The 72,089-nt window shown below is 33.7% G+C and overlaps 5 protein-coding genes and 1 long non-coding RNA gene across 6 annotated transcripts; 4 read left to right on the top strand and 2 right to left on the bottom strand.

The window, feature by feature from the left end:
* Positions 1-614: 614 nt before the first annotated feature.
* On the bottom strand, positions 615-5,743 carry LOC123662172 (zinc transporter 7). Its single transcript, XM_045597054.1, has 3 exons — positions 5,402-5,743; positions 5,108-5,325; positions 615-1,594 (listed from the first exon to the last, which is right to left on the bottom strand). Exons 1-3 carry the CDS (start codon positions 5,589-5,591, stop codon positions 962-964), a joined length of 1,041 nt encoding a protein of 346 aa, XP_045453010.1. The 5' UTR covers positions 5,592-5,743; the 3' UTR covers positions 615-961.
* Positions 5,744-5,759: 16 nt separating this feature from the next.
* LOC123662175 lies at positions 5,760-6,240 on the bottom strand. Its single transcript, XR_006744445.1, has 2 exons — positions 6,029-6,240; positions 5,760-5,951 (listed from the first exon to the last, which is right to left on the bottom strand). It is a non-coding gene; the product is annotated as an uncharacterized LOC123662175 (long non-coding RNA).
* Positions 6,241-6,768: 528 nt separating this feature from the next.
* Positions 6,769-20,198, top strand: LOC123662174 (nucleolysin TIAR). Its single transcript, XM_045597058.1, has 4 exons — positions 6,769-7,824; positions 7,903-7,998; positions 17,783-17,870; positions 19,679-20,198. Exons 1-4 carry the CDS (start codon positions 6,961-6,963, stop codon positions 19,789-19,791), a joined length of 1,161 nt encoding a protein of 386 aa, XP_045453014.1. The 5' UTR covers positions 6,769-6,960; the 3' UTR covers positions 19,792-20,198.
* A 7,239-nt stretch (positions 20,199-27,437) lies between these two features.
* On the top strand, positions 27,438-45,831 carry LOC123662371 (uncharacterized protein CG45076-like). Its single transcript, XM_045597216.1, has 11 exons — positions 27,438-27,816; positions 31,200-31,283; positions 38,121-38,315; positions 40,152-40,264; positions 41,136-41,272; positions 41,534-41,695; positions 43,244-43,445; positions 43,598-43,643; positions 43,724-44,191; positions 44,276-44,388; positions 45,251-45,831. The coding sequence occupies exons 1-11, from the start codon at positions 27,751-27,753 to the stop codon at positions 45,390-45,392; spliced, it is 1,728 nt and encodes a 575-aa protein (XP_045453172.1). The 5' UTR covers positions 27,438-27,750; the 3' UTR covers positions 45,393-45,831.
* Positions 27,823-28,697, top strand: LOC123662370 (uncharacterized protein CG45078). The gene has a single exon (XM_045597215.1). It carries the CDS (start codon positions 28,242-28,244, stop codon positions 28,599-28,601), a length of 360 nt encoding a protein of 119 aa, XP_045453171.1. The 5' UTR covers positions 27,823-28,241; the 3' UTR covers positions 28,602-28,697.
* Positions 45,832-56,551: 10,720 nt separating the features above from the next.
* On the top strand, positions 56,552-63,255 carry LOC123662132 (probable maleylacetoacetate isomerase 2). The gene is made up of 6 exons (XM_045597017.1): positions 56,552-56,571; positions 58,911-58,953; positions 59,809-59,986; positions 60,488-60,606; positions 61,402-61,613; positions 62,944-63,255. Exons 1-6 carry the CDS (start codon positions 56,552-56,554, stop codon positions 63,068-63,070), a joined length of 699 nt encoding a protein of 232 aa, XP_045452973.1. The 3' UTR covers positions 63,071-63,255.
* Positions 63,256-72,089: the final 8,834 nt, after the last annotated feature.

Genomic DNA, 72,089 nt, shown 5'->3' with positions numbered 1-72,089 from the left:
AAGTTATTTAATGTCTAAAAAAGTATATTTATTGACTACTGTTTAAAATTATTAATTATAACATATATTAAATCACAACTTTGGATTATATGTCTTATTTGAATAAGCTACTTCCAGAAGTCATACATTTATTAAATATGATATATAGGTAGCATTTTTGTTGAATACTGTGCTTAAAATAGGAATGTTAAATATAAATGATTTTTATAAAGTTTATAAAATTATACGAAAAATTAAATAAAAATTATATAATATTTATTTTATACATACGAATTTTTTGCTACAAATTACGAAATTTATTAACATAAAAAAGATAAAAAAAACATCACAATACACAACTGAATTAGAAGTTGTAATTGATATAATTTATTAAAGTTGTTTTAACACCCTGCATAATATATATATAAATTTATAGTTAATACAATTTTGAGACTGTTCGTCGTAAAATAATATGATTATGGCTCATTCTCATTTTAGAATATTGCAAATAATAATAGAACATTTAAAGCTTCGCAAGCTTTCTTGAACTTAAGATACTTTTAGATTGAACATCGCAGAAATTGTCTCATGTATGTTTATTGTATATTATTAAATAATTTTAGTTGATACTTAAATATACTGACAGCAACTTTATTGATTTTGTATTGCTTTTTAGCAAAGTTTGCGTATAAATTACATTCCTTTCTTTATATACAATAAACGCCCACTTTGTGGTATTATGTACATTCGTGATACATTGGTGTCGATTCTGATGCACCATTGACTAAATTCAACTATATTATCTAAGTTAGATTTAAGTATCATAAGACATTGAAAATTATAGAGAAAGACTATTTATCCCGATTCAAACTCATTATACTACTTATTTTAATTTGGTTGTTTTTTTTTAACATAAAAATAGGAGTGAAAATAAATTTCAATTCAGTTTGTGACATCAGAAGAAGCACCATTATGCTATCAATCAAAGTGGGGAGTAGTCTAGTTGAACTGTAAGGTGTTTGACTCCAGCCTCTCTGAAGATCCTTGCGGCTTGATCAGTTATATATCGAGGATCTACTTCCCTAGCTACTTCTAGTTTTAACGCCCCAACGTATACATCACTGCAGAGAGTCCAGAAATGTGGTTCTTGGACCGCATGAACACCGGCTAAGCCCACAACCCTAGTATACAAGTTTGGAAGCGCTCTTTCGAGTGTCGCTGGAGTCCGTTGCAATAAAACACCACCAGAATCCATCACTAACGGGAACACGCTCGCAGCTATGAGCAACGCTATGGCCATCGAGCAAATTGGATCTGCTCTCATCCAGCCGAATAGCTGCATTAAAATGGCGGATATTATGACACCAACGGAACCAAGGGTGTCCGCAAGCACGTGTAAGAACACTCCACGCATGATGGCGGATCCCGCGCCGGTAGGGGCTTCGATATCATCGTGCGAGTGGCCATGGTTATGGTTGTGCGAGTGGCCGTGTCCGCCATGCGAGTGGCCATGGCCGCCGTGGCCATGACCATGGCCGTGGTGGAAAGCGTATATGCCAATCAGGTTGACTAGGAACCCGAGGATTGAGACGACGAGTAGCCTTTCGTGTTTTACCTGTAAAAAAAATGTAATTTTTATTAGCCATTATAGTTTTACTATTGAACTATTTATACTCTGTAAATTTATTTAGGAAATACGAAAAAACTCTACTTTCTGCACAGTGACCTTGTTTTTTTCACAAATTATATATTACACATTATATATCACATTTATAGCAAATAAGTACTTTTTTGTTAATAATTGTTGCCGATAGGTCTTGCCTGCGACATGGTACGAATCTGTTTTATAAACCATAAGAATATATATTTTTTAATTTCGTAATTTTCAACCGATTATCTTCAATTGTTGTCGATTATCAAGTGCAAAGTTTAAAAAACACATTAAAGATTAAATTTAGTTATAATCTAGACGTGTCTAGATTACTGTTACATATTAACAAGATAATTAATAATTAAAACCTGATTTTCTATTATTTAGTTTTTACTAGCGCATCACTAGCCCACAAACTTACGGGTTTGAGGCCGTGTCAGATTTGTAAAATCACCTCATTTGACTGCATTATTTAGATTTTATTTTATGTATCTGAATTGTGAGCCTACTGTTTTAAACTTTCAAATGTCGTAAAGTACATACCCTGAAGTATTATAAATAATATTCGATGTTTTTCATGTATTCAAGAATTGGACATCGAAAAAATAGAACGTAATATTGCAGGATTAGCGCCACGGGTATTAACATCAAAACGCGGAATATTACGCAAACAGCTGGGAAAGGGTTAATATAATTTTGCTGCTATGGCCCACTGCTGGACATAGGCCAACACAAGTTCGTGGCAAAAATGGCGTGAACTCACGTGTGTTGCCCTCAGTCACCACGCTGGGTAGGCGGGTTGGTGACCGCAGGGCTGGCTTTGTCATACCGAAGACCCTGCTGCCCGTCTTCGGCCAGGGTATTTCAAAGCTAACAGTTGAGTAATTATCCCGCCATCGGTCGACTTTTTAAGCTCCAAGGTGATAGTGGAACTGTTATAGTTAGTCGCCTTAGACGCCTTTTACGACACCCACGGGAAGAGAGGGGGTGGCTATATTCTTTACTGCCGTAACCACACAGCATATCGGTATTTCGACCATAATCGTAAATAATGTGAAAATTTTCAACACTAATGATAGATATTACAGATCCAAAGACAGTTATGCGTAGATTTATTTTGGTAAACTAAATAGGTATCATACCCAAATCAACATTACAACCTCGGATTTACGTATCTCAATGTTTGTACCTGTCTTCCCTCATGTGGCCAACATGATTATCATGTAAATTCTCTTTACTGTATTTGTAATAAAATTTTCTAACAATAACCTACGCGACAAAGCGACCGGAAAATACGTGCTCGATCGACGAAAACCGTAACAGTTGAGTAACATTACGTTTTGTCAGAGTAGAAAGTTTTCTCAACGTTGCGGCAGTTTTTAATTTATTTACTGATAAGTTTTTCATGATATTGTTTAATTACGTGACTTTATGCAAGAGTCGAACGAAATTTATTTTTAAATGTTTTAGCAAAATTTATGTGAATACCTAATTATTTTTTTGCCTTTTTTTTAAAAACATTTTGTCATGAGATTAAGGCTTCCTCATATTTAAAACCTGTGACCATTGGACACTGGTAAGGGCAACTGTCAATTACTGTGTCCATTGTACTAAGCTATCATCAAACTTCTACAGATACTATATAATAATATTAGAAAAAGTAAAGTTATAGTATTTTTGAAAATTTATCTTTGAAAAATAAGAGTAAGGCGTGAAAGTTATGGGGGTGTGTGTTTCTAGGCCCCCAAAAACTGCTTCAGTTTCAATAGAAGGCTGTTAAGTGTAAAGTATTTATTTTGTTTTTTGAAGAATTATTATTTGATACATATTTAAAAAAATCTAAACTCGATTATATTACATGTCATATATGCTCAAGTCATTATAAGTTTTATGAAGAAAAATGGATCATTAGAGAATCAGTAAAAGAAAGATAAAAGACTGAACTTAATCATGCGCATTTATCTTTATTACACAAATAGGGAAGTTTTTCTAATCAATCACCGTATGGAAAAAATCTCATAAAACCTCATAAAGCATGGATCAGTATAAGAATTTGGTCTGCATTTATCCTTTTATGAGGTTTAATGAGATTTTTTTTCTATAGGGCATGATAGAGATGATAATATTAAAATTTACTATACTGGACTTCCCTATCATTTAATCAAAATATTAAATCAAATAAATAAAAATGTTTTGGATTCACACGTATATTCCTAAAGTATGCAACTAATTGCCTGTGTTTAGATAACAGCTGACTGACACTTCTTTATTATATTTTATTTTAATAACTAATATATTTTTAGATACGTATTTTCTTGTAATAAATTTACATATCCACCAACCCTCAGTGGACCAGAGTGGTTGATTAAGTTCTGATCCTTCTTGGTAAAAGAGGCCTATGCCCAGCAGTGGGATGTTACAGGCTAAATCTTGAACAATTGTGAAATTTGCAAATAAAAATGTATATATATTTCACCTGAGGTGCAAATAAAAATATATATATATTCCAACTGAGGTAGGGCACAGCAGGAATTAACTGAGGTAGGGCACAGCAGGAATTTCCTGCTCAAAATATGGAGCAGCTCGACTGGGGTAGTACCTCGACCTTACAGATAATCACAGCAAAATAATACTGTTTTCAAGCAGTATTGTGTTCCTGTTGGTGAGTAAGGTGACCAGAGCTCCTGGGGGGATTGGGGATTGGGTCGGCAACGCGCTTGCGATGCTTCTGGTGTTGCAGGCGTCTATAAGCTACGGTAATTGCTTACCATCAGGTGAGCCGTACGCTTGTTTGCCGACCTAGTGACATAAAAAAAAAAAAAAAAAAAACCTAAACTATAGGTATGGACTGAAGCAAAAAGCTGGGTTAAGGTTGGGGCTGTTACCAATTCTGCCAATGTGGCAGTCAAATTAAAAATAATCATTCTTTTGAGAATGATTAAATTTGTTAACATTTTCGCTCCATTTATTGTATGTTGTATCAAATTATTTAAATAGCATATGGTATTACCAAATGCAGTCTTATTATTAACAGTATTATAGAATATAGCCACCCCCTCTCTTCCCCTGGGTGTTATAAGAGGCGTCCAAGGGATAACACAGTTCCACTACCACCATGAAACTTATAAAGTAAGGTATAGGAAATATAATATATATATAGAACTTATAAATGGTGAGATAACCATCCAACTGCTGGATTTGAAATACACAGGCCGAAGACGGGCAGCAGCGTCTTCGATGCGACAAAGCCAGCCCTGCGGTCACCAACCATCCTGCCCAAAGTGGTGACTATGGGAATTACACATGAGTTCACGCCATTTTTAATGCAAACTTGTGGAGGTCTGTGTCCAGCAGTGGACTGCAATAGGCTGAAGTGATTTAATGAATAGTAGTTAAATAAGATCAAGAAAAATTTAGATTTAGATTTTCATTAAACTATAGAATATTTTAGAAAAAAATAAATGTTAACAAGATTACCTCTGGTGGTTCAATAGCTCTTTCCACTGCCTCTTTCATAATAAAAAATGAAATGAATAGCAGAAAAAGTCCATTTACAAAACCAGCTAACACTTCGGCTCTTGCATAGCCATAGGAGTAACGTTCATTTGCTCTCCATTTTGACACTAATGAAGCTGCTAATCCAGCCACCAAGCCCGTACAATCAAAGAACATATGGAATGCATCAGAAATAAGACCTATAAAAAAGATAATAGTTTAATTGCACTACAAAACATTAAAATCTCTTAAATCAATCATTAAACAGTTACTCACCTAAGCTATTCGTCCAAACTCCATAGAATAACTCCACAAAAGCAAAAGACAAATTCAGTAAAAGAAAAAGAAATAAGTTTTTTGAATTTTTGTCCGAAAATATTAATCTCAACCAGTTTTGAAACTTTTCACGAATTCCAGAAACGGCACCCCGAGACTGCCGGGTGTCTTTTTGTATAAGAGGTAACATTATATTTGTAATATTTTACACTTGTTTCACGTCATTTCAATCCTAATATCTCACAAAATTCACGTTTTACTCGAGAATCACTGCATACGTGTACTCGATAGCGGTTTATAACCTTGTTTGAAGTAAAATATTAAGGATATATAGAAAATAAAAAAAAATAAAGAAGAATTTCACTTAAAATTCGATTTATTTATAAAAGGCAATCATTTTCAGTAATGTTGTTACAAAAACTAAATTTACTAATTCGTACTGAGACATAAATTATCATCATACTGTGCTGTCGAGTGTAGTGCTGTCCATAGATTATACACTTATATACTGGTGCTGTCGACCTGTCGTGGGGCTGTCGATGCTGTGTCGCTGTTGTCAATCAGAAATTTTCAAGTCAATGACATGGTTATTAGTTACTGTAATCATGTAATGGTTATTAGTATTACTTATTACAGGTTTACAGGTTCACAGAGCACAATACTTATACAGGTTCCGTTCAGCCTCCAACCTCCAAGCTTTAATTCTATGAAGTTATGATCATTATTCAAGAGTAAAAAATTAAAGTTAACCGTGATTAAAGTGAAAATTAAAGTGAAGCCTAGAAATTAGAAATAATGTTATTCGTAATAAATACTTCGTATGTTTTAATTATAGCTTTGTAAATATAAGAAGCTAATATAATCATGTATTTATATTTTTAATTTATTTTTGCTACACACAGTAAAGTATTATTTATTTTTTCAATTTAAATTTTAAACATTTAAATATCGAGTTTATCATTTGATTCATCAAAATAGCAATACAGACTAGTATTATTATTAGATAAAATAATTACTCAAGTAATTTAACCAATCACTACGATCATTTAATTTGTGGAATTTATAAACGAAACATTGTTTTTGATGATTCATAAGGTTTCAAACAGACACTCATTTCCGGAAAAGATAATTCTTTTGTCTATGAAATAATTATAAATGCAGTTTATGGTAGAAAAATCGTGTAACGTATGTATCAAATTTTTCAGTTATTTATCATTTGATTTGTAAGTTTTTTTACACAAAATATTATTACTATCATATAAATGTTTTTAACATGTGTTATCATTTATTTTTATTTTTTTTATTTTTTCCCTCCAAATTTTTAAAATGATTCTACCGGAAATTCGTCTATAGATGCGTTTGTTTCCGAAAAGTGAACGTTTCACGAGTCAACAGCAACGTCTTTCGAGAAGTTCTAGGCGCTGTTTGCGACATTTTTCTTTCTTTTATCCGTCATCCAATGTTTAATGTGATGAAATAACACGTTGATTAGTGTGTATTTTCGATATTAGTGTTCATAGTTGTAATAAATTAACCGCTAGATTACGATATAAGCTAATATGGGCGACGAAAGCCATCCTAAAACTCTCTACGTCGGGAATTTAGACGCGAGTGTGACAGAAGATTTCCTATGCGCGTTATTCGGACAAATAGGAGAAGTTAAAGGTTGCAAAATAATTCGAGAGCCCGGTAATGATCCATATGCTTTCCTCGAGTTTACAAACCACACGGCGGCGGCTACGGCCCTGGCCGCCATGAACAAACGAGTATTTCTCGACAAGGAAATGAAGGTTAATTGGGCTACAAGTCCTGGTAATCAGCCCAAGACGGATACTAGCAACCATCATCACATATTCGTGGGAGATCTATCACCTGAAATTGAAACTCACATACTTCGCGAAGCTTTTGCACCGTTTGGTGAGATTTCGAATTGTCGAATAGTGCGTGACCCACAAACGCTCAAATCTAAAGGGTACGCTTTCGTTTCGTTTGTTAAGAAAGCAGATGCCGAAGCTGCAATTCAGGCTATGAACGGTCAATGGTTAGGCTCACGGTCTATACGTACTAATTGGTCAACCCGTAAACCACCGACCAAAGGACCCAATGAAGGAGCGCCGAGTAGCAAGCGAGCTAAGCAGCCCACATTTGATGAAGTCTACAACCAGAGCTCGCCAACAAACACAACTGTTTACTGTGGAGGTTTCACTAGCAATGTAATCACTGAAGAGCTAATGCAAAGCACATTTTCACAGTTTGGTCAGATACAGGACATAAGAGTATTCAGGGATAAAGGATACGCTTTTATTAGGTTCACAACTAAGGAAGCAGCGGCTCACGCTATAGAGGCAACACACAATACAGAAATTAGTGGTCATACAGTTAAATGTTTCTGGGGTAAAGAGAATGGAGGAACAGAAAACCAGGTAAGTTGATATAATTAGCAAAATGAATGTAATATGTGTTTAATGTTTTGTTAACACGTCGTTTCTCAAAAATTACAGAGTACGAGCAACCCGCCGGCCGCTCCTGCACCAATGGGAGCACAATCGCAGTACCCTTATGCTTACCAACAAGGAATGGGATATTGGTACGCTCAGGTAAATATCACATCCGGCAATTTTAGTATACATAACCCAGTATATAAAGATTTGATACTTATTGCTATAGTTTCAGAAGTAAAGATAAAAAATGGTATTATTGTAATTTGCTTAATGCTTTGATAATATTTATTTATTTATTCAAGTTTTCATTTAATTTTAAAAGATAAAATATAATGATCATATTTGCCAATTTTTAGAGATTTTTAATTGTTAAGTATAATGTAAATATATAAAATAATAATGGCAGTGATCCAAACGTTTGCCTTGAATAAATCTTTAAGTTATTCTTTAATTAAAGCAATGATACTTGCTATGTTAGTAATCTTACAAAGATGTTATCTTGACTAACAATGTCAATTTCTTTATGACAAGTGCACTGCACTAAATGACTAAACAATTGAAGTAGTGTGTTCGATAGATTTAAGCACACATTATAAACAAAAATTATACTAAAAGTATAGATTCAAACAAGGAATATTTCAGCTGATATTTCATACAATGTCTTTTTAATCATCTAAACTAACCTAAAAAAAATTATGGCTTCAGTAATATATTATCTATTTTGAATACAAAAAGAATTAGTCTGCAAGTTTGCTCAGAATCACTTCCATACGCATCAGCCTATCGCAGTCCACCGCTGGACATAGGCTTCTACAAGCTTGCTCCAAAAATGGCGCCAACTCATGTGTTTTGCCCATAGTCACCACACTGGGCAAGCGGGTTGGTGACTGCAGAGCTGACTTTGGCACACTCACTTTCATATTTTGCATATACTGTAGTCTGATTTCGAATGTATTAAACTATCATGAGACTATTCAGGTGTAAACTACGAACTTAGTTAGTAGTATTACTATCTATTACTAAAATGAAAAACAATGAGTTTGGCAATTCGATCACTTAAAATTAGTTGCATTCAGTGTTGCATCTACTATATAATATATTTATAACATATTATACATGTACACTTTTTTCTATACACCCATGGTCGTCTGTTCCTATGGTAAGCAACTTAATGCTTGTGTTATAGGTAACAGCCAACTGTTATAGCTAAATATATACTTTTTAAGTATATTTACTTAAAACACAGAAATAATACATGTACAAGAAACCACAAATAATATTATAATTTATAATAATTACACCCAGACTTATATTTAAAGCTACCGCATTGATATTTTTGAAATGTAAACTAGGATATTTGCCCTGTTAATTTATAGTCGATTATGAATTCTTTTTAACCCTGTTGCCAGCAATATGGACATATTAAGTGTATTTATCCTTTTGAGCTCTCGTTGTCAGATAATTTTGCTAACGACATGGTTGGGGGTATGATGACCTTGAGAGTTATAAAAACCTATGATAACATTATATATATATGTTTGCATTGATCTTATCATAGATTGACAAGATCCGTAACAAATATTTATCATCAATGTAATAATGTTAGGTTAGTTGGAAATCAATAGTTCAGTGAAAAATAAATAGAAGTGTATTTATTACATAATAGGTTAGTTGAGATAGATATGAGGTGGATATACTTTTTATGTGAGAGACTAAGATTCATACTTGTGTTTTTAGTTAAATAAATACATTTTATTGTAGTATATTCCTGAAGGAAAAAGTTAAAATGTATGTTGCTTTTTATAGTTTTTTTTTAATACATGTGATTTATTATTAATGAATTAGTTACTAATGATTCAGACTGTTACACAAAGTAATGAGTTCACCATACACATATCCAAACACTTATTTTTAATAAATTTGTCAAATATTTTGCATAGTTTTTGCAGCATTGTGATCAATGTTTATACTACTTAAAAATTAATGTGCTTTTTCAACTTCAACTAAAATCAATAAGTTTTATAATATTATAATATTTGATGATACCTTGCTGGAGCGGTTATAGCACTGGCTGTTGGGTTAGTGGTCAACCCCCGCACATGATGAAACAATTTGCATTGGCCTTATCGATTTTTATCATGGTCTTGGTGTTTGTTTTTGTGTATTGTGTGTTTTTTAGACAACCCGAAGCTTGAAAATAGTTACATAGCATGCAATGGGCGGTTTTATTACTTCATAGTGATCTTTTTCCAGACTACCCACACCCCACAGTATTAATACTGATTATTCTAAATATAATATTTCTAAAATAAATTATATATATGATTTGATGACGACGCATTGGCCCAGCGGTCACATTGCTGATTGTTGCGCTAGCGGTTGCGGGTTCGATCCCATGAAAACACAAATTATTGTCACGTGTGGGGTGTTTGTATTGGCCATATAGATGTTTGTCATGTTCTGGGCGTTTGTGCTTGTGTATTGTGAGTGTTTCTGGAACCCCGACAAGAAATAGTCCTGCTGGGGGCCATTGAGTGTGAAGCGTGTATTTGTTTCTTTTGATCAAAGAACTAATTATCTTAACAGATATTATGCATATGAGTTTTATACCAAATTTAGTATGTAGTGTTCTAACTTTAATCTCTTAAATCATGATAGGAACGGCCCAACTACAACTATAAAAGTAATTACAAACAAAATCAAAAATTACTATATGTAAGTTTACATAAGCACTATTGAATCTTCATTTTAAAAATTAGAAGACTGTGGGAGTTTTCCAAAGTATATTGGCGCTCCAATGTCAGAAGCAGCCAAGATAATTTATAGTTTTAGATTAAAATAGAAATTACGAGTAGAATTTATAGTTGAATTGTTTATTGTGATATAGGGCATTATGGGACTGACATTTTCAGCCTAGCTGTGAAAAGGCACAAAATCAAAAAAAAATTAAATTATGTTTGTTTTCAATAAATTAATATTTAAAAAGAAACAATGCAGTTAACATTTATAGATTACATTTTTTTGTCATTAATAAAATATCAAAAATTAGTTAAAGTTTTCACTTATTTATACATAATTAGAAGTCGTTAAATGTATCTATTGTTACTATGTACATATTTCTTTTATACACAGTGCAAAGTCAAATTTTTACATAATTGAATTATTCCTTATCAGTAAGAGTTTTTTATTGTGTCAGTAATTTGCGTTATCTCCAACATAAAATTAATATAAAAATTCTATACACGTTCTTGTAACTGTAGATTTATATTCATATATATATTAATATTTAGTTATTATATTTATTATTATTTATATTCCTTTCCTGTAACAAGAGTTCAGGTAGGTTTTCCCGCCACGGTTCCCTAAATGATACCATAAAGAGCTCTTGCCACCATCGACGTTCCTGCTCTTATCGAGCCAACTGGAATTAGTCGCGATGGTGGCAAGAGACCTGATGGATTGACGTTGGTTCCCTGGAAAGGGGTCGGGCGCTTTTGTAGGACGCAACCTGCACACTTGGAGTAGCAGTGCTAAATTTTTTTTTAAATGAGATAACTGCTCGCCTTATTGCCTCTACTGGAGGCAAGAGGGCTGGTGCATTTTTGCCCAGAGAATCGGCATAGCGATTCAACGGGGAAATGCTGCCAGCATTCTTGGCACATTTCCACGCGGACATGATTTCTAGCAAAACTATCTGTAAATATTATATATTAGGTTCATCTGTAACAAGCATGAGTCAAGGTATAAGTTTTTAATTTTTATGGTCACTTACAATATTTTATTTTTATAAAACTTTATCGAGTTTTCGATAATTCGTTGCTATGGTGTATATATAAATGAATGTTTGTCGATATGTCCTTTATAGAATCGTAAATTATGCATTTAAATCATGTCATGATCTCCAGCAAAGTGTTGTGCATGAGTTCACAAAGGTTTTGAGTTGGTACGACCAAAAAAGGAAAAACGTAGCAACGCGCCTAGGGTACAGCTAGTATCCTATAAAAAATATAAATAATAGTACAAGTGGTATTAGCAAAATTCTTAGAAAAATAAAAAAAAAGTTAATGTATAAATTACATTCTTCAAATTTTTTAATATTAAATAGTCATTCTGACTCTGCAACTTATCTCAATAATTAGGCCAGTCATACAAGGTCGTTTCTCAACACAATGTATTTCATTGTGCCATTTCGTTAAGAATCACGTTTTATATAAAAAAAAAAATTACGACTGGTTGACGCGTCACAAGCGTGCGAATCTTTATTTATTTTGTGCATTGAAGAGAACGAACGAATCTGCGAATATTTGCTTTCACATTTGACAGACATTAAACTTTACGCCGGAAGTAGCATTATGTTTTATGTTTGACTATTTATACTAACTAGAGGTCGCACAGTGTTCGAAATTCGACCAAATTTAATTTAAATTATCAGTTTGAATATTATTAAAGTTGTTGTCAAAGACTACTCTTATAATAATAAACAAAAGAGTATATATGCGTGTGTGTGTCAAATACACGGTAGTGTGTGTAGTTCTTTTTTCTTGCCGATTTAATGTATTTTTATGCATTATTTTAAAAAAGTATTAGCATTCTGCACTCCTTGCTACCTATTACTTATTATTTTTAAAACATGGCTATCGTTGAAAAGTTTATGAATAATTGATTAATAGTTTAGTAATTTAATTTGCAAGGCCTGATAAAACGTTGTCTTAACACATATGTGTTCTTGATTAATTTTATTGTTAGCATCATAATTATATTTTACGTACGCTTTTATCAATTTTTTGAAGCGTTTTTGTAGTTAAATAATTAAAACAAACTACTGTTATGAATTCGAAAGTTTTGATGTTGATTTGTGTTATGACTATAAAAAGATCTGTATGAATTTTGGCACGCGTATGTTTATTGTCTGGAAAGACACATGTTTGATTCCCGTGATTATATTTCCACACTAACAAAATCGCAAGCAACATCTAGTTAAGATATAACTTATAGCATCCACTGAATCTTTGTTAACATATTTTAACGAAAAAAATATTTTCTCTTTTAACAACTCTGACTTTCAAATAATTAACTTTCATAATTAGCAAATAGACTAAATTATTCACGTTTACACTTTTCGGTCGGCGATGTTTTTTTTTTTCTATTTTTTTCGCTCTTGTGCATGTAATTCCTTCAGCATGTATTTCAGTTCTACAGAGCCCACGACATCCACGCTTTTAACCATATTTATATATTTTATGTGAATATTGAACAGTAATTATGTTCATACTTACACAAATTTTGAACAGCAATTTCGACCATTCTTACTAGTAACTGCGCTTTGCGGTTTTACCCGCGTAATTTTCGTTCCAGTGGCAATGTCAAAATAAAAAGTAGCCTATGTGTTTTTCTGATCTCCAGCTAAATAGTTTAATTACAGTTAGTCCAGAAGTGTTTCCTTGAAAGATTAAAACACCCATTAATCCATCCTCATAAATTTTCTCGTTTATATTATTAGTTGGGTATATCGAATCAAAGACAAATTTATTTAATTGCCATATGTATCGCAATTCGCATTCATTGTAATACTTTTTGTTAATGTATACATATATGTACATATAAATTAGTGATAGTACAATACATTAGTCACATAAAAATATAACAATATATGTTATTTTAGAATGTTAAACAGTGCAGAAACACTAGGCCAGCTGTACTTCTAAATTAATATTATAAAGCTGAATAATTTGCTTTCAGAGCTTATTTGTGTAACTATTTGTTCGAATTGCAAAATTGTTTATAATGGTAGATAATCTGTTTATCAAGGAAGGCTATATAATATCTCGTTACGACAAATAAAGAGCTACAGTGATAAATGTTACAAAAACGGGGAAAATTTACATTCTCCGTAGCGTAAAATTTGGAATAATATAAACATTTCTATAAAAATGAAAACGCAATCAAATAGCCAGTCTTCCATAAAATAATCATGTTCAGACGTGTCGAATATGCCTAGCACTCACTATAGGAATATTTATGTTTACTGTCGTAAGCTTTTTTTGGTTTCAAATTGGAATGTAAGGAGAATAAATCTTTATTAGTAAACAAAGCATTCATTGTTTTCATACACAGCGCTGACGTAAGCTTAGGGTCGCGGGCATATAGTGCTAAATTAATAAGATTATAAAGTTAAATGTTACGTTATTAGTTAAATGATTAGTTCACACGACAATAAATAACTTTAAATCATTCTAATCGGAAATAGAGTACGAGTTATTTGTACTAGTATTAAAGGGAAGAGTGTTTAGTTATTCTAATTCCTAATATAAGCAAGTACATGATACATTATAAAATAGAAGCCATTAGGTAGGTGATCTGTTAGAGGTTATAGCCTAAAAATATAAGCATTAACCATAAAAGACGGTATGACCGTGTAGGTTGTCTAGCAAATAGACTATTATTATGACAGACTCTTTTAAATAATATTTTATAAATAGAAGCAAATATATGCCTCATATAGAATTCGCAAAACAGTGATAACAGTCAAGTCAGGTTCTCCAGTAAGTACAGTACAACACACTACAACTCTAAGTACATATATCTTGTATCGCCGTTTATGGAGCTTTTTGCGATAGTATTGCCGTATTTTTTCAAATTTATTTTTTAACATTGTTTTTTTTAATTAAGAGCCATTTCACAATTTTACGCTCTGCAAGTTTAGGTAAATTTGGTCGCATCGCGCGAGTCGTACGAGCCGCGCGATCTTTGTGCTAGTACGTATAGTGTGACAACCAAAAGACCATCGTGATCATTTTCTGATGTATAATAAAAATTATAACTATGGTATAAAATGTTTTTTACATAATTAATTTGTTAAAAATGTCAAGTATGTTATATAACAACAGTCAATAAATTTAAAATAAATTAAAAAAATCAATTTTATGAAACAATTTTTTTAAATTGATTTAGTTTTTTCAGTTTACGAATGAATCTAATATTTACGATATGAATAAAAAAGCATTTAATGACATCGACACCGACAAACATATTAATTAACAAATAACAAGACAAACAGATTGAAATGCCTATTTGTATTGATAGTGTGAGAAAAGAAAATTAAATTATACATTTGTTTACAGAAATTATCATTATATTATTTTACAGTCATTTTCGTAATATGTTTATTTTATTTATATTTTATTATGAAAGTATCAAATGCGTTTTATCCGCTATAACAACAGGCGCTTGGCGCGTGTGAGCGAGAGAGACGGCTGCGCAGAATTTGGCGTGGACCTTACCTCTAAGAGCGCTAGCGCTCGACTGATTTACCGGGCTTGATGCGTGGCAATATATACTATCTTTTTATTATTTAATATAAAATGTATTAAAAATAATTACATCTTTTAGTTATTTTTTTTGTATTCCTTAATGATGTAAGTTTACTTTAATGAAGATAGTTCGTTAAAATTTCTTAGTTTTCTAAGAGAAATATCGCTTTTAAAATTGTACTTATTTGGAAAATATTCGTAACTTTAAATTTTTTTTATCGTTTAATAGAGATACAAATGGAATAAAAATCTATGATAGTGGACAACAAAATTATATTCCACATATTATGATATTTTTTAAAAATGGTTTCAACGTAGAGGTTATTGAAAAGTAGGACTTCAAAGTATACATTGCGACCGTTTACCCAGGGAGGAGGCTGATGAAAAGGTTAATAATTTTATACACATAATATAAATCAAAATTCTGATCTGACTATGGACTACAACAAAGGTAGCTCTATTATATTTCAAGAATATAAATTACATTATTGCATCCAACACTGAGATTAACGACGTCAAAATATTACAATTTCACGGATTGTTACCGATTTTTGTGAAATGGCTCTTAATTTTTTGGCATTGTTTTTTATAAGTATATCAAAGGTGTTCTAATATTCGTATTCTAGTAAATAGTAACTCTTGGTAGTTCGATCAATGACATAAGATAAACGATTTCAATAAATTGCTAAATATCAATTTTAGTAACGTTATAAGGATTGGTTGGAATTTTTTTTTGTACCATGTATAAGTTAGTCTGATTAACGATAAGGTGAATCATTTCTTTAGGAAATAAATAAAGGAAAAATTGTATAGGTATATTTTAGACCCAGTTAATCAGATGGTAATGTGCTGTTTCCTTATTGGTGATTTAGAATGAGATTGCTCTTGCTTTCCTTTCTTTTAATTTGTGACTGATGGAGTTGGTAGCCGATCCGATTCAGTAGTTTGTAAAATAATATCTTGCAGATCATCAATAATGGCATTTAAATCAATACATGTTGTTTCTGCGTCATCGTCAGACATAATATTTTCCTCCTACAACAATTCAAAGTCAGGATCTATCCCATCACCATCATCATAATAATCGATTCTATCTTCACTATTATCACCAGTGAGTAGGAAATTAGAGATTTCTTCGTCATAAAGGTGCCCCGTGAAAACATTCTAAAAAATATATTTTCTATTAGTTGCCTAATAAATAATTTTTACCCTCGCTAATCAATGTTACAGAAATCTTTTTTGAATACAGAAACAAAAATTCAAGCAATAAATTATGTAATATATAAATTGAGGTACTTACCCAAAAGCTGTAACAAAAACCGTATTAGTTTAGAAAGCAAGACAATTTTTTTACAAATTTCCAATAATTCACACGCATCAACTTTTCGCATAATAAGAACATATAGAAGTCTCTCTTAGGCTTTACTGTAAATAGCGAGGACATATATCCAGGGCCTTTAGGTGGTGTTTTTAGGTAGGGTGGTAATTAAAACCATAACCCTGGAGTGGAAAGCAGGGTTAATGCCAAAGGCTCCAACGACCCAGTTATATGGACGAAAGTATTAAAATAAATATATTTCGCTATGTGTAATGTGTACGAGTATGTCTGATAAATCTCTGAAAAAACGGTAAATTTTTTGTTTAAATGTAATTACCGGAATCTTTCGCAATAACACTAATAAGTCAATATTAGAAGGAAAAATATTATTAACATTGCGTGCAAAAAACATGCGTGTTAATTTCTAAACAAACGCCGTCTTGTACTGCACTCGTATATTACAAATTATAAACAATAGAATTCCTCCAACAAGAGTTTCGACTAAGGAATGTTTATTTTAAACGCTGAAATAAATAACTTCACTCGGGTATCACTTGAGTCTAGACGTAAGTATTAATAATTGTGTTTGCTGGCAAACGAAAAAAACCGACTTCAATTACATGGACAAGTAATACAATGTAGGTAGACGAAAAAATAGTCAAGTAAATACGCATTATCAAAGATTACTCCAAAAGTTGTAATCCAATCTAAATTTAAATGTGATCACGATAAACATCGACTTTCGATTAAATTAAAAATCATCAAAATCGGTGCACCCAGTAAAAAGTTGTGCGGATTTTCAAGGGTTTCCTTCGATTTCTCTGGGATCCCATCATCAGATCACCTGGGATATCTCCTTTCCAACAAAGTTATTTGAAGTCAGTTAAAAATGCACTTGAGCAATATTTAAAAATATGTAGTTTTTTGTTGCTTTGATGAAAAATATAAGGAAAATGCTTCTCGTATGTGTTAACTTAATTTATGTAAGGACAATGATTTGTTTGTTATAAGTACATGAAGGGCCAATTTCACAAGTTACAAATAATGTTATTGATAACTACGCGAAAAACGTCCCGTCATGCAAACTACAAAACGCGTGAAGTTTTTTTTTTCAAGTTGAAGTATAAGTTTTCATTCCATAAGAACGTTCTACAAATTATGGAAAACGTTAAAAAAAAACAGCTCGGATTAATCCAGCCGTTCTCAATTTATGTATGATTATATGTGTGTAGTATATGATGGGTATGATACATTTTAATTTCTATAGAAGGTTAGTGTGAGCTTTGTTTGATATTTTGTTCGTTGTTTCCAGGGTTACCCCGCTCTACAAGGCTATATGGCGCCAGGATATTACCAACAATATGCTGCCACTTATAGCACCCCGCAAGCCGCTGCTGCCGGTAAATATGTATTTCTTTTATGTAGTGTATAATTGTGTATATTTGAATCTGTCCTTGATAGAAAAATTGTAAGATGACAACAAATATATATATATAATAATATAAATATGTTTTAGTAAATTACAGCTAAAATGATAGGTTACACATACATCTTTAGGAATACCATTTAAAAATTATATTTTTTGTTAAATAAAAATTGTTTTATAAGTGTTTTACTGTCAACAAAAATTAGAATCTAACCATCGCGAAAAAGTAATGTAATTTTGTTTTAAAGTAGAAAAATTTCACTTGGTTTTACTTCAAATGTTTGAAATATGAAAAATCCTAATGGCCCATAAAAACTTTATAGTTTTTGCTATTACTGATTGCGTCGTTATCTCATTTGCTTATCGTATAGCAAGCGAGGTAAGCGACGTTGTTTAGAACGGTAACGGAACATAATAAAAGTTTTTGGATAGAATATACCAACATTAGGTTTTCTGATTGGTTATTTGGCATTTTTACTTTGGTGTTTATAAATTTTATATGTAAAATGAATAGTCCCGTCCTTGAGCACCTCAAGTGCTCCAAAACTTGTATGTGGTCTATCTTTATAATGACGTCCTCGAAAACGGCTTTAACAGTTTCGAATCATTTTTCAGTTTAGTAAAACTTCTGAAAATGCGCTAAAAATGGAACTAGCTAGGGATTTTCATTTGGGGAAATGCATTATCTCTTTGCACTCAATAAAATAGGTATCCTATGGAAACAAGTTTTAACTTCAAATTAGTTAAATTTGAATGATTTTTTAAATTACTTTTAATGCCTTTAATATAATATTAAGAAATTATTACCAATATTGATCTTTTTGAAGTAAAATATTATTGGCAATTATTGTTAGACGAAAGAAAATAGCTTTGAAGGAAAACGGTATCATAAAATTAATATCTAACATTAAGTGCAATATCTCAAGAGACAAAGATAAAGAAAATGTCACATATGTTTTAGCTGGTAAAGAAGAATTTACTGGTTAAGAATCAAGGACCACTTTGTAAACGAGATAATTACAATTTGGCAGTTGGCACTATTTATTAGGGTATGGTGATGTAATGTAGTAGTCAGTAGTGTAGTCTATATTACTGAACATGAAAGTTTCAACTGTTTTTGGGTTCGTAACTATCTAAATAAATACAGTAAAAACAAAAAAGTAGTTCTAGAAAGTCGTGTCAGAATAATGTCTATCTCACAATTAAATCTGTAAACAATAATGTGCATTTAAATGAAGTTACATTAATATCGAAAATATCAAATATTATCTGATAAACCAAAATAATTATCGATTTCGTATTGATTTAAAATAAACTCCAGATCCAATCCACTCTCAGATAGCCAAAATTTAGATAATTTTCAGCAAGGGATCAATAAGCTTAAATGCAATAATTGATACCATTTTCATTTCATTACATTTTGGCCCAAGAATGTATGGAATCGTACCCATCTGCTTTGTAAGTATTATACAGTAAAAATAAGCGTGTTTATAGTTATAGGTAGGTGCGACTAAACTGCATAGTTCTATAAAATATAACTATTATTATACACATATGGAGCTATTTTTTACACAGGGTAAACATATTATGTATTATGTTTTTTTATTTAATAAAGCCGATGACATAATAGAAAGAAGATGTTTAAAGAGACTAATAAAGCGTAATTATAGATATTGTCATTAAGATTATTGGCGGATTATTTACGATTGGCGAAATAACTGTTTTCATTTCATTTATTTAACGTTAATGTGTTTTTATTATCGCAAATGTTGTTTATTCCAGCGGGCTACCGTATGAGCATGCCGGGCGGCGGCGCGGCCGGCGGCTCGTGGGGCGGCGCGCCGCAGCCGCTCATGTACGCGTCCGTGCCGTCCGCGCAGTACCCTTCCCAGTAGTGCGCCAACCGCGCCCATCGCGCCAACTGCGCCCACAGCGCTACAGCGCCAACCGCGCCCATCGCGCCAACAGCGCCACCCGCGCCTCGCCTCCGAGCTACCGGCACTAGTGATGCGACTCTCACACACAACTCAATTTGAGTCGAGTCAATTGAGCTAGTTGACTTGATATGAGATTGACTCACATATCACTCAATTTGTTCAATTTGTATTCGTGATTGTCGAATCATGTGAGTTTGTAGACTCAGTTTAAAGAGCTCGCCATTCGCACGTGACTTGATAAGTCAAATTTGTAACCGTGTTTAAGGACAGTCGAGTTAGTTTGTCGTTAAATTTATAGTTTTAGTTATTGTAATACAAAACATCAATATTTACTGTAATATACATATATTTATATGTATTGCTTTAAAAATAAACGAATTTTGATTTCGATGTCCAATTATAAAAACTAATATTGTAAAACTTTTGTAATAATTTAATTTGAGTTGTCATTAAACTCGAATACAAATTAGTTGATTTTTTCATTTGAGTAAACTTACTCAATTTATCTCAGATCATTTGACTCGAGTCGCATCACTAGGCTACTCACTGGACTGGATCTTAGATATGCCGCTACCGGTGCACATTATGTTATAATAGTTAAACCGTCGATGCATGATTTCTACTCAAGATTATGTCGTGTTAGAATGTTTTGGGTTGTAACGCCGTTATGAAATAGCTCTGATTGGTCTCTGCGTTGGTGCTGAGTTTAGCTTTTAATTTAAGTTGTTTTTTTGTAATCCTCAAATCATTTACGACGACGGGAACTTCGAAATGTAAAACTACTAAAGTATTCTTTGAGTTTTATTGCCATATTTCTGTTCTTTTTTCGAAAGTTTCGTTTGTGGATTTTTTTATGGCTTCGAATTTTTATTAATTATCTGTTCCTACATTTTTCTAAAGTAATAGAGAATGTACGGTACAAAGTGGTTTCTAGGTTCCATCGTCGTATCAGAGTTATTTCGAAACAGTTCGTCGATTTCGGTTATTTGTCGATTGTAGTTATATTTTTATTCGTAAGCTTAACACTATCCAGTCGACAAATAAATGCCGTACAGCGTTGCCGGTCAATAATAACGGCACAAACGGTGTTAACGTTCAATTTTCGGGACGGCTGTATAGTACTTCAGCGTACCCTGTCAGCCTTAAAACGACTGCCTTTAGACAATTACGGTACAAACTTGACTATACACAGCGAACGTTCTCCACCGATAATGTTATACCTAATGTTATACCGATCTTTATAGATAGGAGCGTATCGTTGCAACAATATATTTCGTCCGGTAAAGTAGCGACGGTAGAGCAATCTTATTCGTTCTTCGGGACGACGCATATCTGGTACAGTTGACTTGGCAGGAATGTCAAAAATGTTTGCATGTAGAACAGTACATGGATAAGAACTCATGCAGAGGGGGCGACCGGGGCGACATTCGAGCGTCGCGCACGAGTCTGCACGTGTTAGCATAAGTCTGCACGTGTTAGCATAAGTCTGCACGTGTTAGCATAAGTCTGCACGTGCTAGCACGAGTCTGCATATGTTCGCACGAGTCTACACGCCGGGTGCACTGGTCGCCCGCCGTCGATAGTCGATCTACATAGATAGGACATAACGAAATAAATTATAAATTTTTAAAAAAAGTTATAATATAGGGGGAGTAGTGTCGCGATTGGCCTCGTGTACATAAGTTGATATTTATTGGCGCGCCGCGCTACCGACTGAGCTGTATACCGATTGCATCTCGCACGACGCCAGACCTTACGTTAACGTATTTTTAATTATTAAGTTCGGCACATGTTGTTTTGTTTGACTTGAATTGTTATGATTTATTGTATGGAAACACTGGTGAGTCAATAAAGCAGTGGGTCTGGGACACTGGGTGTTTGATTTGCCGTCGATTTATATGATTATATATACGTATATACTTTATCGTGTTTATTTCTGGGTCCAAATTTAGAAACGTCGGCCATTGTCTTCTGTGATTGAAGTCTGCGTGTACACAGTCGGTTTAATGAGAAATTATTGTAAATTCTTAACATCATTTTGTAAAAGGAAGGAATAAATAGTTTAAGTTTAATAATACTTTTGATTATTGTTGTATTATTGATGTTACAATAACTGTGACAGTAACCCCTATATTTTTCATTCATTTGAATTTGACAATAATTAAACACGAACTGTAAATAAATTTAACATTTTGAGATTTTTTCCTCGATGATTGCATCAGTCAATTACATTTCTATGGAAACGAAAATTGAATTTGCTCAAATATTTTTGATGTCGTTAAAATTTATAGTTACTTGTACAAGTAAAAATAAGTTTTCTTACTTTCAGTAAAAACTTATTTGGATCATGCCTTTGTATTATTCATTTCATATATACATCCATAAAAATTGCAATAAATTATGTTACTTTAAAACTGAGTACACCTTATCTGAGAATATTAGACTAGAAATATACAAAATCAACTTAAAAGTTTTATAGTACTCTCATATAGCTTGGTTACACACACATCTGCAGTCTTCTTTTGATTTCTTCATTTCTACAGTGAGCAAACTTTCTATTGATACGAGGTTAAAAAAATAGATGGTAGAAGACAACAAAATTCATACTAATAAGAATCCACATTTGATGCTTTGAAGAGACGGTTTTTTATTTATTTAAATAAGTACAACTTATCATAGAACGCATTATTATTATACATTTCTTAGGAATTTCTTTTAAAGAACAATAATTGTGTTTGCAGGCAAACGAAGAAAAACCGACATCAATTATATCGACAAGTAATACAACGTAGGTAGACGAAAAAATAGTCAAGTGAATACGCATTATCAAAGATTACTCCAAAAGTTGTAAGCAGATCTCGTAAAATTTAAATGTGACCAAGTGATAGACATCGGCTTTCGATTAAATTAAAAATCATCAAAATCGCTACACTCAGTAAAAAGTTATGCGGATTTTCGAGTTTCCCCCGATTTCTCTGGGATTCCATCATCAGATCCTGATTTCCTTATCATGGTACCAAACTAGGAATATCTCCTTTCCAACAAAAAAAGAATTATCAAAATCGGTTCATAAACGACGGAGTTATCCCCGAACATACATAAAAAAAAGAAACACGGTCGAATTGATTAACCTCCTCCTTTTTTTAAGTCTGTTAAAAATGGTTTGAAATAAGATACTTTATCTCATTAAAAACGCTTATTGCTTACTTGTCTTTCGAAAGGCATAATGAGAGAAAATAATTATTTTGACTTGATAGTCATTAAATATTGAATTGCTAATCAACTTATTAGGAGTCATTCAAGTAAGCAGAATTTTAGTAATTTTTAACCCCCTCCTCCCCCTTGTCAGCGAAAGTCAGCAAGACCCTACCCTGTCCCCCCTACCTATCCCTACGTAAACATTGTCTTATATATTTTTAATCTATTCAGAAATAAATAAATTTTGCTGACGTAACCACGGTACCATCTAGACCCTCCGGCCTTCATGTCATCAAAAGTAAGCTATACATAGATCACCCACCCCCCCTTCGGTGTTTACGTAATACTTGAATGACCCCTTAATAAGAGCTTATTAAAATTTGCTAAACGAGGCTAAAATTAAAGTACGTAGAGGTAAAAAATCCAAGATCGTGGTTAAGGTCATAGGCGACGCGAGCTGACAGTTTAAAAACGTTTGGAGCTGATCAGCTGACAAGAGGATGATAAATAAGAAAACAGAATAAAGCTGTTTTTTCTTGTATCTATTGTTAATAGATATTACCTTATCTTTATTGTGTACTCTACAATAAAAAATACTATAATAAAGGACAGAAAGTTGTAAAAACAGAACCTACCTATACAATATAATATACCTACTATCCTTACTAGATTAAAGGCCGGTTTTAGTGATTGTTTCTATTTTAAAGTACTAAGTCGGTAAATAAGCGTACGGCCCACCTGATGGTAAGTATTGCAAGCGCGTTGCCGTCTGTCGACCATACCCCCCATCCCCCCAGGAGCCCTAGCCTATTGGGGTATGTTAAGATTCATTGTTCCGGGCCATTTTAATTTGCTGCCCTATAAATTTAGGGAAAAAGGAACAAGCAGTGTATGTGTTAGGTACGTATTGGTAAATAAACTATTATTTTCAGCTGTACTCGAATAAGAAGCGTTAAATTACGTTTTATAAAATGACGAAAGTTAGTTGGCATTTTATAGACCTTTGATGAATGGTATCTACCATAGCCAAATAAAATAACAAACTTAAAAGACAGCTTTACGTGCTCTTTGAGGCACGATCGGGAGACCCACTGGGACAGACACGCAGACCGGAAATAAATATAACAAATGCAAAATATGCTTCGCGGAATCGTACCCGCAACCGTAGGTTTTAAGCGACCATACGGCACATGCACCAAAGCGATGTCGTTTGTTACTAATACTGGGGCCACACTAACGAGAAATGCCATTAATTATCGCGATAATAGACATTAACCGTAGGTGTAGCCACGACTTAACGCGATAATATGACAACGGCATTAACATTGCCGTTTGGCGTTAGGCAATAGCTCAAGTGGGGGTGCATCAAAGAGATTAACGCGAGAATGAATGCGAGGAAGCGGCCACACTACCTACGTAAGTGTGCATCATAGATTTATACACTTATATACGGTGTGCATCGTGAGCGTGATGGGATCGCACGTGTTTGTTGTTGAAATAAATACGTACAATGGCTATGGAGTGAAGTAACGAATAATTGTGTTTGCTCGCAAACGAAAAAAAAAACCGACTTCAATTACATCGACGAGTAATACAACGTAGATCGACGAAAAAATAGTCAAGTAACGACGCGTTATCAAAGATTACTCAAAAAGTAGTTATCAGATCTCAATAAAATTTATATGTGACCACATGACAAACATCAGCTTTCGATTAAATTAATTATTAAAATTGGTACACCCAGTAAAAAGTTATTGCGGATTTTCAAGAAGTTCCCTCGATTTCTCTGGGATCCCATCATCATATCCTGATTTCCTTATCATGGTACTAAACTAAGGATATCTTCTTTCCAACAAAAAAAGAATTATCAAAATCGGTATACCCAGTAAAAAGTTATTGCGGATTTTCAAGAATTTCCATCAATTTCTCTGAGATCCCATCATCAGATCCTGATTTCCTTATCATGGTACTAAACTTGGGATATCTCCTTTCCAACAAAAAAAGAATTATCAAAATCGGTACATCCAGTAGAAAGTTATGCGGTATAATACAACGTAGGTCAACGAAAAAAACGTCAAGTAAAAACTCATTATTAGATATAGCTCGAAAAAGTAGTTGTTAGATCTCAAATAAATTTAAATGGGACCAATTGGCACACACCACCTTTCGATTGAAAGAAAATTTGTCGAAATCGCTCCACTAAGTCAAAAGTTCTGATGTAACATACATAAAAAAAAAAAAAAAAATACAGTCGAATTAAGAACCTCCTCCTTTTTTGGAAGTTTTACTTGAGTATTTTTTCGTCGATCTACGTTGTATTACTCGTCAATGTAATTGAAGTCGGTTTTTTTTCGTTTGCGAGCAAACACAATTATATGTTATCGACACCTCACAAATTATTCATGGTCCTGAAATGTTCTGCAAATTTATTCCTAATCTGGATTGCTGTTAAAGTTGAACGTCATGCAATACTTTGCTTTGTCCTAAAAGCACCCTCGCCTTTTCCAGCGTCTTTACTCCAAGTTCCAGGATTTATTATTTCTTCGTTGACAATTGTGTCAGTGTAGCCCGATGGGGTGTAAATTGACCGCGAGCTAGAGCTTTTCTTAAAAAGTTATGTAATAAAGCACATGACATTACGACTCTTGAAGTTTCGTTTGGTTGTAGAGCTATAGGTTTTCTAAGTAGATACTCGTAACCGTGCTGACATAACACCAAATGCGTTTTCCACAACAATACGAAGAGTAGAAAGTTTACGATTGAAGTTTTGTTGCATACTTCCTTGGTGCTGGTCTCCGGAAAAAGGTAGGTATCATTATGTGGTGGTGGTTAATTAAGGGTGCAATGGAAATGCATTGTTAGCAACAAAAATGAAAGGCATATTTACATCGCCATCAGAAAGTGGTTTAGGTTGTGGTAAATGTAATGAATTTGTCTGAAGTTTTTCGAATAAAACAATCTCTGAATACACCACCGTCACTGATTCTACCTACGTTGCCTAGAAGAAACGTACTTATATTTAGATGTTTATGTACTCGTATGATAAGTATGTTTTACACTTTGAGCTAAACACCTTAGGGGACATCCATTAATTACGTGAGCTATTTTTCGATCATTTTAGACCCCTAGGTGAGATTTGCCTACACCCCGCACCCCTTTCGCGAGATTGACGTGAATATACTAGAGGTTGACGGAAAATGATGAACTGTTCAAGACTCAAGTATACTATAGTTAATTTTTTTAAATTAAATTAAATTCAAAGCAAAACCTAAATGATTACCCCTTTGGAAATTTCGAGTCCCCAACATATTTTAATACGTTTACTAATTCTCTTTTTCTTCAAATTAACTCATGCTGTCATTGAAATTATTGTAAGTTTTCATGAAATAAACCAATCATATTACTAAACTGTAGGTATGTATGTTGATGTTAAAGTCGGCCCTCTATCAGTAATGCGTGTTCAAAGTAAACTCAACGGACAGTTCTAAGCGTTTAAAAATTCTAGGTAGGTATGAGGTAGAGGTAGAAGTATTCGTGACTTAAATATATAACATTTTATGATAAACTGGCTAACTTTGTAAACTTCATACCGCCATAATTTTTTTTCGTAAATATTATTTTTTTTCTTTGAATTTTCTTTTATACAAACCGTGCCCTTACAACGAACACAAAAAAAAAACGAATTGTTCAATTTAATGATTCATTTTTATTTATGAAGGCAATTCATGTTATTTTAGAAAAATTATTTTATTTATTATTTTAGGTATCAAACTGTTTTCCAAATAAAATACGAATGACAATTTATAACACCTTAGTTAAATCTAACATTGAATATTTAATAGAAGTATGGCTTAGAGCAATGCGGAGGAAGTATGGGGATGTGCCGCTAGGACAAATTTATTGCCGTTACATAGAATTCAAAATAAATTTATCGAAGTACTATTTCGCTATCCCTATTTCATATCAACCAATAAATTGTATCAAGAAACAAAATTGTTAAATATTACACACCTATTACACCTGCATACTGATCAAGAACATTATCATCAATTCAATAAACTCCAACATCAAAACTATAAAAAATAACTCAACATAATTTAAGAAACAAGAATAAATTAATGCTGACATATATATGATAATATTGTTTGAGGGAGTGCATCTATATAATTCGGATAGAGATTCGGATAGCATTAATATTTTTAAATCAAAATTAAAATAAGAAGAAAGAAGATTGTAATAAGACGATATTGATTGTATCTCATTATAGATAAGTGAACGTTATGTTTTTATGAGAAATAAATTCTTTGAACCTAAAAAAACTTTTTGTAATGTAAAAAGAACTCAAAAATATTTTCAATTCGAAATATACGCATACCTAATCATTCAGCTTATAAAATAGACGCTGATTCTTCGTCTTGCTATTTTGTTACACACGACGGGTGTGCGAAGGTTGTGATTCATTAGAGATTTGTTATTTTGATACAGTCCATGGTCTTTCACTGCATTCTACTGAAAGTGTGATTATCCTTAACCCATTTGTGACATCACATCTAGCTATAATATAATGCTGCGTAGTGTTAAGTTTGGGAGGAATGACGTGGAAATTGCAATGACAGTGATCTAAAAATAAGGTCGTTGGCGTGGCGCGACCACGACGCGCACTCCTCAGTCGAGGACTAACCGTCGCGAGTTTCAGTCGAACGATTACGAGCAGCAGCCATGGTTTACGAGAGTGATTTCTACACGACGCGCCGGCCATATCGGCCCTCCAGCTACAGCGTGTCGGTGAGTCGCCGCCTTCTAACTCCTACCGAGCGTGCACCTCGCTCCAATCTCTTCCCGGGAGCCGGACGCCCTCGCACCAAGTCGACCCTCGCCATTTCCATATTTCTCGCTTAAGTAGTGTCTTAGTGTAGCGGTAGTTACTTTGTGGTAATTTATTATAGAAATCGGTTAACGTCTCTCGTGTCGACGAAAGGCGATCGATGTCACTTGTAAACACTATTGCTTAATAAGTACCGATGTCCAGCCGCAACAAGCTTCGTTTACTAGAGTAGGGTTCGATAGTACGTCGCGGTAGCTATCCGCAAGTGGGTCAGATCGCTTCGACAAAACAAAGATCGGAAAGCGGAGCTACCGGGCGCGCCAAATATAGCCGCGGCTGGAGCCGGCGCCCGCCCGACTAACGGCGAATTCTCCGCTTGCAGCGGATGGGCGACTGGGAGCTGGTGCCATACGTGCCGCGCCCGAGTCTGGTTCCCGACCCTGTGACGGCCTTCGGTCGCCGCAGCCGCCCCGGCACCAGAGCGTCGGTTCTCGATCCCGTCACGAAGCAGAACATTCCGCCGAAACCGGAGTCGAAGCTGGCACCACTCGCGCCGTACGTGTCGCCTCGCGAGCAAACGAGAGCGCGAGTCCTTTCCACGGTGGGCCAGCGCGAGCGCGCCTATGCGGCTGACCCGCTGGGCACGCCGCGCGACCACATGGACGTGGTGCTGGCTCAGGCGCACGGCCGGCCGGAGCGGCCAGCGCACCGGCACGTCTTCTACAGCAACTATGCCACTTACTGAGTCCGTCGCAGTCGTTTCGTGTGTCGCTTTCGCTAGTCGGGTCGGTCGGGTCGGTGCGAGGGTGCGCGGGAGCTAGCGGTGCTAAGGGCGCGGTTGTTGCAGACGCCGCGCCACTACGTGGTGGTGGACCGGGACCCGCTGCCGCGCCGCGCGGAGGAGCAGTACTCGTACTCGTACTCGAGCACGTCGGAGCGGAAGGCGGGCAGCGGCCTGCCGCAGCGCAGCTCGTACAGCAACACGGTGGAGCGGCGCTCGACCAACGGGCCCGGCGGCTACTCGTACTCCAGCGAGCGCTCGAGCAGCCTGGGCGGGCCCAGCGGCTACTCCTACTCGTCGACCACGAGCGGCCGCCTGCCCTACGGCACCACCTACCGCCACTACTCATACCGCGTGTAGCGCCCCGGCTCCCGACCTCCCGACCTCCTTGTCCTCACCCTTTAACCCCTCGCCGTGTCCCTCACCTAATCAATATTCGCTAACGCAATGTGATCGCACTACTTTACTATTCGTCACAAGTGGTCGTGAATCTTGAAAGCTTTTTATGTTTTAGAGTAAATTTTTATTTATATATAATATATGGTTTAGACTGAATTTTTAATAAAGCTTGCATTTTTTATAATTTTATTTCTTTATATCTCACAAACCCAAGGAATATCGATGATGGGCTCGATATTTTTTTTTACTAACAAATCTAAGTACAACTTTTATGTTTTAATGTGATCTACCAATATGAATGATATTTTTATTCTTGTCGTAATTTCTATGATATCATTTTGTAGCAAACAGTTAACTAGGTATCTATTTTACAAACATAAAGCAAAATAAAATAGTCTGTTATCGATTTTAAATCAATAAGGAAATAGCATTTCGACTTTTTTATACATACATCTACCAATTCCAATACACAAGCTTATAAAATTCTTAAATAAGTACTTATATTTATTATGATCTGGGTACACTGTTGAGACGCATAGCGTCACTTTTTCCTCAAAAAGTATGTTCTGATCTATGATTGAAATCTCTTTGAGAAGGATAAAATATTTTTATTAAGGTATTGCTTACAACATTTTAATTAAACACATTTTTCATACAAAACGGTATCGATATTACAAAATAATGAATAATATTAGTTTGTAACATTACTGAATCTGTTATCGAAAAATTTTGTTAAAATAAAAGTAGATATTGATAAAGTCGATTATTTATACTTATAAAAATTTTTTAAATTAATTAAACAAATTCATTGAGTTCTCCCCAGCTTACTTCAAAAACTAAATGTATATATTTAGATATTATATTATAAAGGTATTGATGCCTCCTCAGCCTCTTGTCTTCTATGCATAAAGTCGAAAGGGGATATCCATAAATTACGTGAGCTCAGAATGGAGAGGGGAAATCTAATGAAATCTCACCAAATATCATTTAAACCGAGGGCATAATCGAAAATCTCACCTCAACTTCAAAAATATAAAATATTATACCAAAAAGTACACGAGTCTCCATGGATTGAGTAAAAATTTGTATTTGTGTTTTTATCCGTTTTTGTCTGAATGGTTTATTATTTTCCTGAATAATAAAAATTAATTTCGTTTAAAATACTTTTAGCGTCATTCTCACGTAAATGGCCCTCCATTCCATGGGTCCGAGCAAATCTCACCTAAGAGAGGAGGGGTCTAAACTGATCGAAAAATAGCTCACGTAATTAATGAATGTTTTGAAACTTACAATTAGTTTTTTAGTAATATGATATCATGTCATTATGTAGGTACAACTAGGTAAACCATACTACGTTCTTCAACTGAAAATATAAATACTGCCATACTGGGCATAAGCCTTTTTCCTCATGTAGGAAGAGCTCAGAGCTTAATCCACCACGCTGCTCCAATGCGGGTTGGCGGATATATTTCCTACTATGAGTAACGATCGCTATTAGGAGATTATGATAACAACCTGGACCGACAGCTTAACGTGCTCTCCGAGGCATGGTGGGGAGACCCTCAAGGACTAACAACCAGAGCAGAAATAAATATTTGTATAAACACAAATATCAATTCCAAGCGGGAATCAAACACGCGACCATCGGTGTTTAGGCGCCGCCGATACGGCAACGCACCATTTCACCAGAGCGGCCGTACATATATTGATTACAAATAATATTTAGTTTCAACTTGATGTGTGAGAGGTCTCTATAGTTCTATGCTATAGGTAAGCACTACTTGAAAAAACGACAAAATAGATACAAATTGGTACCAAAAACAAATGAATATGTTTCTGGTTATAATAAAAACCGTAAAGTAAACGAAAACCCATGTAATCGTAAAACTTGGATATGTTTGTCTAGACATAATGAAGATAAATTCAAAATGCACGATAATAATTAATCTTGATTGGCAATTGACAAATTTTAAGTTAATATTATTAAAGTTGGTATTTTCATCGCACATTTAACAAATATAAAGTTTTTAAGCCTTAATTTGTTCAAATCTTTAAATACCATTTAATTGTTAAACGTGCGCATTATGTGGAAGTTTAATAATAAATGAAGCAAGTAATAAGATGTAATAAATTCCGTTTTCATTGTGACGCCGTCGCCGACAGCCGTTGACGTCCGTGTACTATCTCTCATCCCTTCTACCGTATTACAATATCCCGTACGTAACGTACATACCGAAGCTGTCCCAGGTGAGTTGAGATCCGGTTGAAGAAGCAGCTACGCATCTTTGTAAATATCATCGAGTACCGCTTATGAGCCACGTTTTGTTATATCCATGCACACCGCAAATGCACAATTAACTGTAGTTTTGATAGCTTTTGCTGTATTCTACAATAGTTTTGGTAAGCTTCAGTCATGAGATCATTCATGTCACTCGCATATTGATGTCCAGATACGTTGTAAATATTATTGCATCGTTATTTATTTCAACAATAAATTAATAACAAACATTTCACAATCAACAATTTAGAATCAAGCTAAGTAGTCAAAACAAATGGTCAAGAAATAGGTAACCTTATTATTTTTGTTTTCCATATCAAATTTAATTTTAGCTGGCAAAATAATTTTTAAACATCATAATACGTACTTAATTTAATAAAATGTGACTAAACAGTCGCAAATAAATCTACATGAAAGATTTAGGCATTGTACATACATATTTACAAGGCAGTGTAATGTTGTTAGCAAACATGTATATAATATAGATATAGGTTTACTTATTGTACCTTTAAGAAATCTCTGAAATCGTCTTATTTAAAAAAAAAATATCTTGACTGAGTATAAAAGGCTCAAGTACTCTTGTGTCTTCAGAGTTCAATAAAGTCCATAATGTGTTAGTTAATTGTAGATAGCTTATAATTCAATTAATGGTCACTGATAAAAGCATAATTGACAATAATTAAAAATTGAAACTATCCGTTTTTCATTTTCTATATACCAATGACCACAGGTTGAATGGCAAATGTGAGATCGATCGCCACTATGACACATTGTTTGGCTCAGTACCGTGTAATAGTTTTCACTACCGGTCTGATGAATGTTTTGCTACGAGCCAAAGATTGATCTCCACGCCTCTCCACGTGTTGAAGATTGTTTGAGATTTGGTTATTAATAGTATCGGTACTAAGAACCTCTTTTATTTTGTGATGATATACATCCTACCACTTAATTATATACAACAGGGCTGGATTTAGAGGTCTGGAGGCCTTGGGGCAACAACAGATTGGAGGCCCCTTGACCTCAAATTATTTTCCAAACAAAATTTTTTAGAAAATAACTGTTTACTAATCTGAACTTGATTTTTTTTCCGAAGTCTCTATCGTGGGAGCTTTCTTTTATGGAGGCTTCGGGGCTGTATCCCCAGTTGCCCTCCCCTAAATCCGGCGCTGATAAATAAGATAAACTTTATAACAAATGGCATTTATTGAAACAGGCCCCCTGTGTTTTAAATATAGTAGGAATATTCAGCCTCAACCCTACTTCGATAATTTAATCCTTAAATTTAAAAAAATAGGTACAAAGAAGAAAAAAAAGATAGGTACGTAAATGATTAATTACTCGTGATTTAGATGATATTTTCTTTTGTAAGTCTATGGTATTTCGCCGAATGTTACAAAGTATATGAGTACGATGAAACCAAATATGTAAGCAACTACGAAGTTCTTAACTTGCCGTATTAAAAGTGATGGAAGTTATTAGAGAGCCTATATAAATAAATTATACCTGTGAATATATAAATATTTCGCAAATTATGGTTTAAATATGTTAAGGGCTATTCTACCTCTTTCTGTTAAAGTCTATTCGTAGCTTATTGGCAAGATAAACTATATCCACAGCCGGTGAAACCGGCCCTAAGCAATGGAATAATTTATATTCATAGGCGACAATCACATCAGTCGTTACTTGGCACACCGAACTGGCACTGCATAGTTAGTTACTTTCTGAAAATCTTAATAAGAAAATATGTGGCAGCACTAATTTATACAAACTGATATCTGTTTTCGAGCCAAAAATGGCATGAACTCATTTGTTTTGCCCATAGTCACCACGCTGGGCAGGCGGGTTGGTGACCGCAGGGTTGGCTTTGTCGCACCGAAGACGCTGCTGCCCGTCTTCGGCCTGTGTATTTCAAAGCCAGCAGTTACATGGTTATCCCGCTATCGGTCGGCTTTTTAAGCTCCAAGGTGGTAGTGGAACTGTGTTATCCCTTAGTCGCCTCTTACGACACCCACAGGAAGAAAAGAGGTGGCTATATTCTTACTGCCGTATCACACAGCGTGAATAATTCAGTTTTAAGTGAGAAAATAATTCAGTTTTATTAAATGTAAAATAGTTATGTATGTATATTTACGTATTATATGTATATATTATGTATGTACACCTCCATGCCGTCTAATTCTTTAGTCATGTCCTTTTCATGCTAGAGGTTGTCTGGAAGAGATCGCTCTTTTAGCGATAAGACCGCCTTTTGTACATGTCTATATTTTCTTTTACGGTGTAAAATTTTTCTCTGATAGTGTACAATAAAGAGTATTTGTTAGGTATTGTATTGTAAGTATTACAATTTATTATCTATCTGATGATTTTAAGAAATTATATTTATAAATCATCATTAATTCATAAATTAAATCATCACGATTTTTTAAAATAATAACTGGAAGAAAAACAACATAATAGTGCCTATTTAACTTTCCAAGTCGGTACATAAGAGTTATAGACATTTGGCAGCAGACGCATTGGAGATACATACGGAGTCATGATCGTTTCGGAACTAATTTTATGAAAAATCGTATCACAGCAGCCTTTCGCAGTCCACTACTGGATATAGGCCTCCACAAGTTCACGCCAAAAATGGTGTGAACTCATGTGTTTTGCCCGTAAAATCCGTATCCGTAAAAATCGCAATTTTAAATACAATAAGTACAAATACACGAAGTCGCAATAAATATGTGATTCCTGTACAATAACTCGGGTGGTCCGAGGCACTTATCATTTTTAAGCATTTTAAAATTTATAGAATAGCAAAATTCCTCACTGTAAAATACAAATAAAGTTTTAGCGGCCATAGGAATAGCAATAACTTGAGCCCGTGACTCGTGAGTGTGGCTGTATGTTCGGTGTCATGGCAGCGCGCCAGACAACGGAGTTTCAAATATATCCACGGCGTTAATTGCAGTGCAATTTGTTATATCGGACTTAGATATAAAATTATCACACATAATTATGTACCTAAAAAAAAAGCTATCACCTCACCAAATGTACACTTATATTAAACTGACAATAAGATGCGAATACTATATCCAATAGTGGCACTAGAAGGAATCACTAAATTGCAGCAAGACCATTTCTGTAATGGAATATTTCTCAAAGACATTAATTCTTATAAATCGTTCTTATGCTGCTGTTTTCAGAGCAGTAGTATTTTAATTGATAATGTAGAATTGATAACCTAAGTCGGTAGAAAATTAGAAAATTATTTATAATGAAAAAAAATCGCCTAAAGATTCAGAACATTAAAAGCCTGTTTTACCAGTTGTATTCATAAACGCTTCACACTCAACGGTGTATACCTATAAGGTTTATCCGGCAAATAAGTTACGATTGGACTTAAGCAGTAGGATATATAATTGTGTTTGCTCGCAAACGAAAAAAAAACCGACTTCAATTACATCGACGAGTAATACAAGGTAGATCGACGAAAAAATATTCAAATAACTGCGCGTTATCAAAGATTACTCAAAAAGTAGTTATCAGATCTCAATAAAATTTATATGTGACCACATGACAAACGTCAGCTTTCGATTAAATCAAAAATTATCAAAATCGGTACACCCAGTAAAAAGTTATTACGGATTTTACGAAGTTATTACGAGAGTTTCCCTCGATTTCTCTGAGATCCCACGAAAAAAGCGTCAAGTAAAAACGCATTATTAGATATAACTCGAAAAGTAGTTGTTAGATCTCAAATAAATTTAAATGGGACCAATTGGCACACACCACCTTTCGATTAAAACAAAATTTGTCGAAATCGGTCTACCCGGTCAAAAGTTCTGACGTAACATACATAAAAAAAATACAGTCGAATTGAGAACCTCCTCCTTTTTTGGAAGTAGGTTAAAAATACAGTCGAATTGAGAACCTCCTCCTTTTTTGGAAGTCGGTTAAAAATAGGCCATATGGACCTGTTTCACTTCAATCAATAAACTACAGCGTTTAGAATCATTTTGCGAATAGAAATAGGTATCTCATAAATACTGTGGAATTCGATAGTGAAAAATAATAATACATAAAAAAACCTCTATCTGTTGGATATCCTAATCCGTCAAGCGTTATCTATAAATGGTGAAACAGGCCCTAAGAGTATATAATTATATATTAGTTTAATCTTGACATAGCGATAAACTACTTTAACCTCGACAAAACATTGTACAGGGATAAAAATATCTATATTTAAAATATTGTAAAGAAAAGTCAAATTGATAATTTTGCTAGTGTCATTACCTTAGTTTATATTATCAGTTATCAAATAAAATAAACAAAACTATTGCTACTAAATAGTTTTTTGTAAAAGTACTTGACCGGATGTCTCATATCCCTGAGTAAAAACAATGGCGTCGCTGAAAATTCATCAAGGGAATGATGCTGGCAGAGGACCAAAGGCCAAGTGAAAACATCTGCGCGTTACGAAAATCAAACAGCAAACATTTTATATCTTTTTTCTATTATTTCGTACTGTCACTATTATCCCAAGACCTTTGTTCTCGTAGTTTAGCTCGCTTGAATAAGAATTATAATTCGATCTATTTTCAAAATTACAAATAACGAAAAGTATAGATAATTACTGTCATTATAAATTTTAGTGGACTTGCTTTTAAATTGTGTTACAAATAGCGTTAGAGCTTTACTTTATGTCTTAGACACTAATAGTTTTATGATATTACTTTATTTTTTAGTAGCTGTGCCCCGCGGTTTCATTCGCTTTAATTTATAAAATAGAAAATAAAAAGAGAAAAAGATAAGAAAAACCAATCTTGTAGACCCTGCTGAAAGGTCCAAATAAAAACGATCATTGTATGGGAAGTGGAAAGTTATTGTAAACTATTGTGTTTGGAGGGGACACTTTTAATGTTTTACAAATTCATACAGCCTCCATACAGCAATAAACATAAAACTTCATTTTCAATTTCCAAAAACTAATACTAGTATAGATATGAATGAATAAAAGCTAGAAGACAAGATATTTATATATTCTAGCATACTAATACAAGGGGAGTAGTTAGTTTAACTCGTTTGTAAGAAATCCTCTCAAAGAAATAAGAAGGAGAAAAAGAAAAAGTTAAAAATAAATGTTGAGAAAAAAAATTAATACATCATCATAAAAAGTAAGTAAAATGAAATATGGGTTTTATCAATAATTAAATCTAATTACCTGTTGGTACCGTTATTCTTTTATTAAATGAATTATAAATCAACCCATAAGGAAAACTTTGGTAGCAAAACATTCATATTGATCATTTCAAATTTCGTTTCTCGATCCAAATAAACATTCATAATAAGAAAAAATAAATAAACATGGAATATTTTGCCGGCTTCTATATACACATCACGATCCGTTAGCGTGCTTCGTTTTAATCTAATTTTATCCCGACGCGAATCGTAGAACTTCTGACTCACTCGTCTATTGATATCGTGTTTTCAATAAACTAATTTTGCTAGAAACAATTTTAAGTACGCGCATGTGTTTCATGAAATTTAAGGACTGCAGTATATATGCTATATACATAAGTAAATACCTACTGCTATGGCCTATTGCTATCGCTGTACTCATAGAGCGATAAAACAGTTAATTGTACCATGCTATGTCTATTTGAAGTTGTTAAATTTGAATATGTGGTATAGGTAGGTAATAGGTTAAACAAATAAAAATAAAAGGCTTAAGAATAGTAAATGGTTCACGTATAGAAGTAAAGAATAAAAGCCTATCTATTTAAAAGTGACAGAAATAGCATGTCACCGCGGCTAACTTATTGCTATATGAATTATACATTCAAAGCCTAAATGCAGAGCAAAAGAACGTATTAAAATTAAATTCCCTTTTGCCTCTAAATAGCTTTTACAGGTTGTGTAAATTAGAATATGATTTAAAAAACAAATACACAATTTTATGGTTTTTACTCATTTATTTGCATTAATGGGTCGTTATTAGATGCATTTTTATGACAACAGTGTATTATCGACTGAGTTGGTTCTGTTGTGGATTTTACTAAATAAATATACACAATGTCTTATAAATGCGTGTCTTAAAATTATAACCTAAGTTTGTCCGGGCTTCGTCCAATTCACAATATAAGCTATATTTTATTTCAATTAATGACCGCGAGTGAATCCGCGGATCATAGTATTGTAGTATTGTATTTAAATTAGTAGTTATAATGATTTAGTACGACAAAAGTGAAACAAACAAAAACTTCTTGTTTATTTCCTATTTTAAACTGCCTTCATCTTTCACTTCATTTTTACTTTAAATGCTCTACATTCTTCAAAGTATACTAAGTTTTCATTTCAATTGCGGTTTTACAAAATTTTAATAAAACAAATAATCTATCATTTTACCTTTAAAATTTTGTACGGCTTCAATTGAAATAAACTCTACCTGCTTTTTTAACAGCCTTTACACAAATACAGTTAAGACATGTAAGTACACACATACATATTTCATACGTATGTAGGTATTGCATGCGTGTTTCTAGATTTCTAGTTGTTATGCATGTCAACTTCATTGTCATTCTTCATATTTCCATGAGAATAAATAATTCATTATTATTGAATTTTGGTCACTTGACATTCCATAGGAATAAAGCTCCATTTTTGATAACTCAAGTCAGTTTTCTTTTTTGCTAAATTGTATTGAGTTTCACGCAAACAATTGGGTTCGTAATCATTATTTCTGAACATTAACGCTTAAATTAGAATGATTTGAGACAGCTGTTCTTAGAGTGTTTGTATTACAGCGTGTAAATTTCCAGGCTGAGCTGATATACCGTCCGACAACTCGCACTGTTACCCGACTCGTCACGTACCCCGAAGCGCCACACCACATCGTACGTGTACGCGTCCGTCCTTCTGTGATCCTGAAGGAGCTCGACCGCATCGCATACCTCCGCCGTCCAGCCACCGCCATCTCCGGTATCGACGATTACTACAGATCCGAATCTACTAGGGTAAGACATTTAAATATTATTTCTAACAATAAATTTTAATTAAGTCAATACAAACAACAGCTCTCTATAGTGTATTCTAAACAGCTGTAGACTGGATATCAGTGTCTTTGGGCCGATCAAGGAGTCTAAAAGAGATTAGAAGTCGACAATTTGATTTGAAATATGTATAAATCTGTACTAAAATTTACCTATAAAAATGAAAATGTGTTTGTAAAAATGTATAAATGAAATGTGTATGTGAAAATGTGTAAATGAAAATGTGTCCGAAGACTAATCCAACTTTAGTACAAAGTTGTCGATCTGTATAATACTATATATCTAGATATAATTGTTTTAAAAAATATTTACAATAAAATAGTATGTGCTAACTCTCGTTAGTAAATGTAAACATGAATAAGAATAAATCTACATATAAAATCAACTTATGTGACAAATAAAAAGCAATATAATTATATTATATATTATAATCTTGTATTTGTGTGATAATTCTGCGCTGTAAATAAATTCAAAACATTAAATATGAAACATACTAAGCCTCACAACAAGCGAGATTGCAAAAATTATAATAATATTTGCACGCAAAAGACAAAAATAGTTCGAACGCTCTTGACCCGTTTACGGTTTGTTCTTGCGCTGAAACATAATATTCTCACCGGATTTATTAATAGCAATATAGCCAGAGAATTTTGAGTAATCGCTTTTTTACGGCTGTTGAAGTAAAGAATCATTATTTACGAGCTGGAGGAAAATCTGAGAACGGATACAGTAAGGCGGCGTCTGGCTGAAGCAAAATTAAAGCCATTAAGACCTGCATATGCCCAAAACTATAAAGACACCACAGAAACTCAAGGTTGTGCTATGGTAGAGAACACGAGAATTAGACTCTGAATGACTGGCAAAGAGTTATGTTTTCAGACGAATGTAGCTTCTGTTATACAAGCACGACGGGAGGAAAACAGTATACTACCGGGACCGGAAGAGCGCTAAAACTAAGCCTATACATATAGAGGAAAAAGTACTATACGGCAAAGGCTCTGTTCATGTGTGGGCTGGGATTTTTTCCGAAAAAATAGCACTGATCTACCACTAGATCAGTGCTGCCACCACATATAATCACTTATTTTTCTATAAGAAAATATAGAACTTTTACTACAGAAAGATATGTCACTAATTTTGAAATTCTGAATGACTACGTTGATCCATTTTTAGTGGACATGGGTGCCTTTTATGTAAGAAAATGCTCGGTGAGAAACAGGTCAGAAAGTGTTTGCCTATTTTCAAGAAGTCGGTATCATACACATGGAGTGGCAAATCGCAATCGCCAATCGCGGGGCGCAGCCCCGATTTAAGCCCCATTGAGGACGCATGGGATGAACTGGGATGATGTGTACGTCAGGGGAATCTGCGCCAATCACGCTAAGTAAAATGAAAGAAGCTCTAATAGAGGACTGGCAGAATGTTCCGCAGCATCGCCTTATAAAACCTATAAGAAAGTGTGTGAGTGTAAATCACATAAAAACAATATTGAGAGCTCACGAAGGCAACACAAAGTACCAAAATGCGTGAAAACCGGCACACCTTTAATCTGATAAAAATGTAAATTATATACGAAAATGTTGGAAAAATTACGCATTTTTATATATTTTACATATAACATATGAAAAATAAGAAGCTTGAATTATTTTTTTCTCTTCATTAACCACATAAAAATATTTTTTAATTTAGTCTTTATTTCATAAAGCCAGGTCAGGTAGTTTTGAAGATATTAAAAATTTCCAACGGATATCTACTTTTTTTGCTGCCCAGTTTATAAAATGTAAAATATCATAATTTCAGGCTTTCGAGGACGAAACTCGTCGGATACGTGCTGATACTGCCTCACTGTTGCAGCGCGCTCGATCTGTTGTTCCTCGCGCAAAAACTGTAGCACCGCTTGACACTATCTACTCGTGAGTTTTAGAACTTTTACTACATAAATAGCACTTTGTCTTAATTTCGTAGATGCCAGTTAAGTACACACATAAAACAAAGTTGATTGTATAAAATATATAGTTTAACGAAAAATTATATAAGATACAAATTATACATGTCAAAAGTGATGCTTCTTTGGTAAACTAATTTTTAAGTCTCGTTTATATTTATACAAATCTAAAGCTTTAGATTTCCGTTCCAGCGCCATCGACAAAATACGTTGCCGTTTCATCAAAACGTTGCCGTTTCATCCGTAAAAATTTTACCCTCATGCGCCATAGTTCAATATTAAGTTTATTAGATAACAGCATTAAAAATCGACATGAAATTAACAATTTATATACATAATTGAAATGGAAACACTTGACATAATTTCTTGTCAGGTTTTTCTGGCAGCATCTGATGTAACGATTTAAAAATAGTCTACCCATTGATGATTCTATCAGACGCTTCGGCACTGACATTGTCTTAAAACATGCGTGGACACGATTTTGGCAATGCATCTCTGTATTGTAAACATTTTTCTCCACACATAATGATCTGATGAATTATAAAAGGATGTTATTGGGATTGTTCTTTGGAAACTGGCACATATTTCCAGTGTGGGTGTATGTTTCCCAGCCAAGATTATTTCGGTTGTGACGTAAAACTTGTATCGGTCAATGTTTTAATTATAGCGATTTCAAATACCCATGTTTATTGTTTACAGTTCTTAGTTTTTCATTACATTTTCGTCCGCTTTAATTACGTCTTTGATATTTAATCTTGGCAGACCATATCAGATTTCAATTGAATTATTCATTTAATATGGCTTCATTTGGTATTATCTTATTTTCACAATGCCTGCAGGTATTCATATGGAGAGCCAGTGCCTTACCGCTTCAGTAATGATGCGTATATCGCCAAGCTGCTGTTACCCTTGCGCAGCGTTGCTGACAACATTCATCACATTTCATTCTACACAGAGCCAGCTAAAAAGTTTACAGGTATCCCAGAGTTTTAAAGCAAAAATGTGGGATGTCAAACTACTATGAATATCTTACTTAAGTCAGATGGGTAAAAACGGTGTTCTAATGAGTTCGAGACAATATTAATTTTATTTTTTCTCATAAAGTAGATTCTTTAATTTAAAGTTTACCGTGACAGTTCTACGAGTATGATAATTTAATGCCTACCTTTCTTCCCCCCTTTTTCTATCTAACAATTTCCCCAGTGTGCCCCCGTATAACCGAGGTGTTGCTCGCCAGGACGCGGCCACCTCGCATGCGTACACTATTCCGGTAAAAAGGCCTTCTCCAACCGCAGGCCTCTCTACAAGGAACTTAGCATCCGGGACGACGTGAACCTTCTCTCGTTTTACGCGAAGAACAGACTTGCGGCCGCGGGTTTGGCCGTGGAAAAGGCCGCAGGTACTACGTCTCAGACGCTTCGCTAGCGCTCGCTTATCCTCCGCATAATTATTAAAATATAAATGGTAAATGGAGCGCAGTGAGCCACCTCGTAACTCATTATAAATAAGCATTGTTGACTGTAGTATTCACAAGTAATAAAAAAAATCTAACTTCCTAAACAGAATGTTATAAATATTTGTAACTATATAAAACTGTTTTATATCAATCCTTTTCCAATCTAATTTAGATGCTGGGAATAAAATATTGAAATATTACATTTTAAGTTTCTTCTTGTACAGCAACAGTACCTTTACGCTTATAAACTTTTCCATTGTTTTAGGTGACTCTCACAGACTTTTGTGCTGCTGACATAAATAAATACATATTGTTATTATAATTTCACACTAATGAAACAAATACTAAATTATAATATATGTAAACGAGAAAGGTCAATGCTCTTCAACTGACTGACAGACAATTTTAGGAATATTTTTCTAGATTGGGTTACGAGGCCTCATTAGCTCGAACGTTTCTAAATTACGCTTACCAGCTTCGAAGTGTAGTCGTTAAAAACAAACAAATAAAAAACCGAATATAAAATCAGTGTCTAACACTGGGTGTGGTGTCTCTTGCAGCGGATGATACGCCGGAACAGGCGACAGCGGCGCAGTGCGCGTAGCTCCGCCCCCTCCCACTGCCGTGCGGCGCGGCGCGGACGCACGGCCCCGGCCTGCGCCCGCGCCGCGTACGCCCTTCGCGTCCTTGATCTCGGTATAACACGACCCGACTAATCGATCGTATATATTTTAATATTATTTATACACATTTAAAATTCTATTTTGTTACACATTTAAAAAAAAATTTGTATACTTCTAGTCGTAGTCGTGTAATGCGGCCCGCCGCGACTCGGTGATCGAGACGTCTCTTTTTTATCTTAACAGAACTGATTTTGTTTAACAATAAATATTTTACCACTCTTAGTTGTTTTAATTAGTTTGCATGATAGATACCCTAACATTCATTCTTAATGTACCCGGGCTTGTGCGTAACGCTTTGCTTCCTATACTAACTATTTTTTTTAAACTAAGTACATTAAACACTAGAAATATGTTCTGTTACTTTTTGTTAGAAACAATCTAATGATTTCTTAATATTTCAATAAGAAGATTAAAAACAAAGTATAATGGATTAATTATTATACATATTTTTTCTCGGACTCTAAGAAGGAATGTTAGTAATAAAGAAAATCAAACCCACATAAGTACCATACAAACACTTTTTAGAAATTTAGTAATTTTGCACACGGTCCGAACACGCTTTCACAAGTTTCATGGCATGAGACAAATCAAAGATTAAAACATCTCAGCTATTTACATTACCCATTAAGCTTTAAAGCCGGGATCATGGCTAATGGCACTTACACTGAGAGCGTTACGAGCTGTGCTGCTGCGCTTACTTTCCATTTGTGATCATTGATGCAAAATGACAAGCTACTGCAGCAAGCTGCTAAAGCAACTCATTTCACCAATGATCATTGGCACCACGTGACCATTTACTGCTATGCAGTGAAACTCCTTCCCTGGAGACCCAGCCGCAAGTTTCAAGCTCCTCAGAAGATGGAAGATCCTGATCTGGAATTGAAAGCAGCTAAAGCTGACCGTGAAGCGAGATTTAGAGCCACAACAGCTGAGCCCGTCCTCACACCTGCTGCTGATCTAGCTGAAATTAAGAGAAAAAGACAAGAAGAAGCTCGAGCTGCGGAAGAAAAGTAAGCAAAACGCAATGCAATTTTAAATTAAAATATTAAAAGAATAATCAAAAAATACTTTAGAATTTCAAGGCTCGATATGATAAGGTTCGATATGATAAACTAAATTGAAGTGAAATGTTTTTAAATATAGACTAAATAATTATTTTCAGAGCATTAAAGGAAGAAGCGAAACGCGAAGCTGAACGTAAAGCACAGGTAAAGTAAACAAAATATCATGTTTAGTATCCATTACTTAAGAAACATAAATTTTAATTTATTGTTCTTAATACATTAAGGCTGAACGTGAGGCAGCAGAAAAGAAACGAGCAGAAGAAGAGGCTCGCAAGGCTGAAGAAGCAAAGCGTAAAGCGGAAGAAGAAGCCAGAAAAGCCGAGGAAGAGGCAAAACGCAAAGCAGAAGAAGAAGCTGAAGAAGCTCGTAAGGCTGAAGAAGCTAGATTAGCCGAAGAAGCTCGTTTAGCAGAACAAGCTAAGTTGGCTGAAGAGGCTCGTTTAGCAGAAGAGGCTAGGCTAGCTGAAGAAGCCCGTTTAGCAGAAGAGGCTAGGCTAGCTGAAGAGGCTCGTTTAGCAGAAGAGGCAAGATTAGCCGAGGAAGCTAAACTTGCAGAAGAAGCTCGACTAGCTGAAGAAGCTCGATTGGAAGAGGAACGATTGGCTGAACAGCGAAGACAAGAAGAATTGGCGAAATTAGAAGAACTAGAACGCCAAGCACAAGAAGAACGTGAAGCTGAACTCGCGAGACAGGTATGAATGTAAACGATTAAAATATCAATGTCCTTAAAATAAATAAATCAAGAAATATAATAAAATAAATTCTGTGATCTACAGGCTGCCGAATTAGCAGAAATTGCGAGACAAGAATCAGAATTGGCAGCGGCTCGTTTGGAAGAACTTTCACATAGTGGCTCTGCAGGTGACAACGTTGCCGCTACTGAATCTAGGTAAATTTGCCTATCTTTGCACTTTTGATAAACTTATACAAAATAGTAATTTAAAAAAATATCAATCCTTGCTTGGGTTTTATAGAAGCATTAATTTATAAAAAAAAAATGTGTGCGTACAAAGTAGGTACATGTCAGAAGTGAAACTTCTTTGGCAAATTAATTCAATGATAAATAAGACTAATTAAAAGAAAAGAATTGAAAAAAAAAACAAAATGTCAAGTTCACGCGGTGTTCCCAGGCGGTCACCCATCCAAATACTGATCTGACTGCGCCTGACGTTGTTTAACTTCGGTGATCGGACGAGAACCGGTGTATTCAACGTATTATACCACGTTGAATACACGGAAGTTTAAAAATTCGTGACGCCCCTAAAAATTTTACCCCTCATGCGCTTAAAGAATGTCCACTTCAAAAAAATTATAAATCAATGTATAGACGACAATAAATATCACTTCGTTTATGTTCTTACGGCTGTAATTTCAACGCAAGTATGTAGGTACTATTTTCAGTGAATTTTTGAAGTAAAACTTCTTTCCGTACGCTTGACTTGGGGAGTAAGCTGGTGAATGCTTGACGAGAGCGTCACGAAAAGTGTGATTGTGCGAGGCGAATGGAAGTTTATAAGAAAATATAAGTTAGTGAAGATAGAAAGAGGGAGAGTTACGTTTCGTAAGTTTAATTTCAGTCGTGTGCACTAAGGCACACTCGTTTTTTTATGAGTCAATTTTTTATTGACATCAGAGGTTTTGATGAAAAAATATGTCTAATAAGCACAGGTCCATTTTAACATCCAAAAAAATCCTGTAAATAAGATTCCTGTTGATTATTTTTATTTTAAATTATAATTAATTTGTTATAGTGAAGCAGCTGATGAAGCCGAGCCTATCGTAGAAGAACCTGCAAGCCCTGAATTTGTTCCCGAGACTCCCTTACAATCGGAAGAGGCCGCAGAAGTCAGCGAAGACGAAAAAGCGGAACCTGACGTTACTGACGAAGAATAATCGTCAAAATTACCAATCCTATTAATTTTATCTAACATTTTCTTGAAGTAACGACACGTATTAATTTTCTTCACAGAAAAAATACAAATAAAATCATGAATTTTTCAAGTGCGAAATAATAGACTAGATATTTTCTAGTTATGCATTTCTTTAAAATTATATCTTATTATACTATTCATTATTCGTTTAGATTTAATAAAATTCACATGAATAATGTAATAGTAAAAATGGTGGTACTACAATAAGTAATTACCTATTTATTTAATTGTTATAACTTTCATTTGCGTAATATAATTACGTGACAACGAGAGGACGGATTTTGTTTTATTGTGAATAATACTACCATTGTTAACAATGTTACGTTTTTGCTGTTCTAAGCTAAGTGTTTTTATAATGTTATATTTTGTTAATTTTAACAATAAAAGACATATTAACAAAATGCAGTTTCTATTTAACAACGTAAAATATTATTTTATTAATTCTAATACGTTTATATTTTTTATACCTTTAGGCTTCAATGCCATGTTTTTTTAAGATCGATTAGATAACATTTATTCATTATTATGAGTAATAAATATTTATGGGAGGTATTAGCCAGAAGTGCAGATACTACTCTACATTGATATTAATTTTCTATAATAAAATTTGTTCTTTTATAAGACGATGAAAATTATGAACCACTAAGAAAAATTAATTTCCATTTCCAATATAAGCTATATTATATTGGAATATAAGCTATATTATATTATATTTCTTTAAAAAAATGCTGAAGGTTTAAACAGAAATTTTTTGGTATGCAGCAGTATAAAAAAATATAGCTTTAATCTACTTCGGTAAGACAATTTCTGTTCCTAGATGGTTTCATAATGACAACAAATATGAATGATTTGACGACGCGTTGGCGCAACGGTACACACACAACAGCACTGGTTTGTGGCTGTTGCGCTGGCGGTTGCGAGTTTGATCCCCGCACATGACACATTTTTTATTGGCCATACAGATGTTTGACGTGGTCTGGTTGTTTATGCAGTCCTTGTGGGTCTCCCCACCGTGCCTCAGAGAGTACGTTAAGTCATCGTTCCCGGTTGTTATCATATACACCTGATAGCGATCGTTACTCATAGTAGGGAATATATCCGCCAACCCGCATTGGAGCAGCGTGGTTGATTAAGCTCTTATCCTTCTCCCACATGGAGGAAGAAGCCTATGCCCAGCACCTTTGACTAGCCCGTTGGTGCAGTTTGTAGTGGCCTTGTTTTCTGCTCCACGGGTTGCGGTTTCGATTCCTATCGCAGTCTGGGTGTAATATTTGTATTAATATATTATACTAGTTTTGAGCTGCGGTTTCACCCGCATTAAGTTGAGGAAGAAACGTACACGGCTTAACTTAATGTCTGAGGTATGGTGGGGAGACCCACAAGGATATACACCCAGGTCGGAAAGAAATATTTGTATAAATAAAAAAATTCATTCCTAAGGGGAATTGATCTCACAACTGCCAGTGCTTAGAAGCATACACGGTACACGCACTATTACATCAGAGTAACGTCAACAATAAAATAAATTATTAAGATTATGTAAAAATAAATTTATTTACAACATATTTTTAACATAAAAATATAACTTACAAACTAAGTATTATAGTATAATTAATTTACTTTTATTTATGACTTATCATATATCCATTTTCACAATTTGATCTGCTGCTGACGAAACTTCTTCTTTTGTCACTTTCTTATCAGCTTTCTTAGGAGCTGGCTTATCTTCGGGTTTAACCGTTTCTTTAGGCTTTGGGTTATTTTTTATATCTAAGAATTCTTTATCTATATCTACGACTTTCTGCTTTATCTGAAACAAAAGAATTAGAAATTTAGCATTGGAATATGAAGAAATTTCTCTAGTCTATTAAGGTTAAAAAAGTCAATCAGTTTAGGGAGCATACATTAATTACGTGCACTATTTTTCGTAGTTTAGACCCCTCCCTTCACTTAGGTGAGATTTAGTGAGATTTGGCTTTGGCAGCATATATTATATTTATACAAGTAATATAGTTTAAATTCTATCTACATATAAAACAGAATGTCATAAGATATCAACAAGCCATGGAAGAACTTAGGGAATTTTTTATACTATACCTACTTATTTATTTTCAATATGATTATGCTAGTAGTAGTTAATTTATTTGAGGTTTCTACGTATTTTCTTTTGTATTCTACATCAGTAATTTTATAGAATAAAAACTTTTATAACTCACGTTTTTTAAGCCTAGGTTGACTGCTTTAGCTTTAGTTTTCTTTAAGCTTTTCGCACCGGCTACTTTGAAAACATTCCCTTTAATTCCTTTTTTCTTGTCTTTAGCCATGATATTTTTTTAAAATTTCTTTATAATAATTTACAACAAATAAATAACTAATTTTCACGAAAAAATTGATGTAATAATGACAAGAAAACAAAATTTTGCCATGTGGTCATGACATCTACGATTTGACAAGATGTGTGTCACGAATTGTGTTAAACACGGTCTTATACACAGGTCGTGCAACTGGTGGGGGTATGTCGGCTTATGGTTGCGCTTTTCTTTTCAATTAACGGCCGACGGCATGACGATCGATGGGTGTACTGTGCAACGAAGACAATTATAACCAATTACACTGAAACGGTACTTAATATAATCAATACAGTGACGTACAGCAGCGTTAACGCGAACGAAAAGTTATGACAATATCCAAGAAGCTTGTAGCGTTTTGTATAAGCTTCTTGACAATATCGTATTAATCATTCAGCATAGAAATTGGGCTTAGTTGTATGACCTATATATAAGACCGTGGTGTTAAATGTTTATTAGTAAATAATAAAAAATGAAATAAGCATGTAACAGATTTTTTTTTATTTGGCATCGCGCGGTTTGCGTATATGCCACTAACAAAAGCAGGGAAACATTTATTAAGATTTGAAAGGATTGGAAAACTAGGGATCAGATAGGATTACTATGATAGGATAAGTTTAAGGATTTATAATTTCAAATTATTATCTAACAGGAAAATAGATAAAGCTGTATATATATCAGGATTAGAACATGAAAGAAGAGATTTGATAGAAGTAGGAAATGGTACACGGATGGAGACCAGATGATTATAAAAGGAAAAAACGTCATTCAAAGGGCAGGTAAAGAAAATATGTTTAAGATCACCCACATTCCCAGAAGCACAGAAATCTGAATCAATTATATTAAACCTGGCCAAATGTACAGGTGCATACATGACCCAATCTCATTCGAATAATTGATGAAGTAACTTGTTTACCAAACCTCAGAGATGAAAACCATGGCTTACTAGGAATATTAAGTTGTAAAGACTTAAAATAATTTCCCTTGATCCTTCCACTAGTTTCCCAAGCTTCATCCCAAGTTTCCTTGAGATAGAGCCTAGGCAGCGTAGTCAAATTATGGCAGTAATTAATGTAAGGATGAATGTCACCGCACACCACAGCCTCATTAGCTAGACGATCACCTAGAACATTATCAACAATATCTACGTGTCCTGAAATCCAGGCAAACATCACGACATATCCTCTTAAAACACAATTATGTAAAGCAGTTCTTATATTAAGTATTACAGGATAAATGGGTTTAGATTGAAATAGATATCTTTAAATCGCCATTAAAGCGCTTTTAGAATCATATAATATAAGAGTTTTTTCTAACTTCATTAACCAAATGTATTCTAATGCTTTGAGGATACCAAAACATTCCCCTTTAAAAACAAATATTTCAGGAGGAAACTTAATTTTTTGGACTATATTCAATTGTTTGTGATAAACACCAATTCCAACATGAGAAATGTGTTTCGAAGCATCAGTGTAAATGTGATGCCAATTTTGGAAATTATTGTCTATCACAGAATTAAATTCATAATTAGCACTAAAGATATTTCTGTTGATGCCCAAGTTTAAACAAACATTAGGTGAGATAGTCAAACTTTCAAAACTACAGCAGAACAAAGGAAGTGAAGGACAACGATAAACAGGTGATTGAATGGACATAAATTTTCGAAAACTAATTATTAAACAGGGTAAAGACTTATGTCTCCAATAAGCGGAGGTGTTAACTATTTCTGACAATAATTTGAGTTTATTAAAAAGTGGATGATTAGAGTTCTGTACAAAGCGGAAGAAGAATTTGTCTGCTAGATATTGTCTACGTAACTGTAAGGGTGGTTCACAACATTCAACTTGCAGGGCATTAATAAGTGTAGTCTTCATAGCCCCAGTAATAATTCGAAGAGCTTTAGCTTGTATGCTATTCATTTTGGAAAAACCAGAAGAACTACCGGGTTCAAGAAGAAAGGTACTATAATCGAGTATACTTCTAATGATAGCATTATAAATTGATTTTAAAGACAAAGGATGCGCTCCCCACCACACTTCCGAAAGACATCTTATTATATTTAACAACCGCTCGCACTTAGCCACCACATATTCCGTATGGGGAACTCCAGTGAGTCTTGCATCGAGATAAACACTTAAAAATTTAACATTATTTTTTACTGGAATTATAATATTATTGTATTTAATGAGGACGGGAGGGGGTAATCGGCATCTAGAAAATAATACTATTGTGCTTTTTGATGGTCTAAGTTCCAAATTATTTTGGAAAAGCCAGTTCTTTAATTGATGAAGGGAAGAATCCAGAGCAAATTTAGCATTATCTATGGACTTATTTACATTATAAATTATCAAATCATCTGCATACTGTAGTACCTTAACATCGTTGCCCAATGTACACTCTAAATCATATGTATAAATATTATATAAAATCGGACTTGGACTGATCCCTGCGGGATACCTTTCCAAACTATTCTAGCAGGTTCATTACAATCTCGCAGGGTAATTGTGCGCTCTAATAAAATGTTCAAGATAAAATTTATTAACATAAATGGAACTTTTAATTAATTGAGTGTGAGTGTTAGAACTGGGAGGGAAACATTGTCATAAGCAGAGCTTATATCCAAAAAAAGCTGCCAAGTCAGAATTATTATTAGAAAAAGACGAATATCTGTAGTGAATATCGCCAGACTGTCTATGGTGCTTCTGCCTCTGCGAAAACCAAATTGATTTTCTGACAACAATTTATTACTTTCTATAAACCACTCTAACCTATTTTTAATTAAATGTTCAGCAGTTTTTAGAACAACAGAAGAAAGTGCTATTGGTCTATATGATGAAGGATTATCAGAAGGTTTATTGGGCTTTAACATATGAATTATCTCCTGCTCTTTCCATTGTGGTGGAATTTTTCCAGATTCCATACCAGAGTTTAAAATATTCAAAAAATATAATAATAATACTTTATTTCAGACTAGATTTTAAGTCCATATTGGGTTAGTACAACAAAAAAAACATTTAGAATAAAAAAACAAAACAAAATTAAATTAAAAAATCAATAAGTAAAAATAAAATTAAATAAAGTAAAAGTAAAATCAAAAATCAAAAAATTCAAAAATACAAAATTAAGAAAAAAAAATAAAAAATTTAAAATTTAAAAATGGTGTTAGTAGACAAAAAAAAAACGCCAAATGACAAAAAAAATACGCCAATGTGCTGAGAAGCGTATTGGTGCTATTCGCCAGTTGGCTCATCATAGACGATACACGTTTCTGGAGGATCGCGTAGAAGTCGTCCACACAAGCCTCCGCAAACATGGCAAATGCACTGCAGTGACGTGACTTCTCCAGTACCACTATCAGCACATTGTTGTACTGCACGCAAAGAGCTCTGAAGACCCTCTGCGCATTGTCCGCCCACAGACTGCACGTGTAAAAGGTTTGGCAGTATGCTCTAAACAGCGTTCATTTTACCTCTTTGTTACAACGAGCAAATCTGCGGGCCAACATACTGTCCCGGACCGACAGCGCCCTTCGTTCCCTCTCTAAATCGCCGTCGTCCACGAGGCGCTCGTTAACTATATATTACCCGAGATATTTGAACTCAGCCACCTGTTTTAGGGGAGATCCACACAATCTTATAATGGGCTGAAAGTTCGTGGGTTTGTTTTTTCCTCCTTGTGTTCAGGGTAGTAGAAAGTTTGCTGCAGAGTATGCAGAAAAAAATGGACTCAAATACAACGCCAAAAGACTCCTCACAGATTTTGAGTAGCTTCCGGAGGCCACTGACCGAAGGACTAAGCAGAACCATGTCATCTGCATAGCTGATGTTGTTTATAAAGACACCATCAACCGAGCATCCGACACCGGTTCTGCCAAGCCCCTCTATCAGCTGGTTAATAAAAAGGTTGAACAGCCTTGGTGAGGTAAGCCCTCCCTGCCTCACTCCACAATTAAGCTTGTAGGGGTCACTCATAGCGTCTCCCCATTTAATTACATTGGACTGATTACCGTACCAGTACTGCAACAACGATAACAGCTCCGGCCTTAGACTCGTTTCCGTCCTAAGTTTGTGCCACAGAACTTTATACGAGACAAGGTCAAAAGCTTTGGACCGGTCCAAGAAGCACGCATAAACCTGCGTTTTCCGGTCTGTGTAGTATCGTACAGTCTGCTTGAGACACATAATCGCGCTCTCCGTAGACAATTCGGGTCGGGGTAGACAATATAGAAGACATGTATCGCTCATATGAGTAATAAAGGAATACATGATACCATCTTTCCCGGGAATCCTTAACATTTATTAAAACTCCTTTCAATTCAGGTAGTAGTGTAAAGGAGGCATTAAGAACGTCGGAGGTACAATTGCAATTATAGCCTGTGGAATTAGTCAAACTGTCACCGATGTCATTGACATTTTTGATAAATGTGTTCTCATTTGATCACTGTCGCATCTGTTAGTGCTCCCGCACACATACAATTAAGTTGGCCGACTACCGAACAACTAAATTGCGTACGTGTGCGTACGTTTACAATTTAGTTGATCAACTTTATTTTGTTGGTTGGTTAGCCGCAGACTATTCGATTTAATCAGTGACAGTATTGCTAGCGCGGTGCGTGTGCGTGAAAATGCGGAAAAATAACGCTCTAATTGCTCTAATATTAAAAAGAAGACGAAAACAAAAGAGCAAGAAATTTGGGGTGCACCCTATATTAAATAATAGATTAGAATATGGGAAGCATCATACATTGCATTCTAAACTCAGATGTTATACAGATAAATTTTTTTCATACTCCAGAATGAGTATTTCGTCTTTTGATGAGCTCGTATATTTAATTGGGCCAGCAATAATCAAACAGGACACACCTTTTCGACTCGCTGTAGCCGTTGAAGACAGGATTTTTTTGTTTAAATATAATTAATATATATCCATGGGCTTTTGAAACCAATTTCCTTTTTTAACCGACTTCCAAAAAAGGAGGAGGTTCTCAATTCGACTGTATTTTTTTTATGTATATTACATCAGAACTTTTGACCGGGTGGACCGATTTCGACAACTTTTTTTAATCGAAAGGTAGTGTGTGCCAATTGGTCCCATTTAAATTTATTTGAGATCTAACAACTACTTTTCGAGTTATATCTAATAATGCGTTTTTACTTGACGCTTTTTTCGTGGACCTATGTTGTATTATATCACATAACTTTTTACTGGATGTACCGATTTTGATATTCTTTTTTGTTGAAAAGGGGATATCCCTAGTTTAGTACCATGACAAGGAAGCCAGGATCTGATGATGGGATCCCAGAGAAATCGAGGGAAACTCTCGAAAATCCGGAATAATTTTTTACTGGGTGTACCGATTTTGATTATTTTGAATTTAATCGAAAGCATATGTTTATCATGTGGTCACATATAAATTTTATTGAGATCTGATAACTACTTTTTGAATAATCTTTGATGACGCGTAGTTACTTGACTATTTTTTCATCTATCTACGTTGTATTACTTGTCGAAGTAGTTGAAATCGGTTTTTCTTCGTTTGCGTGCAAACACAATTATTATTTCTAAATCATGCTATTTTTTTAATTTAGGTATAACTAAGTGGTTAATTTAGGTATAACTAAGTGGTTAATTTAGATATAACTAAGTGGTTAATTTAGGTATAACTAAGTAGGTAATTTAGGTATTTTATTATTTATTTTAGTTTTTAGGTCGAAGCGCTATTTATAACGAAGCGCTATTTATAACGAAGCGCTATTTATAACGAAGCGCTACTTATGACGAAGCGCTATTTATAACGAAGCGCTATTTATAACGAAGCGCTATTTATAACGATGCGCTATTTATAACGAAGCGCTATTTATAACGAAGCGCTATTTATAACGAAGCGCTATTTATAACGAAGCGCTATTTATAACGATGCGCTATTAATAACGATGCGCTATTTATAACGATGCGCTATTTATAACGAAGCGCTATTTATAACGAAGCGCTATTTATAACGATGCGCTATTTATAACGAAGCGCTATTTATAACGAGGTGCTATTTATAACGATGCGCTATTTATAACGACGCGCTATTTATAACGATGCGCTATTTATAACGACGCGCTATTTATAACGATGCGCTATTTATAACGAAGCGCTATTTATAACGAAGCGCTATTTATAACGAAGCGCTATTTATAACGAAGCGCTATTTATAACGATGCGCTATTTATAACGAAGCGCTATTTATAACGAAGCGCTATTTATAACGAAGCGCTATTTATAACGAAGCACTATTTATAACGAAGCGCTATTTATAACGATGCGCTATTTATAACGAAGCGCTATTTATAACGATGCGCTATTTATTACGATAGCGCTATTTATAACGATGCGCTATTTATAACGATGCGCTATTTATAACGATGTGCTATTTATAACGATGCGTTATTTATAACGATGCGCTATTTATAACGATAGCGCTATATATAACGATAGAGCTATATATAACGATAGATAACTCTTCTTCTTCTTCTTCTTCTTCTTCTTCCTCCTCCTCTTCCTCCTCTTCCTCCCCTTTCGCCTCTTCCTCCTCTTCCTCCTCGTCCTCCTCTTCCTCCTCTTCTTCCTCCTCTTCTTCCTCTTCTTTCTCTTCTTCCTCTTCCTCTTCTTCTTCTTCTTCCTCTTCTTCCTCTTCCTCCTCTTCTTCCTCTTCCTCTTCTTCCTCTTCCTCCTCTTCCTCCTCTTCATCTTCCTCCTCTTCCTACTCTTCTTCCTCTTCTTCCTCTTCCTCCTCTTCTTCCTCCTCTTCTCTTCCTCCTCTTCTTCCTCTTCTTCTTCCTCTTCTTCTTCCTCTTCTTTTTCTTCTTCCTCTTCCTCTTCTTCTTCTTCCTCTTCTTCTTCTTCTTCTTCCTCTTCCTCGTCTTCTTCTTCTTACTGACGGCTGCACCCCAGCACCCAGGTCAGCACCCCGTGCCACTTTTGGACCCAGCGACTTAAGAGGGGACATATAGCGTCCACCGTCGCTGAGCCCGCCACCGGAGACCCCAGACTCTCCTCGCACTTGTTCATCAGGGCCCTCTGAGCTAGAGCCCTGATGTCCGGCGTTCGGTCCGCACTCTCGACTTGTCCTCTAGGTCTGAGGCTCGATTTCGCCGCACACACTCTCGCGAGCTTCTCCGCCTGGAGTACCCAGGGCGGTTCGCTCGTACCGCACAGTATCGTAGGGCACCGTACAGTGCCATGCTGCGCACTATGCTGATGTAGAGACCCTAGTCCTACCCGCCTACGTTGGGCAGGAGTCTGCCCAGCGCGGTGGCGGCTTTCTCAAACCTCGGAGCGAGCTGTGTAAATTGCGGACCTGTAATGTATTGTGGAAAATAATACTAATTACTCGATAACTGTACTGTACTGTGTGGCTACGGTACTAAAGAATTTAGCCACCCCCTCTCTTTCCGTGGGTGTTGTAAGAGGCGACTAAGGGATAACACAGTTCCGCTACCACCTTGGAACTTATAAAGCCGACCGATGGCGGGATAACCATCCAAGAATAAAATTTTAAAAGAATATTTGCGGTGTGATCTACAATCGATACCGAAGCCAAAAATATAAGTTTTTGAATTTTTGTCTATTTGTCTGTCCGGGATAAACTCAAAAAGTACTGCATGGATTTACTTCAAATTTAGCACGAATATTATTAAGAAGTCGGGTCAACATATAGGCTACAAATTATCACGCTATCACCTACGGGTAACGAACAGTGAACCTTTATTTCTTCAACGCATTCTGTAACAACGTGTAATCTAGCGACACATATTTGAATGTTGTTGTTATTATGTTAATAACCATGCTTTAGGCTAGCTTCACACTATAAACAGTATTTTAGTATCATTAATTCTGTAGTATTTTAGTATCAGCATTTCATACATTCTGTAGTATTTTAGTATCAGCATTGCACCCGTGCGAAGCAGACCCAGAAGACCACGCACACATATATAACGTACAAGCCGGTCACTTTTAGCTCTGTGAGGTTGGTACCTCGTACCAATTTCGTGGTCGAAATAACAACTACTCGACTGATTTTAAAAACTATATCATTAAAATGCTAAGTTAATACTGAGTGACCTAGGCTATAGAAATAGCCTCATCAGTCATCAACCAAGATTCGGTTGTTAATCTAAGTTGAATTGTTGCCAGGCGTAGCTGCGGGCAACGGCTAGTAACTAAGAAAAAAGTCAAGAGGAAATAAAACAACACAAATTAGTGAATAGTGAATTTATTGCCCTCTAAACATTACAAGCTTATTGTGTATGTTGCGAATTCTATCGCTGGGTGAAAAAAACTGTTTTGTAGTATGATGTATGCGTACTTTAAAGTAATGCACAGCGACTGCTTTCAATAACATTAATCTATGATTATCAATCAGTGATTGGTTATCATTATTGTGGAGATCTACGAATATGTTATTAAGACGTGTACAGTCCTTAAAACATGAAAGCGTCAATTTCTGCATTAAGTTTTCCTCATTGAAGAAACTGATACCTTCATGTAAACGCATTCAAAAAAATTTTTCGGCCCTTTCACATATTTTAATTGTGCTACCTGACAGATAAATTAGCACCCCTTCATCTTTTTTAGCAATTAATCCATAATATTTATTCGTGACTAAAGATAGGAGACATTCCTCACATTTAATTAATTTTCTCAATTTTTTAACTATGAATCCTGTTATATACGTAATGACTTCTTGTGTATACATAGAAAGCCTAAAAGGATCTGCCAAGTAATCATGGTCACTACTAATAGTTGGTACACTTTCTTCAGACTCATTATTTTCAGGTATCAGCAATGATTAAAGAAAAAAGTGTATCAGTATATTTGTAAATAAATTAATTTTCTTTTCGTAACGCATTTTACTGAACGTCAAAATGTTTATATCTTCAAGGGGAATACAATTTCCCGTTAAGATGTGTTTTATTTCACCGTGAATAGTTTACTCTGTCTACACCTACCCACCCCAGCCTGCAAAATAATGATATTTGTAATAAAAAAAATACTAATTGATAGATTTTGAATAGCTCAATTCAACTACGTTGTCCTTTTAAATTGCTCACCTCAAATTATATAATTAAAAATCAATTTTTTTAAAAAAAAAATCAAATATTTTCAAACTACTATATCTTTTGATGTATACAATATTTTAAATTGCTCAATGTGTTAAAGAACTGCTCAAGTTACATTTATAATTGCTCAAGTTCAGTTTGGAACAGCTCCACTTTTCTTAATCTTATTATCTATTATCTATATATATAAGAATCAATTGCTGTTCTTTAGTCTCGCTAAAACTCGAGAACGGCTGAATGGATTTATCTTATCTTGGTCTTGAAATGTTCGTGGAGGTCTAGGGAAGGTTTAAAAGGTGAGAAAAATTCGAATAATTTCCGGGAATACGGTGATTTCCCTACGCCCGGATCTTCGTCGACGGGTAGGACGTCTGCGTCCCGATCAGTTGTTGCAAACGAAAATGGAGGAAAGGAAAGGAAATCGAAATTAAGGAAAGTGGAGCTGTTCAAAACTGTACTTGAGCAATTATAAATGCAACTTGAGCAGTTCTTTAACACGTTGAGCAATTTAAAATATTGTATGCATCAAATGATATAGGAGTTTGAAAATATTGATAAAATAATATTTTTCAACGACTTTTTTTATTTATAATTAAATAATTTGAGGTGAGCAATTTAAAAGGATAACGTAGTTGAATTGAGCTATTGAAAATGTATCGATTAGTATTTTTTTTTTTACAAATATTTTTAATTTATTTGTTCAAACAATTTACATTTATTTAAAAATTAAGGAAAGTGGAGCTGTTCCAAACTGTACTTGAGCAATTATAAATGCAACTTGAGCAGTTCTTTAATACGTTGAGCAATTTAAAATATTGTATACATCAAAAGACATAGGAGTTTGAAAATATTGATAAATGAATTTTTTTCAACGACTTTTTTGATTTTTCATTAAATAATTTGAGGTGAGCAATTTACAAGGACAACGAGGTTGAATTGAGCTATTGAAAATTGAACGATTAGTTTTTTTTTTTACAAATATCATTATTTTATTTGTTCAAACTATTTATATTTATTTTAAAATTAAGGGAAGTGGATCTGTTCCAAACTGTACTTGAGCAATTATAAATGCAACTTGAGCAGCTCTTTAACACTTTGAGCAATTTAAAATATTCTATACATCAAAAGATATAGGAGTTTGAAAATATTGATAAAAGAATATTTTTCAACGACTTTTTTGATTTTTAATTAAATAATTTGAAGTGAGCAATTTAAAAGGCCAACGTAGTTGAATTGAGCTATTGAAAATCGAACGATTAGCATCTTTTTACTACGAATATCCGCAATTTTTTTGGCTTCCCATCATTGTCTATGCGCATCTGCAGCGCTCACTTTATCGATATAAACGTTAAATTTGTTCGAACTTTATATATTTATTTAAAAATTAAGGAAAGTGGAGCTGTTCAAATCTGTACTTGAGCAATTATAAATGCAACTTGAGCAGTTTTTAAACACTTTGAGCAATTTAAAATATTGTATACATCAAAAGATATTGGAGTTTGAAAATATTTGATTTAAAAAAAAAATTGATTTTTAATTGTATAATTTGAGGTGAGCAATTTAAAAGGACAACGTAGTTGAATTGAGCTATTCAAAATCTATCAATTAGTATTTTTTTTTATTACAAATATCATTATTTTGCAGGCTGGGGTGGGGTAGGTTCTGTCTACGGTTACGACTGTACAAGTGTAATGGCTACTCCCCTCCGTGTTGCTCTATGTTTATTTGACAATCCCCAATATTTTACTCTATGATTTTACAAATGTAAATGTAAATCCAAGATTTGACTAAATTGGGTGAACTGCTCTTTAGCATAAAATATAAAAGTATATATTTAAGAAACAAATACGTAACTTAAAATTTAAATATTTACAATATAACTTAACTTGGTGTATTAATATTTAAGTATCGCATAACTTTATAATCCGCTAGAAATATAAAGTATTACTGTAAAATCAAATATCCGATTTAAAAATAAAACTTGGTATTTATTTCTATTCAGTGATTAACCGCCGCCAAAATTAGTTACTATTCCAAGTACAACGGGAATATTTCTACTATGTCTAAGGTAAACAAGATCAATATTAATAAATTAAATCCAGTTTATTAGCATACCTGTTGTTCAGGATATAGCTAAAGTAATTTGCCGGCCCCTTGTTGTCGGTTTTGTAGTCAGTCGTATTAAATCGTTTATTCGTGGTAACATTTCGATATAATGGGTGACATTACTGAACAAATGGTTGGTTTATTTAATTGTATACTATATTATTTGTTCTATAAAATAATCTATTTGAAAGATCTACATGATGTGAATTCTTTAAGACTCCACTGGCTTAAATTAATAATTTGATAATAAAAGAAATAACCCAATATATAACTATAAAAAATGCTTTTTACTAACTAACATATAATTACGACTCAGTTGGCTTTTAAAAGTGTAAAAATCACCAATTTAAAATTATTTTTACTATTTTTTTTTGGATGCTTATGAGTGTTGAAACCAATTAAATTTCCTTCTAATTAAGTTGAATTTAAAAATTTCTAGAAAATAGTTTTGTCCTTTTTTAAATAATTGCCTATAGAAATGAGTTTACTATAAAATATAGAAGGTGGTATTGTGAGAGTTTTCAAAGCCAGTGGGACTAGTCAACACTAGCTAAGAAAATTGTACTCTAAATTTTAAAATTATATGAAACAGTAGATGAGATCCGCGGTTTCACCCACATTAATTTAACAAAAAAGAGGTACTAAAATATTATATAGCTTCTATCCATCCTCGATAAATGGGCTATCTAACACTGAAAGAGTTTTTCAAATCGGACCAGTAGTTCCTGATATTAACGCGTTCAAGCAAACAAACAAACTCTTCAGCTTAATAATATTGGTAAAGATATTAAATAAAAAATAATTGTTGTTATTACAGCCAGTGTTATATTCTTACTGGCGAAGCTCCTGTTCTTGGAGAGTGAGAATCGCTCTCAACCTAAAAGAAATACCATATGATATAAAAGCTGTTAGCTTAATCAAGGGTGGTGGGGAGCAGCATTGCAATGAATATCGGGAGGTGAATCCTATGGAACAAGTACCATCATTAGTGATAGGTAATTATTTCTATTACTATTTACTAATAATAATTAAATTAGCTATATATTTATTTGTTGAGAAAATTAAATTGTGTTTGGCAAATTAGTGTAAGTTTTGTTTGTGAACAATGAACAGAATTAAACAGCCATCTCTAACTTAATCCCATAAATTGTTAAGTAGCTGTTTCAAAGGCATATGGGGACGTTATGACAGTCAAGGGAGACCTACCTGATTAGAAAATTAATATAATAAAAAATTTAAAAATTTATCTTGGTGAAAAAACATTTTGTCTACCGGTCTTAAGACGTTTTTCTTATTATTATAGTGTAAATAAACATTAAAACATTTAAATAAGCTTTAATTAAATAATTTGTTTTCTTTTAAAAGAGGGTAGTTCATAAAAGGTTGGGAAACTATCCCCAACAGCTAAGCAAAAGTTGATGTTAAATCTGCCACTCCTCTGCACCGTGTTAAAATTAAAATGTCTTATGATAATTTTTATAACTCTTTCATTGTAGATGGACACACATTTATAGAATCACTTAGTATTATGCATTATTTAGAAGAAACAAGACCTCAAAGACCACTTATGCCCCAAGATTGTTATAAGAGAGCAAAAGTCCGGGAGATTTGCGAGGTATGTTATTAATTGTTGTTCTGTTAGTCACTAGTGTTAAGAAAATATATTCTTTACAAATTATATTCATAGTAAGTTTAAATTTAGATATATATCAGTTAATCTTCAAGAAAGACACACATGGACAATAGGTTATTGCAAAAAATTAAGTTTCTTTCAAACCAAGTCTAATTGTAATAATAATGATCTCATTTAATATAAATTCTTAAAATATAATTTTAATTTTGTAATAATTAAAAAAAAGCTTATTGAACTAAAATACTTTTGAAAATTATCTCCTTATGTATATAATTATCGCGCGACGTCGCGTTGGCGCAACGGTCACAGCACTGGTTTGTGGCTGTGTCGCTGGCTGTTGCTGGTTTGACCCCTGTACACGACAAACATTTGTATTGGCCATTCAGATGTTTGCAGTGGTCCAGGTGTTTGTGCAGTACTTGTGGGTCTCACCATCTTGCCTTGGACAGTATGTTAAGCCTTCGGTCCCCTTTGTTATCATGTACATCTGATATACCTGCACTAAACCCGCAATAAACCCGCATTGGAGCAACGTGGTGGATTAAGCTCTGATCCTTTTCCTACGTGGGGTAGATGTATACAAATGAAACAGCACAGTGTTGAATTTGTAAATCTACAAACTTACAAATTCTACTTTTTTGAAATATTAGTATTATACAGAGAAAAATACTTGGATTTTTTGGAAAATAATTGTATATTTTTTTAACAAAATAAACTTAGGTTGTACACTAATAGGTCCTAAAAGTAAATAAATTTTATTTTTAAATAACTCTCAAGGTAATAGCATCAGGCATCCAACCTCTTCAGAACTTGATTGTTCTAATCTATGTCGGAGAGGAGAAGAAGAAGGAATGGGCTCAACATTGGATCATGAGAGGTTTCCGAGCAGTTGAGAAACTGCTGTCATCGTGTGCAGGAAAATACTGTGTTGGTGATGAAATAACTTTAGCTGACTGCTGTCTTGTACCACAAGTATTTAATGCAAGAAGGTAAGAGTACATAACTATATATCTATAGTTTGGGTATGTATAATTGTATATACATATATAATTTTATTTATAAATTTCTTCTGTGTATGTTTGTCACTGAACTCCTCATAAACGGCTGGACCGCTTTGGTTACAATTTTGTATGTATATTTCAATGGGTTCATGGATGGTTTGAAAACACATTTGGACCTGATAAGTGGCACTGCAATCGGTATGTCAGCAACCAAATTTGGTAGCTGTATTCCAGGCAGGACAATGTCTGCCGGGTCCACTAATTAACTATAAATATATTGTAATTTACACACCTATGATACAATATCATAAATTCCTCTAGCCCTCGGTTGCATGGAATAGATCGATTTTTAGCAATTACTGCCATCTTTAACGTAAATTTCTTTGCTATATTCTTGTTTTATAAAATATTTTTGTTTTGGCGTATTATAATGAATTTTCAATGTTCTGTCTCTATATTTACAGATTATATATTATATTCCATTTACATTAAGAAAATAGTGAGAGATCAGTACAACTTAAATATATATTAACTAATAAGTTTTATTCAAAGATCAGTAAAAAAAAAATTGGTTGCCTGTAAAGTTGGTTTACGGACGATAGTTTAACGTGACAACGTCATAATGAAACATCTTCTCGGACGCATAGGCCTATCGAGAGGAAGAGATGCGGCGCGAGCTACAATGAACGTAACGGGACATTGAGTTATCCTTTTTCGTGCATGCAACCGGCGTTCATCATTTATTAGACGTTGTCACGTCAAAAAAATATTTTATTTAATATATTGAATCAATAAACAGTAATAGATGAAATATCATAACACTTATTTTATGAATATATTATATAATATATTCATAAAATAAATGCCAATAATAATATATTATCTTTAGTTCTATGAGAAGCCATATTTGCATATTTCTTATCTCTTAAATAATTCTGAACAGAAACATAATATTATGAATAATAATTTTTTATTTAATTATCATACAATTTTAGTTGTAAAGGTTGAATTATCAATACAATTAACATTTTAAAAAGTTACATAAAAATAAATAAATAACGATGACATAAAAAACTTCTTTTAATAAAAGGGCCTTAACTTCTTCTTATTCTTCTTCAGGGTTAATGGATTTCAATAGTGCCAAATGAGCATAGGTAATTTCGCAAGGGTTTAAACTGTTCATACTGCTAATTCAGACAGTTGAATGCAACTGTATCTATTTGAAAATTGTGATTAATTATTGATAAAATTTGTATAAAACTCATCTGTATTTTAAATTACAACAAGTATAATAAATCATAATTACTATTAATTTCAGATTTCACGTCGACCTACGTCCGTTTCCAATAATTTTACGTATCGACCGTGAACTAGAAAATCACCCGGCGTTCCGCGCCGCTCATCCTTCATCTCAGCCAGACTGTCCGCCCGAAGTTGCTAAATGAAATGAATGTTGCCAACTTGAAAAACTGCCGTGGATGTACATACCCAAACTTTTGTAACAGTAAACATTGAATTTAAATATAGATATAGTTTGTTTAATAACAGGGGTGTAGGTAGGTCAGGGGTTTTTGAAGGGGATTTTGAATTATATTCTTATAATTATATTAAACTTACGAGTGATTCACTGTTTAACAGTTAACAAACATGCACGAGAATAAAAAAAAAAATTACTTTCCATTTGAATTGTAGTTAATAATTTTAGTTTCTCTTTTATCAGTCATATTGTTATTCGAAAGTCTAGGCTTATAAGTTTATTTTCCATTTGTAACATTCCAAAACATTTTGAAATCCTCGATTTCATTTATGGACGTTTGAATTTTTGAAATGAAAATCTTTACGCACGTTTGACTTGGGGAGTAAGCTGGTGAATGCGTAACGAGGGCGTTACGAAAAGTGTTATCGGGCGAGGCGAACCGAAATTGAGAGGAAGTTTTAATTTCGATGGAGCTAAAGAAAGTAATGTGGTCTAAAACACACTCGTTTTTTTCGTATGTTTAAACTCATAAGAGATATATTTTTAAACTTTTACTATGAACACTTGATTCTACAGGACTTACTACGATTGTTATTTTGTTACTCACGATATTTCGGACCTGCAAATTTATAGATGTTATTTTGTCGGTAGGCGATAACAATTTACCCTCTTCCATCTTCGGTTTGCGTTAAAGTGCTTGCACACTACTCTGTTAGTTTAATAATATCGGGAGTTTCAAAATGACAATCGCAGTAAGTTCTATAGAATCAAAAGTGCTCTTAAATTATCTAATATACAATACCATCGTATTCCTTATACACCCCTGTTTTAAGGTTTTATACAGTAATACTAAACAGACTTTACCTATGTGTAAGTTATATTCTTTTTAATTTTGTCGTAGTGCCCAAACAATATATTGACCATAAACAATAGATCTAGTTTAGAAAACATTTCGTAGAAGAGTCCATGTCATCAGTTTGCCAAAATGCTGATAGTAGAGTAAATTACCTTTAACTTGAGGAATTAAACTGTAGTTGTGTGCTTTCGTAATATATCGTTTCTTAACAATTTGACCAAGTGTAGCTTTTTAATCGAATTATAATTGAATTTAGTCAAAGTATTCAATAACAATTTAACTAAATAGTTGAATAATCATCATTTAAATGTTAAATAATAGCATTTTTTTTTTTTATAATTCTGGAGGTAATTTTCAAAAATAGGTAGTCAGTCTATTCCACTTTTACAATATTTGGTAGTAAACTCGTTTTTAATAAGCTATTATTTTAAATACGGCCAAAATGAAAATTATTTAAAAGAAATTATAGTGTGTTAGATTTGGTTTAAAACATAATAATTCCTTAGTAGAAGCGTCAGTTAAATTTTCCTCCTAATTTTTAAAATGTTAAAATGCTTTTTTTTAAAGTACCTAATTATTATTTTATAAGTGTTAGGCTTGCCATGTTTTAGTCTAGTCCTAAACTAATAACACATTTTAAAGGTTTTACAAGGTTTGACGACTTGAAAGTAATAATGTAGTTTAAATAAGTGTAATTTTTAATAATTTTGTAGAATGAAGAATTAGCAGTGGAACAGTATGCAACCATTTTGGTAATAGTAATTTTTAGAATTATTTTTTTCTTTTTACCTATGTTATAAGACTTTGTTGTTTTATTGTATTTCTTATGAACTTATTTGTAGGGAATCAAAACATTCCATAAATTATTAATTATTACTTTTATTTTTGTTACTTTGTTTTTACTTTTACTATTATTATTTTTTATGTTTACATTTATTATATTGTATGTTTATAGTGATTTCTAAACTTGTCTTATATATAATTAATATTGTATGTGCAATTCCAATAGGATTCAATCACGATAGAGATTTGTATGAGGATTTATTATTGTTTTTGAACACTATATACAATGTTTTATTGTTTTCTGTTTACAATAAAATATAAAAATATAAATGTGTTTTTATTTTAATGGCATAGTTCGGATGTGTACAAAATGTTAAAAAGAAACATTATTAAGGTAAATGAATTGCAATAAAGTTCATTATTCTAATAATTTATCTAATAAGTCAACTTTTAATTAACTTCTTGATAACTGTTCTGATAATAATCAGTCTAACAAAGCTCGTAGCGCGCGTTTGGTTACCTCTGTTTCTGTTTATTAAATAAACTTTGTAATGCAAAAAATATTATAATTAAAAGTAATCAGTTCTTAACCTTTTGACCGCCACGCCTCAAAACCATTCCCGTGCCCTGTACGCCAAGGCCTAAAATAAACAAAAATACCTACGAAAAAAATAGTGCTGCCAAGAGTCGTTATCGAGTACCACACAGTGACTTGTTTTTGTATGTTTTTATGCAATAAATGACTACTTATATAATCTAGGAAAGTTTATTTTTTAATATTTTTCTTGTGTTATCTTGCACTCGTTATATATACTTACAACAACATAAATAAAAAACAAACATTACAAAAATAATCGTAGTAAAGCACAACACTCTTTTCTATCGCCATGACGTCATTGTCACGACTGGACGACAACGGCGCAGCTGACCTACGGTTATGAAACTCTCTTTAGAGACGTGCTGTGTCGCACGCAAGGAAGCCGCAGGCTATATATCGATTTCGAATCGAATCGATATATACATGAAAAGTAATTTAGAAAAAAATTAACCTAATTCAAATTTGTAATTTTTTAACCGACTTCAAAAAAGGAGGAGGTTACTCAATTCGACCGATTCGATATATATTTTATATTTTTTTTATTTATGTTCGGGGATAACTTTGTCGTTTATGAAACGATTTTGATAATTCTTTTTTTGTTGGAAAGGAGATAACCCCGGTATAGTATGCTACGGAAACCAGGATTTTATAATGAGATCTCGAAAATCTGCATAACTTTTACTGGGTGCACCGATTTTGATGATTTTAAATTTAATCGAAAGCCGATGTTTATCATGTAGTCACATTTAAATTTCATCCAAACCCGATTACAACTTTTTGATTGATCTTTGATAATGCGTATTTACTTGACTATTTTTTCGTCTACCTACGTTATATTACTTGTCGATATAATTGAAGTTAGTTTTTTTCGTTTGCCTGCAAACACAATTATTATCTTATTAGATAATAGTTTATTATTTAAGGTTCATTAGAACAGTATTCCACTGTGCCCCGTTCCATAGTGCCCCATAAGGCCAACGTTTTAAACGAGTTTTATAAAAACTTAGGTTATTTTTTGAACTTTCCACACAATTGTCTCAAATGATTAAAATTAATGAAAAAAAATATCATTTACCTATTCTTTAAACTTTTTTACTAAAAAGAAAGTACTTTGACAAGAAATCTCAACTTTTGAACAAGAATAATTGTGTTTGCTCGAATACAACGTAGATCGACGAAAAAATAGTCAAGTAACTACGCGTTATCAAAGATTACTCAAAAAGTAGATATCAGATCTCAATGAAATGTATATGTGACCACATGATAAACATTAGCTTTCGATAAAATTAAAAATTATCAAAATCGGTACACCCAGTAAAAAGTTATTACGGATTTTCAAGAGTCCCTACGCGCTGTCATTGGTCGAAGCGTTACCACACGGATTAGTTTAGAATTCAAATTTTTATCGACACTGTTCCATAGTGCTCCGTGTTCCACTGTTCCCCAACTCAGTAGTTGATCCGATGAAGCAAATTAATATAATCGGTGCGGTCGATGCCAGCCTTAGTTTAAAAGAAATACACATGCGTTAAATATTTTTTTGCTTAGGTAGCAAATAGTACTAAAACAGTACTGAGTAAGTAGCAATATTTCAAATCAAATATTTCACGACACACGACACGACATGGGTCTTAAAAAAAAAGCTTTTATGAGAGTGGGGGTTAGAGATGATATTGATGCTGCCAGATGATTTTGAGAATGAGAAAGAAAATCGTAATTTCGCTCTTAACCTTAGATAAAAAAAATGATAAAATATATTTTTTTTTATTGTATATTATTAAAATCATCGACGCCTTCCAAAATGCGACGATGTTCTAAGGTATCGCTCGTCTTGCACTTCACTAGTTTTCTCGCTATTCGCTTATGACGTCATCAGCGTGTCGTCTATACTTGACAACGGCGTGTAGAGAACGGATTAATGACTACGCGCTAGAGATGCGCCAGATTTGAGATATCAGATTTATTATGGCGATTTGATTGATTTTAGTTGATTTGATTTTTTATTCATTTGCTATTTATGTGTTAGCTGATGATAGTTTTATGTTTTTTACCTTTTGTTTTATTCAAATATTAAATAATTTATAGAAAATATAACACGTTTGAGTTGAATTTTGAATAGCTAATTTCAAAAATGACTTTTAATTATGATTTTTTTAAAGTGCAATAAAGAATATATAAATCATCTATACCATTTTGACTAGCCCGTTGGCGCAGTTTGTAGTGACTACAGGTCAGCGGTGCTTTCTGCTCCGGAGGTTATGGGTTTGATTCCCACCCCGAGTCTGGGTATAATATATATTTATCTATATGTGTATTATTTACATGTATGCTTATCAAAAAAAAATAGCTATACCAGTCAGCTGTTACCCAAGCATTAAGTTGCTTACTTTAGGAACAGATGACCGTGTGTGTATGTTGTAAATATTTATTTATTTATTGTTTATTTATACCTCTTGCGTCACATCCCTAGCGGTCAACTATAGACGACTTCGGCGTTCTGGACATATCATTTACGTGGAATAAAAATGCATGTTTTTATTTCAATGTTTCTCAGTACGTGTAGCTCTAAAAGACTTGTTTTTTATACTCAAATGTTGCGGGGATATTCTATTTTCATAAATGTTGAATTAAAATACTAGAAATATTTTTTTAATAATTTTATTTAATATTTTTGTGGTCCGGGTTTTTTGTCACCTATAGACGTCGCTGGCGCACAGGACTCGCGAGCCCTTGTCAAGTATAGGTGACTACGGCGGTCAAAAGGTTAATTAGCTCGTTCGAACAAACAAATTCATTCGGAAGAGTAACTAAATACTAATAAAAATAGGTACGCCATACGATGCGATTGCTATTTGACCGAATTGGCTAACTTACTTTTATACTCTTTGTCTTTGGGCAAACTATGAAATTATGAACTCAAGTTTGTAATGCTGCCATTAATTAAATATTTTTTACCTGAGAATCGACGCCTTACATTCTTTTGATGTACATACATATTATCATTTAAATAAAAATATTTCTCAGTATTGACATTCAAATAAAAATATTTCATATCAATATCTACGATTTTATTTTTGTGTTACCCACACATTAGGAATTCTAAACATTTTTGAATATCTTTTCTCTGATAGTGTACAATAAAGAGTATTTGTATTGTAATATCATATCAAAAATTGACCGCTCCAGCGGGATTCGAACGGGGCGCTCTAGCCAAATATATAGTTTGAATATATTTGATATTTCATATCGTTATCTTAAGGTGATATATACTCAATTCAATCTAAATATTTTAAGCAACGATACTAAATTTATAAGGGAAACGATGAAGAACTTTAATATATAAGAGGGTCAGCCAAACCAACCATGGTTGTTGTTGTTGTTTTATTTTTACTTTATTATTTGTAGGAAAACTTACAGCTAGACAATTATATTATAGTTATGGAATTACTACTAAAAGGCCAATTACAAGTTTTCACTGTTAGGTAGACGGCAAATAAAGTAAAGCTTATAGGTATTGCGCTACAATGATCATACTCATTATTATTCAATTAACTGCACAACTATCAAATATAGTCATAAGTAATTATTATTTTGGTAAAAATATTTGTAACAGTATGAAACTTAAATTAGACATCAAGATATTAATAGATTTTTTTCTACAAAATATTAATACTAAATTTAGCCTAAGAATGTAAAACGAAACTTCATTAAAAGACCGTTAGTAACAATTTAGTCGTACAGGTACTAGGTGATGTACAGAATAGGTCAACATCGAACTGTATAGAAATGGCATTAAAAACCCCACTCGCTCGCATCAGGTAGTTATTTTGCCTCTATTATAAAATTTTGAATATTTTAATAGATTTAAAGTCCGCTGACATACGTAAAATGAACCCAAGCATTTACGAAGCTTTATTTACGATAGTATTAATATGTTCATCAATACTATTCCTAGGTCACGAATAGACTTAACACGAGTTAAATCTGTGTTTTTTAAGTTATAAGTGGATATGGAATGGCTTACGAGTATATGAACATATAAAGCATTTATTTATATTCAAGTCCAATTTATTCTCTAAACAATAATTTTCAAATCTAATAAGATCGTCTTGTAATAGCTGGGTACATTGATAAGACTTTAATGGGCATATTATTTTCATATCGTCAGCGTAGAGCAAAATTTTGGAGTTATGGAAACACGAATAGATATCGTTTACAAAAATATTAAATAAAAGAGGATCCAGTAGCGAACCCTGAGGTACTCCAGATGGTATTGGCACGGGTAATGAGGTGTGTCCATTATGCACTACAGTTTGGTGTCTGTTCCTAACATAAGATGTGAACCATCGGTACAAATTACCCCTTATGCCCATGGATTGGAGTTTACGCAACAGCAGTATATGATATATTCTATCGAAGCATTTACTATAGTCTGTGTATATGACGTCGACTTATATTTTGATAAGTAGAAGGCTCCGACATATATTTGATAAGTAGTCACTACACAGAACCAGGTTTGATACAGTGGATCTGCCTCTTATAAAACCATGCTGTTGTACTATGAAAGTATGTTTTAGGCACGCATATAACTGCTTATACACAAATTGCTCCAATACCTTTGCAAAAAAACAAAGTTTGGATATAGGTCTGTAGTTCACTACATCATCCCTTGGTCCTTTTTTGTTTTAAAATTTATCCGCAATAGGGAAAGGCAAAGGACTATAATCCATACAGCCTAGTTTGAATTTTCAGCATGGTTGGTTGCTCTAGTGGTTGCGCTTCTATCCTCACTCATAACGAAGATTTGCACAGGTTTTAGAAGCATTTCCCGTGGTTTGGGAGTTTGTACTTATGTGTTTTCGGGTCTCCAATGCAGGAGTAAATCTTTGAGTGTAAGGCATTTCTATAAGAGGGAAATCAATAGATTAATAATAATCATTAACAATTATCATTATAATGATTTAATAAAAAATATAAGAAATATATACACAAAAAATTCTTTGCGCTAAAAGTGTTATAAACACAGTGATTGTGGCTAGTTTTCTACACATGGTAACACTAGTGTAGCATCTGTCAAATGTATCGAACGCGAACGCCGCTTTCATCTGTCGCCGACAAACCGATAATAGCAGCGCAGTACGAAAGTGTACTGAGTATTGTTGTATTTGTGTCGGTGTCGGTTCCCTTCTTGTACTGAGGTAAAATAAAAATGATTACAGAGTTATGTTTAGTGATTAAATAACAATGTAAATTGAAAACAGTTGTTAGTGCTGTGCTGTGAAAGTTGTACCCAGTTGTGTATTGGTGCTGATTTAAAATGACCGAGAAAAATAAATCCGAAAAGATGACTAATACGTCGAAACCTGTTCCCATGAAACTTTTTGCCGCCTGGGAAGTGGATAGGACACCATCCAACTGCATCCCAAGGTAAAATAGAGGCATATCAATATTTGTGAGGATTAAATCTGATAGGATTAAGTTATGATTTAGATTTGATGCTTCTACGTTGTTCCTATGTGCCGAAGCATTAAAACGTTGACTACATCAATTACGTGCACGATTGTATGTAGTATTTTGAATCAATTTACAAACAATTCTTTGAACGAGATAAAAATATAAAATGTACACATAACATTTTTTATGACTATCGTAGCGTATTCATTTCGCCGGTTCATTAATCACTTTATCATTTCATTAGCGTAAAATTTGGTGTTTTTCTATCAAGATATATAAACAAGGCTATGTTTAGAACATATAATGTAGATTAAAAAACTGGTGTTTAATATGTAAATATTTATTCATCTAATAAGAATAGATTTTATGAGACAGTACATACTAATATGTAGTTAATTGACTCATTGCTTGTTATTAGAAACTTTCTGTAATAAAACTTTATCACACCTATTGTTTGTGATAAGCAATGAAATTATGATATGTGGGGTAATAAAGATGGTTAATTTATGTAGAGATGAGGAAGCAAAACAACACAAAGATTTTAATATTTTTAAATATGTTTAGATATTACTTCTTTTACCAGTTTTAATTTACTGCTCAGCTTATAAATATAATGACAAAGCTTTGTTTTCCAAGATTATATTAGAATCTGTAAATTACTTATGTATTAATTGACGTTTAATATTTATGTGTCTAATCTTGGTTCTCTCTAAATAAATTTTATTAAAAGTTTTGTAAACTACATTATTTATCCACCCATTTTTTCTAAAAGTTGAACCATAACTTAGAAGTTATTTTGTTTAAGATTTTATTCATTGTCCATTGCGGCTTTTGCGCTGAGACAATGAATGGATTCCTTAAGAGTTCTCTTACCAATATTATTATCACATAACTTATACTTTGAAGAAGTCAATGGAATAGAAATACTAGTTAGACATATCTAGTGTTATTTATGAAATAAATGTTAATCAAAACTGGCAATGTTAAAAGAATTTGGTCGGTTAACCAGAATTTCATTGTTCTATAATACTGAGTGTACATTTACTGCTTTTGCAATGTTGGACCAATTATATAATTATATAATATATTAATTATATTATCCAATATAAGGTTGTTTCCCTTTGTCTTGCATTCTAAAAGAAACAAAAATCATCAATATTTCTTATTGCAATTTAAGGGCTTTGATTCTGCATCATTTAGTTATATATGCTATATACCTATTCTTATTCATATTTCTCGTCTTTTTTAGATTTTTTGATTTTTGAAACATCTGTTTTTTGAGTAATGATACTTAAT

This window comes from Melitaea cinxia, chromosome 18 (genome assembly GCF_905220565.1).
Source record: "Melitaea cinxia chromosome 18, ilMelCinx1.1, whole genome shotgun sequence".
Taxonomy (NCBI): Eukaryota; Metazoa; Arthropoda; class Insecta; order Lepidoptera; family Nymphalidae; genus Melitaea; species Melitaea cinxia.
Note: the sequence above shows the minus strand (reverse complement) of the source record. Positions and strands in the feature narration are given on the sequence as shown.

What these genes read in the sequence shown, in the direction of transcription:
- LOC123662172 (XM_045597054.1), bottom strand. Translation starts at nt 5,591, where the DNA reads ATGTTACCTCTTATACAAAAAGACACCCGGCAGTCTCGGGGTGCCGTT. An exon ending in AGTTTGGACGAATAGCTTAG is followed by an intron (nt 5,326 to 5,401) that starts GTGAGTAACTGT and finishes TCTTTTTTATAG; the next exon opens with GTCTTATTTCTGATGCATTC. An exon ending in GAGCTATTGAACCACCAGAG is followed by an intron (nt 1,595 to 5,107) that starts GTAATCTTGTTA and finishes TTTTTTTTACAG; the next exon opens with GTAAAACACGAAAGGCTACT.
- LOC123662174 (XM_045597058.1), top strand. Translation starts at nt 6,961, where the DNA reads ATGGGCGACGAAAGCCATCCTAAAACTCTCTACGTCGGGAATTTAGAC. An exon ending in ATGGAGGAACAGAAAACCAG is followed by an intron (nt 7,825 to 7,902) that starts GTAAGTTGATAT and finishes CAAAAATTACAG; the next exon opens with AGTACGAGCAACCCGCCGGC. An exon ending in TGGGATATTGGTACGCTCAG is followed by an intron (nt 7,999 to 17,782) that starts GTAAATATCACA and finishes CGTTGTTTCCAG; the next exon opens with GGTTACCCCGCTCTACAAGG.
- LOC123662371 (XM_045597216.1), top strand. Translation starts at nt 27,751, where the DNA reads ATGGTTTACGAGAGTGATTTCTACACGACGCGCCGGCCATATCGGCCC. An exon ending in CCGCTTGACACTATCTACTC is followed by an intron (nt 40,265 to 41,135) that starts GTGAGTTTTAGA and finishes CAATGCCTGCAG; the next exon opens with GTATTCATATGGAGAGCCAG. An exon ending in GTTGCCGCTACTGAATCTAG is followed by an intron (nt 44,389 to 45,250) that starts GTAAATTTGCCT and finishes AATTTGTTATAG; the next exon opens with TGAAGCAGCTGATGAAGCCG.
- LOC123662370 (XM_045597215.1), top strand. Translation starts at nt 28,242, where the DNA reads ATGGGCGACTGGGAGCTGGTGCCATACGTGCCGCGCCCGAGTCTGGTT.
- LOC123662132 (XM_045597017.1), top strand. Translation starts at nt 56,552, where the DNA reads ATGGTCACTACTAATAGTTG. An exon ending in ATGGTCACTACTAATAGTTG is followed by an intron (nt 56,572 to 58,910) that starts GTACACTTTCTT and finishes CGCCAAAATTAG; the next exon opens with TTACTATTCCAAGTACAACG. An exon ending in AGTACCATCATTAGTGATAG is followed by an intron (nt 59,987 to 60,487) that starts GTAATTATTTCT and finishes CTTTCATTGTAG; the next exon opens with ATGGACACACATTTATAGAA.